Source organism: Brassica napus, chromosome A2 (assembly GCF_020379485.1).
Source record: "Brassica napus cultivar Da-Ae chromosome A2, Da-Ae, whole genome shotgun sequence".
Lineage (NCBI taxonomy): Eukaryota > Viridiplantae > Streptophyta > Magnoliopsida > Brassicales > Brassicaceae > Brassica > Brassica napus.
Genome location: NC_063435.1, coordinates 11065788 through 11137876, shown reverse-complemented (window position 1 = coordinate 11137876; position 72089 = coordinate 11065788). Strand labels below are relative to the sequence as shown.

The 72089-nt window shown below is 33.5% G+C and overlaps 6 protein-coding genes and 1 long non-coding RNA gene across 7 annotated transcripts; 3 read left to right on the top strand and 4 right to left on the bottom strand.

The window, feature by feature from the left end:
• Positions 1-27698: 27698 nt before the first annotated feature.
• Positions 27699-29965, bottom strand: LOC106395902 (histidinol-phosphate aminotransferase 1, chloroplastic). The gene is made up of 8 exons (XM_013836229.3): positions 29696-29965; positions 29430-29618; positions 29277-29360; positions 29052-29206; positions 28877-28974; positions 28686-28794; positions 28340-28497; positions 27699-28258 (listed from the first exon to the last, which is right to left on the bottom strand). Exons 2-8 carry the CDS (start codon positions 29601-29603, stop codon positions 27843-27845), a joined length of 1194 nt encoding a protein of 397 aa, XP_013691683.2. The 5' UTR covers positions 29604-29618; positions 29696-29965; the 3' UTR covers positions 27699-27842.
• Positions 29966-31538: 1573 nt separating this feature from the next.
• Positions 31539-32578, bottom strand: LOC106395925. The gene has a single exon (XM_013836242.3). The coding sequence runs from the start codon at positions 32384-32386 to the stop codon at positions 31892-31894; it is 495 nt and encodes a 164-aa protein (XP_013691696.1). The 5' UTR covers positions 32387-32578; the 3' UTR covers positions 31539-31891.
• A 528-nt stretch (positions 32579-33106) lies between these two features.
• On the bottom strand, positions 33107-35491 carry LOC106395914 (probable magnesium transporter NIPA4). Its single transcript, XM_013836234.3, has 9 exons — positions 35060-35491; positions 34919-34975; positions 34751-34841; positions 34500-34660; positions 34301-34428; positions 34079-34216; positions 33905-33997; positions 33707-33812; positions 33107-33529 (listed from the first exon to the last, which is right to left on the bottom strand). Exons 1-9 carry the CDS (start codon positions 35223-35225, stop codon positions 33423-33425), a joined length of 1047 nt encoding a protein of 348 aa, XP_013691688.1. The 5' UTR covers positions 35226-35491; the 3' UTR covers positions 33107-33422.
• A 7235-nt stretch (positions 35492-42726) lies between these two features.
• On the top strand, positions 42727-43777 carry LOC125587054. The gene is made up of 2 exons (XM_048757179.1): positions 42727-43330; positions 43412-43777. The coding sequence occupies exons 1-2, from the start codon at positions 43142-43144 to the stop codon at positions 43775-43777; spliced, it is 555 nt and encodes a 184-aa protein (XP_048613136.1). The 5' UTR covers positions 42727-43141.
• Positions 43778-43782: 5 nt separating this feature from the next.
• LOC106411245 (probable replication factor A 73 kDa subunit) lies at positions 43783-46044 on the top strand. The gene is made up of 7 exons (XM_048757175.1): positions 43783-43892; positions 44205-44329; positions 44687-44768; positions 44876-44987; positions 45060-45217; positions 45316-45436; positions 45508-46044. The coding sequence occupies exons 2-7, from the start codon at positions 44215-44217 to the stop codon at positions 45835-45837; spliced, it is 918 nt and encodes a 305-aa protein (XP_048613132.1). The 5' UTR covers positions 43783-43892; positions 44205-44214; the 3' UTR covers positions 45838-46044.
• A 4652-nt stretch (positions 46045-50696) lies between these two features.
• On the top strand, positions 50697-52945 carry LOC106421508. The gene is made up of 4 exons (XR_001284195.3): positions 50697-51001; positions 51506-51616; positions 51753-51823; positions 51909-52945. It is a non-coding gene; the product is annotated as an uncharacterized LOC106421508 (long non-coding RNA).
• On the bottom strand, positions 52758-54847 carry LOC111213508 (sucrose transport protein SUC1). Its single transcript, XM_022715273.2, has 3 exons — positions 53428-54847; positions 53272-53335; positions 52758-53177 (listed from the first exon to the last, which is right to left on the bottom strand). The coding sequence occupies exons 1-3, from the start codon at positions 54682-54684 to the stop codon at positions 52957-52959; spliced, it is 1542 nt and encodes a 513-aa protein (XP_022570994.1). The 5' UTR covers positions 54685-54847; the 3' UTR covers positions 52758-52956.
• Between the last annotated feature and the right edge of the window lie 17242 nt (positions 54848-72089).

Below are 72089 nucleotides of genomic sequence, written 5' to 3'. Positions count from 1 at the left end.
TCAAGATATGAATATTGAATATTCATACGGCCTACCCACATACAAAACGATCACATACTATATGTATGTAATATGTATATATGATGAAAATGCAAAACATAAACTTTTATGCATCATCATAGTTCATCATTTCATGCATGTATATATCATATATATACATATATTTTGGTAGTATATAATAAAAACCTTCAAGGGAATAATGGGATGAAACTTACCGGATAATTTAGATTGGACGAAGGGATTGTGAAGAATAATGTGTTTGTACGCGATTTCCAGAAGGACGATGATCTAAGCGGGTTAGCAAAAGGAAGAAGGAGACGAGAGTTTGAATCCTCTGTTGTGGATCGGGTGAGAGTGTTTATATAACAAACAAGAGTCAAGAGTTGGCTTTTGATTAATTAGATCACATGTAGATGAACCATTTAGAAATATTAGAGTTATATATATAGGTGTTTATGATGTGAATACAGGGCCGGCTTACAAGGGGGGACAAGCGGTGCGACCGCCCCGGGTCCGAGTCCGTGTCCCCCGTGTAATGATAAATAAGAGGCCCAATTTTTTATAAATCTATATTTTTATATATATAAAAAATTATAAATACAATAAATAAAATTGAAAAGGGCCCAAAATTATTTGATATGTATATAGTTTTATTTTCATTACAAAATATACAAAATATTATTGATTAAATTTTAAAAATATTTTAAACATTATCTCTATATAAATTTTAGAGAGTAAAAAAATTTTTTTTTGCCCTAGGGTCCCTAGCAGTGTTGAGCCGGCTATATGCTTATTTATATAAATGGATGTGTGTGTCATGTGGGTGCGAAATGATGATATAAGGAGAGGGAGAAGAAGAAGATGGAGATGCAACAAGGGTTTGATTGCGCGTGGGCCGGGTAGACATCTACGCCTTGTTTTTGGACGGCTCTCTCTCTCTATCTGTCTCTCTCTAACAGCAATTTTTTGTTTTAAAGTTTTACCAAGCTTCTCCACTTTACTGGCAGTTACTGCACAACTCAACTTCTTTTAATTGTATATATTGTTTACTAGTAGTTACGTGTATATTATATAATGATTCGAGTTTCTTATTGGGCATCAAATGCTCTAAAATAAAACCATAAATATCCGAAATTTTGATTGATCGAGTGGTTTGGGTTGTCTGCATACTGTATTGTTGACCCAAAAAAATATGTATAAAACCTCAAAAGAGAAATTCTGAATTTTAGATATATGTTTGCTTGATGCCTTCTGGTAACTGGAATGTGTCTTCTTTTTTTAATATGCCTCGTTAACCCATTGATAAGACACGTAAGGGAAAACATATGAGGATAAAGAAATTAACCATCTTAAGTATGCAATTCTCAACGTTTTAATAAGTTCCACGCATGTACATTTACGGATTACTACGTAAATCTCACTCAATATACCACCACATCAAAATTAATTAATGTAATAGTGAATACATAATTCATAATCCCAAGTTTTAGATCCACTGGAAACCACAATATTCTCAAATTTTATAGTAATATAATTTTAGATTTATAGTAAACCTAAAGGAACCAACGTTGGCCATAAAACAAGACAACCCGTGTATATTGGTTACATTATAAAGAGGAAGATGTCCTTAAGTCTTTCTCCAGCAATCCAGCTCCCATTGTCTGGTTGGTGGCGCCGTCCTTGACACATGTCGTCGATGACTTATAACACGTGGAAGAATACTTGTTTCTGTTACATAACTAATCGTTCGTCCCTCAGATATTCGCTTATGCCGGCCCCACTGAAGCCGTTTGCTGTCTTTTTTACTTTTTACCTCATCCTTTCGGCTTATGACGTCATCTCAATAACTCATTGACCCTAGTCCCTAGTCCTAAGAAATATCCAAAAAACTAAAGAATCATTTTTGAGTTAGTGTACTATGTAGCACAATGTATACAACCAAGGATTGGCACGGAAATCAACGGAAAATGGATATATACAAAAAGAAAAAGGTTTTTTATACAAAAAGAGTTAGAAACGGGTACTGAAATCTGAAATGGGAAAGATGTTTTTTTTAAAGAAAAATTTGACAGGAATTGAGCAAAAGTTGGATTGAGAAATTTTGAAAAGAAAATTTGTGGGAACCGAAATTCGCACTGTCGATTTCCGTTTAAATAAGGAAACTAGGAAAACCCTAATTTCCCAGAGGTTCCGGATCTCTGCGAGAGCCAACGACAAGTGATCGAATATATGCGGAAATCATGAAAAGATAACAAACGAGTTTAGAGAAAACAGTAGATCTTATTTCGAGTCCGCGTAAGAGCGTTGCGATCATTACAAGAGAATACAAAGGCTTTGGCCGCAGGGGCCGTCAGCGAGTTACCTAGTTCTAGCAACATAAAACCCTAATCCTAGTTGAGTCGCAGCTCGATAACAAAGGACGAAAAAGATATCTAAAAGGCTTAGATTGATTTCGGACTGAACCTTGTTAAAGGCTGCCTACGTACCCCTTTCGAGGATCAAGCCGAACGTAGTTCAATTGATAGAGCTGGACAAGAGATCGAACTGCCTGGGCGAGTTCGTCTAGTAATTGAGTGCCAGTCATAGAAACCGAACTTGTCGAGAATAAGCCTAAAGTTTCTAAGTGTAGAGAATTCCGAATCTAAAAAGTTCTCCTCTTGCTCCTCGCCTAGGACTCCTTATATACTAGCTCCAAGGTCGGTTTACGCTTTTACTATTCTGCCCTTAAGCCGTCATAGCATAAAAATGGAGATATTCCATTTTTCCCGATCTTCACAATTATCTTCAAAACTTCCGTATTTATCCGCGAAAACTTGACATTTATCCTTCCTTGTAGACCAAGCGTAAACCAGGCTGTGGTTTACGGGCTTTTGATTAGGAAAATCGTAGGATGGGCCTCGAGTCGTGTTTTAGGTCCCTTTGGGCCGTCTTCCGACTCGACACGTTTACTACGAGTTTTCCGCGGTTTCTAATCCGCGAAGTTTGATCGATGAATTAGAATGGCGGGAAACATGGACTGAGCTTGCTACGGTCTTCGGGAGATAGCATTCGAAGGTTTTGACGAGAATGCAAGAACTGGTGTCGTATTGACGTTCGGAAAGGTTCAATCGCTACACAGCGACCGAACTTTGGCTCGAGTCCGGTCGCTTCGTAGCGACCGAGCGGGACGAGCGCTCGGTCGCTACGTAGCGACCGAGCGGGACGATCGCTACGTAGCGACCGAGCGGGACGATCGCTCGGTCGCTACGTAGCGACCGAGCTTTGGCTCGAGCTCGGTCGCTACGTAGCGACCGAGCGGGACGATCGCTCGGTCGCTACGTAGCGACCGAGCTTTGGCTCGAGCTCGGTCGCTACGTAGCGACCGAGCGGGACGATCGCTCGGTCGCTACGTAGCGACCGAGCTTTGGCTCGAGCTCGGTCGCTACGTAGCGACCGAGCGGGATGATCGCTCGGTCGCTACGTAGCGACCGAGCTTGGCTGAGCTCGGTCGCTACGTAGCGACCGAGCGGGACGATCGCTCGGTCGCTACGTAGCGACCGAGCGGGACGGATGCTCGGTCGCTACGTAGCGACCGAGCTGTGTGCATGCTTGGTTGCCGCGTATCGATCGAGCTTGGCTTGTCCGCGGTCTGATTTCCATACTCGAGCTTGTCCGCGGCCGATTTGGATACGTGTCCGTTGCCTTCGGACAATCGGTATTTAGTGGTTCGATTGAGATTTGGACGATATTTTACTGCAAGGCTCTTCGTAAAGATTTCTTTACGAAGATTACTTTTCGTAAAAACGGTTATGCTGATTTTTACGGACTTTCAGACATTGATTCCGTCGTGACCGATTTTGACCCCAACAGTTAGCCCCCCAGCTCGTTAGAATCATGAGCTTCTAGCGTGAGGTTCTAGCGAGTGGCTTGGCAAGTTAGGCAAGTTAGGTGAGTTAGGCGGAATTAATGGTTGAAAAGGTCTGTGGTAAGTGATCTTCTCGCTCTCCTAAAAGTAGAAAACGCGATAAGATTGGGGCTGCGCCTTATGACGGCTGCCTACGTACCCTTGTTGAAGGGATCAAGCCTTTCGTAGTTCATCTTGGAGTTAAGGTTCTTATGACTAGTTTTCCAGTAGGACCTTTATGGTCTAGTTTTTATGTAGCGGTTATAAGGCGTGTTGCTGCCGATGGCATTTTGTATGGGTGTAGAGGGAAGACTACGAGTTGTCGTCTCGTAATCTAACTCTGTGTGAATTGCCATATCCATAATCTGTTTCGAGAGTTTTCCGCAGTGTGTAAACTTGCGGGATTTTCTGAAGACGTTCGAATATTGGCAAAGAGACAAATTTTGGGATCTCGTATCAGGGTGTTTGATACTATGCCTAGAGATGTTAGAGACCAGTGCGCTGGGTTTAGGGCAAGACCTAGGTTTACTCCTGGTTTTAGAGGGTGCGATGACTAATTCGACTTACGTATCCCGTTTCAGTTTCATCCTGATTCCATACCGATTTAAAGTCCGCGATAGGTTCTCGGCTTATACGACTTGTATGGTTGGAATCGAGCATCTCTCCGGAGACCGGAAGTGCTGGACCAAAATTTCGGATTTCTTTTATAGCGCTATTATCCTTGTGTCGGATGTAAGAGAGTCATCTTCTACGAGATGGCTAAGTCTGTTTAGGACGTTAAGAGTTTGTTGTGATCAGCAACAAACTTAATGGTAAAAATTACTATTTTGAGTCTTCGCGAAGAATATGTTTTGAGAAGATGTTAGTGCGTATGACTGTCTGGTCTTCCATGAAGGTGTTTTTATCGAGGAAGGAAATTTCGTCGAAGAACTAATCTTCAGGCGTCCGCGACGTCTCGCGATGCTGAAGATTTGTTATTCTTTCGTATGCCACGTTTCGTGCTTGAAATGTTCGCGGGCTTTGAAGATATTTCGCGATGTTGCGAGGGTTTAGTATTAGCCCTGTGTTTGAGAAACATTCTGGTTTGACTAAGAATGTTCGCAGCCAAAAATTGTTGTTCCTGTTCGGATGCTAATAGTTTTGTTTGCGATCGAGGAATTATGACTGAGGTGTCGTGTAAATTTGTCCATGGGAACAAGTGTTTTCCTTCATGGTGCTTTGTGAAGAGTTGGCCTTCCGAGATGTATTTCGTGCATTTTTTAGGATGTTTCGTATAGCTCTAGAAGCTTTGTTACGAATTTTTCCTTACATGCCGCGTATTGTGGTTAAAACGTTGCGGGCTTAAAGTGAATTGTGGAGCGTATTGAACTTGGTCAATTTTCGAAAAGTTTAGATTTTCCGTTAACCGTTTGGTTGTTAGGACTTAGTTTCGTTATGAAGAATTTATCATATGATTTCCGATTGTGGGCTATACGATAATTTATCATATCATATAACCGATTTTACGAAGGTCGTAAATCAGTGATATGTATACATATGTCAAAGTAGCATTGTTTCTGCGGGTTCTACGAGAAACGTTCCCGCTGTGATTTTGATCTTAGGTGAAGGTTGCTTGGCGTTACCCATGGAGTATTACCGAAGTTTATTTCAATACGATCTAGTCGCGGAACGTTTTTCATAGGTTTTTCGAGAGGATTCTCATGACACATTTGTTTCTTGAAAGAATTGGTCAACCAGAAGTGGATCTAGCTAACCATCGGGAGGAAAGTGCTTCTTTTAATGTGCACGATGCTACATATATTCTCGAGTTTTCTTCGTCGCAAATGTTTTCGATACTTTTCCGTGACTTACTTGGTACAACGGAAACTGAAAGAAATGCTTTGGTGATTGAAGATTTCTCGCCGCTAAGTTTAAAACGAAACTGGCTTTCTGAAGCCGGAAAAGGCTTCAATACTTTGGCTAATCGTCGAGTTTCAGTTTGATATTGGTACAAGTTTTCTGTACGCATGATTGCGACAAGAAATGATGTATAGTTTTTGAGATTATGTTCATGATCGTCTGGATATGTTGCTAGCGTTTAGACGAATATTAAGATTGTCGTTTGCCTATTCTTGACGATTTGCAGAAGTTTTTTGAAGTTTGGGAGTATACGAGTATAGTATACGTACCTACTCCCCCTTTTTTTTTTACGAAAGAAAAACGGTTGAACCGATACTTTGAAGGGTTGTGTACGTTTCCTCTCCTGATGTTTGGAATGATCGATAATTCGGGACGATTTATAGACGACGCTTGGACTGTGATTTGGTTGTTTCCACGTTGACGACTTGGGATATGTCGGTTCCGAGAAAATTGCCAGAAACGAATCGGTTTTAAGACGACGTTCATGTCTCTAACTTTTTCTCTCTTTAGGAAGCGAGCTTGATATGCGTGGCGATCATTTCTCGACTTTCGGAGAGTTTAGATCGGTTTGCAAGATTTGGATGAACAATTATGGGACAATATATCGAGACAGGAAAAATCGCTTAAAACTTAGTTCGCTAGACTATCCGCCTAGGTTTTACGTTCCCTAAAGTTCTATGGCAGCCTCAAAGTAATTTCCTACGAAAATTCCAAGTCTGATTTCAAAAATTTCAAGTCGGAAATACCTTAGTTCTCTCGAAGATGCAGTTTTGTCCCTTCTCAGTTTTGCGTGCTCATTTCCGTTTCCTATTCTCGTGTATGTTCGCCATTTCCGATATTGGTGTTTACCCTTTGAAACTTGACATTTATCTTCCGAACTTGACTGTTATCTTCTCCTTAGATAAGACGTCGATTTTTGTAAAAAGGTCCAACGTAATCGTATAGTTAAGGCGGCTAAGGTGTTAAGTTAACCATTGCCGTTTTATACGATTAATCTGAATCCATGCGAGAAAATAGGTCTTTGCGGTTTTTTTTTTTTATATCGTAAAGTCTCAATGGTAACTTCAATCGAGGCGAAACAAGAGACGTTTCGATCGAGATTCGAAAGTGAACGCAAAGATGGAGGTAGGGTGAGCAGAAACAAGCCAAGGAGTTTAGGATGAGGTTTACTTGTTTTTGTCGTAAAATCTCAACGGAAACTCCGATTGAGACGAAACCAAAAGCGTTTCGATGAGAATTCAAAGAAGAACGCAAAGGAGGACCCCTTTGAGGCCTGACAGGTTGCTATAGCGAGTGAGGATGTCATCTCGGTCGCTATAGCGAGTGGAAGGGAGCCGAGACGAGTCCCACTTGTTTTCGTCGTAAAATCTCAACGGAAACTCCGATTGAAACGAAACGAAAAGCATTTTGAAGAGGATTCAAAGGAGAACGCAAAGGAAGAACCCTTTGAGGACTTACAGGTCGCTACGTAGCGACTGACAGTCTGACAGGTCGCTACGTAGCGAATGGAAGCAAGCCAAGAAGCGTCCTACTTGTTTTCGTCGTAAAATCTCAACGGAAACTCCGATTGAGACGAAATAAAAAGCATTTCGAAGAGGATTCAAAGGAGAACGCAAAGGAAGAACCCTTTGAGGACTTACAGGTCGCTACGTAGCGACTGACAGTCTGACAGGTCGCTAAGTAGCGAATGGAAGCAAGCCAAGAAGCGTCCTACTTGTTTTCGTCGTAAAATCTCAACGGAAACTCCGATTGAGACGAAACGAAAAGCGTTTCGACGAGGATTCGAAAGACAACCCAAAGGAGGACCTTTCTGAGGCCTTACAGGTCGCTACGTAGCGACTGACAGTCTGATAGGTCGCTACGTAGCGAGTGGAAGCAAGCCGAGATGAGTCCCACTTGTTTTCGTCGTAAAATCTCAACGGAAACTCCGATTGAGACGAAACGAAAAGCGTTTCGACGAGGATTCAAAAGAGAACCCAAAGAAGGACCTTTCTGAGGCCTTACAGGTCGCTACGTAGCGACTGACAGTCTGACAGGTCGCTACGTAGCGAGTGGAAGCAAGCCGAGAAGAATCCCACTTGTGTTCGTCGTAAAATCTCAACGGAAACTCCGATTGAGACGAAACGAAAAGCGTTTCGACGAGGATTCAAAAGAGAACCCAAAGAAGGACCTTTCTGAGGCCTTACAGGTCGCTACGTAGCGACTGACAGTCTGACAGGTCGCTACGTAGCGAGTGGAAGCAAGCCGAGAAGATTCCCACTTGTGTTCGTCGTAAAATCTCAACGGAAACTCCGATTGAGACGAAACGAAAAGCGTTTCGACGAGGATTCAAAAGAGAACCCAAAGGAGGACCTTTCTGAGGCCTTACAGGTCGCTATGTAGCGAGTAGAGAGTTGGCTTGAGCTCGGTCACTACGTAGCGACCGAGCAGTGTGTGTGCTCGGTCGCTACGTAGCGACCGAGCAGCGTGTGCGTGCTCGGTCGCTACGTAGCGACCGAGCAGTGTGCGTGCTCGGTCGCTACGTAGCGACCGAGCAGTGTGCGTGCTCGGTCGCTACGTAGCGACCGAGAACGTGTTCGTGCTCGGTCGCTACGTAGCGACCGAGCAGCATGTGTGCTCGGTCGCTACGTAGCGACCGAGCAGCGTGCGTGCTCGGTCGCTACGTAGCGACCGAGCAGCGTGCGTGCTCGGTCGCTACGTAGCGACCGAGCCGTGTGAGTGCTCGGTCGCTACGTAGCGACCGAGCAGCGTGTGTGCTCGGTCGCTACGTAGCGACCGAGCAGCGTGCGTGCTCGGTCGCTACGTAGCGACCGAGCCATGTGCGTGCTCGGTCGCTACGTAGCGACCGAGCCATGTGCGTGCTCGGTCGCTACGTAGCGACCAAGCAGCGTGTGTGCTCGGTCGCTACGTAGCGACCGAGCAGTGTGCGTGCTCGGTCGCTACGTAGCGACCGAGCTGTGTAATCGTTTTGTTGTGTTTCCTTTTTCCGCGATTAACGTAGGGGTTTTTCAGCGGTTTTTTTGGGAGAACAAGTTTTATCCTTCCGAAATGTTTTCGGAAAACGTGTTTTGGTAAAACCCTTATGCATCGAGATTTGTTTACGGGGTTTTGATAAGATTTATCGTTTCCCTTCTTGTTTACAGGGAGGAATCGCGAGCTTGTTTTAGTGCTCTTCCTGTGGCGGAAGGTCGCGACTAAGTTTTCGATTTTGTTGAAAACTACGGCGTTTGCGTAAGCGTTGGCCATAGGAGCAGTCAGTGCTGCGAGTTTGTCTTTCATATATCCAAACATCGTTTCGATCAAGCGTTTTGTGGCCATGAGTAAGAGTAATCCGTAACCCCCCCTCCTTCTAGCGCCAAACTGTGGGAACCGAAATTCGCACTGTCGATTTCCGTTTAAATAAGGAAACTAGGAAAACCCTAATTTCCCAGAGGTCCCGGATCTCTGCGAGAGCCAACGACAAGTGATCGAATATATGCGGAAATCATGAAAAGATAACAAACGAGTTTAGAGAAAACAGTAGATCTTATTTCGAGTCCGCGTAAGAGCGTTGCGATCATTACAAGAGAATACAAAGGCTTTGGCCGCAGGGGCCGTCAGCGAGTTACCTAGTTCTAGCAACATAAAACCCTAATCCTAGTTGGGTCGCAGCTCGATAACAAAGGACGAAAAAGATATCTAAAAGGCTTAGATTGATTTCGGACTGAACCTTGTTAAAGGCTGCCTACGTACCCCTTTCGAGGATCAAGCCGAACGTAGTTCAATTGATAGAGCTGGACAAGAGATCGAACTGCCTGGGCGAGTTCGTCTAGTAATTGAGTGCCAGTCATAGAAACCGAACTTGTCGAGAATAAGCCTAAAGTTTCTAAGTGCAGAGAATTCCGAATCTAAAAAGTTCTCCTCTTGCTCCTCGCCTAGGACTCCTTATATACTAGCTCCAAGGTCGGTTTACGCTTTTACTATTTTGCCCTTAAGCCGTCATAGCATAAAAATGGAGATATTCCATTTTTCCCGATCTTCACAATTATCTTCAAAACTTCCGTATTTATCCGCGGAAACTTGACATTTATCCTTCCTTGTAGACCAAGCGTAAACCAGGCTGTGGTTTACGGGCTTTTGATTAGGAAAATCGTAAGATGGGCCTCGAGTCGTGTTTTAGGTCCCTTTGGGCCGTCTTCCGACTCGACACGTTTACTACGAGTTTTCCACGGTTTCTAATCCGCAAAGTTTGATCGATGAATTAGAATGGCGGGAAACATGGACTGAGCTTGCTACGGTCTTCGGGAGATAGCATTCGAAGGTTTTGACGAGAATGCAAGAACTGGTGTCGTATTGACGTTCGGAAAGGTTCAATCGCTACACAGCGACCGAACTTTGGCTCGAGTCCGGTCGCTTCGTAGCGACCGAGCGGGACGAGCGCTCGGTCGCTACGTAGCGACCGAGCTTGGCTGAGCTCGGTCGCTACGTAGCGACCGAGCGGGACGATCGCTACGTAGCGACCGAGCGGGACGATCGCTACGTAGCGACCGAGCGGGACGATCGCTCGGTCGCTACGTAGCGACCGAGCTTTGGCTCGAGCTCGGTCGCTACGTAGCGACCGAGCGGGATGATCGCTCGGTCGCTACGTAGCGACCGAGCGGGACGATCTCTCGGTCGCTACGTAGCGACCGAGCTTTGGCTCGAGCTCGGTCGCTACGTAGCGACCAAGCGGGACGATCGCTCGGTCGCTACGTAGCGACCAAGCTTTGGCTCGAGCTCGGTCGCTACGTAGCGACCGAGCTTGGCTCGAGCTCGGTCGCTACGTAGCGACCGAGCTGTGTGCATGCTTGGTTGCCGCGTATCGATCGAGCTTGGCTTGTCCGCGGTCTGATTTCCATACTCGAGCTTGTCCGCGGCCGATTTGGATACGTGTCCATTGCCTTCGGACAATCGGTATTTAGTGGTTCGATTGAGATTTGGACGATATTTTACTGCAAGGCTCTTCGTAAAGATTTCTTTACGAAGATTACTTTTCGTAAAAACGGTTATGCTGATTTTTACGGACTTTCAGACATTGATTCCGTCGTGACCGATTTTGACCCCAACAAAATTTGTGAACTATCAAACAAAGTTTCACATTGAAAGTTGATGGATCACAAAGACTTAAGACACAAGTTTACTGCAATTTTCTTTTCATATCCTTTACTCACAATACATCGATGTCTATAAATATAGAAGAAGACAAAGTAACTACCCATTATCACACGTCACTAGTGGAAAGACAATTCCATTAACTTAGGAACAATTATAATATCACCTCTTCTTACTCCAAACCATTGGTTTGCTTTGGTTAACCATTTGACTCTCATCAATACTCCACCCTCTAAAAGAACTTTATCCCCAAAGTTCATACCAATCTTAGAGAACAGCTTCTCCATGATCCTAACTTTTCCACGATCAAATGGCCGTTTTCTATTGATAACATCTTGGTATGCTAGAGACCAGACCACCTTCACACAACTACAAAGCATATGTGATGAAAGTCGTAACCTCCACTGTAAGAAACGAGATCGAGGTAGACGACCATGTTCTGGAGGTTTTGTAGACCTAACTTCAGTTTTTGGCTTAGACGATCGGCTATGCCTTCTTTGTTTTCTGGTCTGAGCAGAGAGATGTTGACGTCTAACCAGAACCGGTCGAGCTTGTTGATGTTTCCGTGATGACATTGCAGATCCTTTGAGTGGTGAAGTCGCATGTCGACTTGATTCCTCATGAACCTGCGTATCCGTTGCGACCTTCACAATATGTTTAGCCGGTTGGGATGATCTCTTCACCCTTCTCACCGTCTTTGCCGTCTCCATCTCCGTCTTCCACGTCCTCATCTCCGTCTTAGCCGGTTGAGATGCAGTATCACCATTGGCTCTTCCATCACGAGTGTTCATCTTTGTCTTCCACGTCTCCATCTTCTGACGCCAAGTTGATGCGTGATCCTTCCAGTATTGCGCCATCTTATTCAGCTCTTCACGTATCTCATCATGCATTTTGTTGAGGAGATTGATCTTGAATTCTTCAATGCCCTCTCGTGTGCTTCCCATTTCTTATATAACAAGACTTTTTTTTTCTGGATAAAGAAGTTTTGATACCACAAACTGTGGTCCAAATCAGAACAATGATAGGAGTTTCTGATACCACAAAGTGGTCCAGATCAAAAACGAAAACGTGCTTTGATGCCAATGAAGGCCCCTCTTCAAAGCTAAGAGAATTTGCTCTGATACCAAATGATGGATCACAAAGACTTAAGACACAAGTTTACTGCAATTTTCTTTTCATATCCTTTACTCACAATACATCGATGTCTATAAATACAGAAGAAGACAAAGTAACTACCCATTATTATCACACGTCACTAGTGGAAAGACAATTCCATTAACTTAGGAACAATTATAATATCACGTCTTCTTATTCCAAACCATTGGTTTACTTTGGTTAACCATTTGACTCTCATCAAAAGTTAGACGAAAAAATGTCTAATAGATAAAGAGATGTCTAATTCTAGTTAGTACGAAATTTTTTGGGAAGAAAACCAAAAGTAAAACTATACGGACTTGTCTAAGGTCCAAAGTGGACAATATCATACTAATCAAACTATATAGAGTTGAACATGAATTTAATAAGTCACAACATTAGTATCAGAGCACATGTTGACGAAGATCTGCAAGAAGACCTAAATACGGAAAAGGAGGTACGTGGGAGAAACAAGTCAAGATCATGGAACATGTAATGCATTCTCAAAGGATCAAGATGTTGTGGGAGGCGCATTCTCAAAAAAAAGAAACACACGAAATGAGTGTGGTCCGTAGTTTGAAAGAGAAAATGTGAGATATCAAACAAAGTCCCACATTGGAATTTAGACGAATCAAGATCTAATATATAAAGAAATGTCCACAACTCTAATTAGTACGAAATCTTTTGGGAAGAAAACTAAAAGTAAAACTATGCGAACTTGCCTAAAATACAAAATAGATAATATCGTACTAATCAAACAATATAGTGTTGAACATGGATTTAATAAATCCTAACAAAAACAATTGATTAAAAATTGTTATAAAAAAACGATTGATTAAAAGCTGGACTGAGAAATGAGGGGAAATAGCACTTGATTTTTTTGGTTCAGTTCCACATGGATGCCTACTTGTCGAGTGTCTACTGCTTATTTGACATAAAGGAGTCTTTCATTCAAATACCAAGGATATTTACCCACAACCCTTTCACACTATTCACTTCTTTTGTCAGCATATAAATTATATACATGTGCCTCTATCCCTAATTTTCCTTTCCCTAATCATAATGTCCCTGCTCTCGGAATATATAATAAGCCTGTCCTATGTGAAAATGATTCAGTATCTATTACGAGTTTATGATAAATTTAAGTGTGTATGTATTAAAACATAAGAATTATCTAAAATGTACTTCAAAAAATGATTCCGTATTTATTATGTATACATTCAGTTTATGATAAATTTAAGTGTGTATGTATTAAAACATATTTATTATCTGAAATGTACTTCATATAATTTACAAGATATGCTATCTTTTTGACAAATGGTCAGAACCACAGTGCGCCTAGTGTGTACTTGACAATCTAACACTAATCATGGTTAACGTAAACGGTAATTACTGGGGTTAATTGGCAAGTATCCTAGTTAATAAAATAATTAACGATGCATTACAATTTAGTTTTATATTTTTCACCCGGCAGAGATCAACGTGTTGTTGTTCTTAGACCATTTCTAATAGTTTACTCTATTTTTCATATAAAATAGTGTAATTCTATAATAGAATTGAATTATACTTTAATGATATTCTATTTCAGAAAAAAAATAAAGTTATAAACAAAAAATAAAAATAGAAATATTATATTCTTAGATTAAATTCGTTTTCATTTTATTATAGAGTGAAAAATAAAATACCATTAAAACATATTTATTCTAAACTCTATTTCAGAATGAAAAATGGAATATCATTAGAGATGTTCTTGGTTAATTTTTTTTGGAGCAAATTAGCTCAATATACTGAAAAATGTGTGATACCATAGAATAGAGGGAAAATGGTAATGATGGGGGAAACAAAATTAAAAAGAAATAGGGTATGAAATGCAAATAGGGAAGATTTGGTGTGTACGAATTACAAATTCTCTTTTTTTTTTATCTTAAGTATTTTTTTAATCCACCAAAAGTTAACTGTAGATGATAGTGACGCCATGTAAATTGGTCGATGATCACATTGTAACTATTGGCTGGCCGGTTTAATACCTCACGAAATTTATTAATTTACTATTAAGTAAAATGCTTAAAGCATGAGAACAAAAGTAATTGATACATTAGATTAGACGCAGAGTCTTTTGGAGGCTGCCACTTTACCGTCCACGACTTAAAAGGTTTGCAATATCACGCCAGTATTACACCCAAAAAAAAAAACAAATCACGCCAGTATCTTGAAAATTTTGATATATTGGTCCAAAGACTACAAGGTCGTTCTTTACAAAAAAAATCTGATATAGAATTTAAGGAAATCCTTGATCCTAAGAAAATTTTATCCCGTAGTCAGACAATAGCAGGAATGCCTCAGTTTTGGTCAAGTGATTTTATTTTAAGAATTGTCTTTTAAGAGAAACATCTTTGTGAACGGAGCTAGACAGACTAAATGGGTATGAATAAGTTGTTAGCACCTATCTAGTTGGTTAATTTTTTTTAATGTTATAAGGAGAAATGTTCGTCTAAATGGGTGCGTAACTTAATCAAAAATGTAAATCATGAACTTAATCTGATTAAATCATTACATTAATCTGATGTGATCTACTGACCATTCACTTTTTTTTTTCATTGTAGTGCATTTCTATTGGACTGCTCATCAAACTCCCAACATACAAATATACTGGCCTATAAAAGTATGGCCACATACAGCTTTTTTCCATTGGTCGGACTTTGCAGATTATAGTCACGTAATATTATAGTATTATATATGAGATTTGAGGGAATCAACAAGATATGATGGTAAATGCATCAAGTTCCCAACTCTTTTATTTGAACATCACTATTTAATTACTAATTTACTATGCAATTGTTTATTGCCAACTACCTGAATTCAACTATGGAGCGATGCCTAATATATCAACAAATATTCGATCGAGAATTTGTATCACGCCTGAATACAAGTATGGTTCAACGCCTTGAATATCGACAAATATCTATAGAACAATGCAGCAAATACAAGCTTTAAGAGAATGAGCAGCAGCGAACTGATGATTCCCGATTTCCAATGTTTTTTTTTATTATTTTAATTTTTTTTGTTTGATTTTAAAAAAAATAATTTTATATATATATATATATATATAAACGAACTTATCGCGGATCACTACGTGTCGTGGGGCCCGCGGAACAGTAACGAGACGGTATCACTCCGGCGAACCTGCACGAGCCAGATTCATTAAAATCCGATTATTTTAATATTTTTTCTTCTCGATAATCGTGTGAACTTTCCTATTGATACTTCGATGCGGATGGTCTAAGATGTTACAAAAAAAAAATATAAGCTTTAAGAGACTGTTTGAAAGGTTAAATATGACATTTTGTGATATCTATTATTTAAGATAAATAATAAAAAGAAAGTTTCCTGAAAAAGAAAGAAACTGATTTGCTTTGGCTGAAAGAATTAGCTTAGGATCTTGTCCTGGATTCGATCCTAACTGAACTTTGACAACGACCTCTATCTAGAAAGAGCCCTCTATACGTTTATTCAATTTACCTTTTTGTATTATAAAAGAAAAACATTACTTTACATGAAATGGCTAAAATTACATATGAGATTTTTTTTTGGTAGGAGAAAATATTACTCCCTCCATTTCATAAAGATCCACATTCTAGAAAAGAAATTGCTTCAAAAAGATACATTTTTTTTTTACTTTTTCAATATATTATTTAAAGAAAAATTATAAATTTCAAAAAAATTAATGATATTTATTAGATTTCTATTGACTAAAAATTATAGAAAATTGTTATTCACAAAAAGCAATGCAATTAAAATCAAGTTTTAATGTATTTTTTTAATATGTGTGAAAAATCTTAAATATATATCTTTTTGAAATGAATGGAGTATTACTTATAATTCAGTGTTTACACTACTTATTTAGGTATAAAATAATACATAGGCAAAAATTCAAACCTTTTCAAAACATGTCTTTAAAAATTAAATTATATAGAAAATTCACTTGAAATACGAATCCAAATGTTTTAAAATAACTTGAGTTAATTTGATTAAATATCTCTAGTTTAATGAAAAATGAATAAATAGTTAAATACGCCTGTTTATTTTTTCTTCCTTTTGTTTGTGTTCCCAGTTAAAAATCATTCTAGATCCGTCCTTGAAATTTCACCAAAATATAATATTATTGTCATGACATTTTTGACGTCAGGACACTTGGTATAGCGGTAGATCTTTATAGATTGTGTAAGCATATTTCTTGCTGGTCTGGTTCCGTTTCGTCGAAATTTTATAACAAAAATCATGTTTTGTATAATAATTTAGTGGTGTGAGTTTTTCTTTAACACTGGTAATTCAGTTGATCAAGCACACACAAATGTTTGGTGACACACGATATCTATCACAATCCACCAGTAGGTGGTATAAAGAGCTCACGAGAGCAACAAAAACACCAAAAAAGAGCAAGAATCGTCGAACCATAACATGATTCTTGGGTTAATTGTGACGAACTTTCAAGCCACCTAAACCGTAGTCCCAGCTTTTTATTCCAGTAGGAGTTGAAGCCATGAGGGACCCTTGGTGGCAATGTATGATTGATACCTTTGTTCTTGAATTACGCTAACTGCAATTTTAGTGGTGTGAGTTTTTTATACGGGTATTTTGCATGCAAGCCAAACTTAATAATTATTTTGTTTCTGTGATTTAATAACTTAGTAATTATTCACAGGTCTTAAAGATACCAAAAAGTTAATGATAGAGAATCCACCAATAAATCATTGTGTTTTATCTATATTTTCTTGCTAAGTTTTAATGATAACTTTAAGCATCGAATTATATATTTATATTTTACTGTAATCTGTACCTTAAAAAAATATTCTTTACTGTGACAATGGTTGTGATCAGGAGTGGTGTAAGTTCATGCGGGTAGTTTGCAAGCAAGTAAACTTCTTAACTATTCTGGTCTGTTATTTAACAACTTACCAATTATTCACAGGTCTTAAAAGATACGAAAAAGTTAATGATAGAGGATCCACCAATAAATCATTGTGTTTCTATCTGTACGCTAAGTTTTAACGGTATAACTTTCTTTTGGATGAACGTTAAATTTATTCAAAAACAAAAACCATTTTTTTTGAAAACCAGACTAGACATTGACTCGAAACTATAGTTAGATCAATGGTGGTTCAACCTATTCAGCCAGATTTTAGATTTTAATTTGATTTTAAATTAAGTAAATATATATATATATATATATATATGTATAACTATAAAATTATGTTTTATAAAATTTTACAACACTGTTAGAATCTAAAAATGATATGAAAATAAATGAAAACTTCAAATAATATAAAAGTATAGTGAAAACTAGTTTATTTAAATAAATATTAAAAACAAAAAGATTTTTAAAAATTTTAATTTTTTTTACTTGAATTTGAGAAAACCAGATTTTAATATCATGGTCACCGGTTTTAACGAGTTTATCTGGTTTTTGACCGGATTTGCCTGTTCAACTCAAATATGGTTTTTAATACAACCCTAAACCAGTTAGAAGAACGAGTCACGGTGACCGGCCAGTCCTTTTCAAAATACAGCAAAAGTCACTTGTATAATAAATGTGTCATTGTTTGAAGGAAGAATAATATATATATATATATATATATATGTGTGTGTGTGTATGTATGTTTGTATATATTCATTCTAGAAAGAATCCTTCGTCTAGTTGCAAACCAACCCCCTTCTACTTCTAGTGGCACATCCTCTCGGTTCCAGACCTGTTTGTCAATGTACTTGAAAAGGCGAGTTGGGTTTTGGGAACTTCAGTATGTCTCTTATTGTTCCTCTTTCCATAGCGAGTATAGTACAGCTTGGAAGGTTTACCGAATGAAAAATAAAGATGTTCTAACCTTTGTCGTAACTATCAATATAGATCAAGGAGCTCAGCCCAATTGTTCATGTAACCGTTAATGGTATAACTTTAAGCATCGAGTTACGTATATTTATGTTCTAGTACTATACCTTTTTAAAACTATTCTGAACTGTAATAATGGTTGTGATTATCAGTTATGAATGAGTGTTAATTAATAAATGTTACATCTGGATGTGTCTTAGATCTTAGTGCACCACATACAAACCTTGAACATAAATTTGTCTCAATCATTTTTGCTTTTTTTGATTCGCGTTTGTTCATAACAATAAATATAATTCGCACAAAACAATTTTACATGATTCTCTCCAATAGCCTCACAAACGTATATTTGCACCTTGAAAGATATCACTAGTTAAGAAAAAAGATAACATATCCATCAATATATTATTATTAGCTAATAGTGAAACAATAGTACTCCCTCCGCTTCGATTTAATTATCGTTGTAGAGAAAAATTATAGTTTCAAAATAAGTATCTTTTTAAAGTTTTAATGTAAAATTTATTAATAAGATTTTTCATTTTATTTTTTTTATTGGTTGAAATATGATTAGCTAGATATATATGTAATTTTGTTTTTATTTTGGGAATATACAAAATCATATGTTTTTTTTAATCTGTGTGCATAAAAACGACAATTAAAAGAAAATGAAGAGAGTAATTAAGAAATAGTGAGTGGTTATCTTATTGGTGATACTCATAAGTCATAGGGTATATAATCGTCGAATTTTTTAATTATCTCATAGGCATTGATTTCGAATTTGTCTTTACGTAACAAGGTGAAGATTCTCTCTCTCTGAAGTGACTTTACGTTATATATGTATATATGAATAATTTAAACACTATATCTATAAACTGCGCGCAAACCCTAATTTATAAATATTTCAAGCTAACATCTACTCATCATGATCATTTACATGTGACATGTTAATTTATCAGATTCCAATGGAAATGGATACAGTTTTACTGTGTAGAATAAGTTAGTTGACATTAAATCGAAACCAAAACAATGTGAGATTGATATTAAGATTGGGAAAATATTATGTTTATAAGATTGAGCGAGGATTTCAAAATGGCGTAAATAATGATCAACATGAATTATAATTAGCCGCAATTAATGATGAACGGACGGTGGATGAAGATCGACCACTAATTCTCCAAGTGAACCCTCCTCTACTTGTCTCCCTATTCCACAATCTATCTGATAACCATTAAGTCAAGACTTCTCATTAGTTAAGCTTTCATTTTTTTCAGGTTTAATAATCGTTAGTGTGGTATTGAGCATTTCAAACATGCACAAACAATTTTCACCTTTGGTGTCTAAAGAGATATCAGAAATGAAGAGAAAGCATCCGGGCATGTGTTATCTGTGAATCTTTTGTTTGAGGCGGTTTAGTGGGACTGCTCATATATCTTTAGATTTTTAAAATATTAGCGGCGATTGCGTCCCTATATATATTGTCACTAAGTATTAAATACTACTTTAATTATTTAAATCATTCTACCTCAAGAAATTTTAATTTTTTTTGTTGAAATTTTAAAACTTTTCTCATTATTATTCTATCATTTGTTTTTGTATCATGTTATCAGTGAAATCAACGACAACATAAAACCAAGACAGATCTTCCAAAACCAAATCTTCTTTTTCCATTTTCTTTATTCTTTTTTTATTTCTACTACCGTACGAGAGCCTTGGATTAATATATCCCTTACATATATGTATAGTGGAAAATGGCCACGCCATTTCTCATGTTTACCTTGACTACTTTTTTTCTCACTTATAAATAGAAAAAATATATTTATAATCCTAGAGTTAACTAATCTAGACTTACGATTTTGAGTTGAGGAGCGGGTAGGGTTTTAAGAGTATGGAATTTAAGATTCTAATAAATATATAAAAATTCACAAATATATATTTATTTATTTATATAATTTTAATGTATGAAGATGCACAAAATATTATAACGAAAATATAAGAATTTATATTTGTTTTGATATTCATATTTTTAGTATACTTGGTGGAAGAAATTAATATAATTATGTAGAAAATATTTAATAATTATATATAATTTTTTTTGTGAAATTTCCTTTTTAATGTAAACACATATATTTAAATATTTTTTTAAAGTTAGTAAATATTTCCTTTTTGTAATATATGTATTTTGTTAAAATATAAATAAAGGAATTTTAAATTATAAACTCAACTTAAATTTTAACAAAAGAAAAGGTAATCAGTTTTTAAATAATGACAATTACATATACCATTTTTATTTCTTTCAGGGTACCTCTGTAATTAACTGTCACAAGAATTAACGTGAGTGCGACACAAACGAAACTGGCTTATATTTGGTTGAAGAAATTAATATAATTATGTAGTGAATATTTAATAATTATATATAATTTTTTTGTGAAATTTCCTTTTTAATGTAAACACATTTATATTTAAATATATTTACGTTTTTAAAGTTAGTAAATATTTCCTTTTTGTCATATAAGTATTTTAAAATATTAATAAAAGGAAGTTTAAATTATAAACTTAAATTAATTTTAACAAAAGAAAAGAAAATCAGTTTTTTTAAAATAATGACAGTTACATAAAATATTTTTATTTCATTAAAGATATCTCTGTAATTAACCGTCATTGTGACACATAAGAAACTGACTTTTCGTAGGAACAGAGCGAGTAATATTGTAGAGATGAATTTTTAGGCATGTAACTATTAACAAAAAAAGGTTATACGACTATAAGCATCTTTATGTACATCAATCTAAAAACACTTACAGATTTCATTTGAGACACGATAAAAAAAATTTGGAAGGAGACTTTTTTTAACGTTCCTTTCATTTCTTGCCCCAAAGGAATACCATTACAAAGATGTTTTAAACAAATGAGTTCGAAGGTGATGACGAAAAACACATAATATTGCGATATCAACATTAAAGAAACTTGTGTGAAGCCGTAGAAGAGGCAGTAGAATTCCTAAGATATGAATGTGTTGAAACCAGTTGCTGATGTAAGATTGATTTGAATCAAAAGATATACTCCATCCGGTTTGCTTTATAGGCTGATTTAGCAATTTATATTTCATTATTTTATTTTATCGTAACATTTGTTCTTTAATTAGTATGGGTCAAAAAGGATATAAAATTTTAGGTTTTTTTTTCAAATATAACCTAAAATTTCAAGTTAAACACAAACTAACCTATGTTTTTTTTTGAAACTTTGACTTGCTTTATTTATCCTTGAAATTCGAATTATTCAAGAAAATGTCATTATTTTTTTTTTTTCAAAAATGAGTGTTTTACTCATTCATCCTCATTTATTTACAACATTGTCATTATCATTGTCGTCAAAACACCAACCACCATTAACAACCAATTTCAAGCTCTAAATACACCTAAAATCAACATATAGATCTTCATATCCACATTCTTTCACACATAAACCATTTCTCTTCCACTTTATCTCTTATTTCATCCGAAAATCCTAACTTTCATTAAGAAGTTATGTGTGCTTGTAAAAGCTATACATGAATTTCACTGGATCTAAAAATTGATATTTGAATTTTTTTTCAGATCTGTTTCGCGAAGAAGACTTCTAGAGAGGTCTTCTGGTCAATTCATATGTTAGTTTTGCAATTGACTTTTTGTATGTTTTATAAAGAAGACTTTTTTAGAAATTTTTTAATTTTTTCTTGTTAACAAAAAAAAAAGACTTCTCAAGAAGTCTTCTGGGATAAACAAGTTAGTTTTGTAATTAACCAAAGTTTGTCAGAAATTTATTTTTTTATAAAAAACTTCTCGAAAATTCTTCTTTACTGTTAGATGAAGTCAATCACTATCGCAAGAAGTCTATGTATGTTAGTTAAACTTTAATATTAATTAAAATACTTCTTAATAGGATTTAGACTTCTAAAGAAGTCTTCTTGAATTTTATTACCGGTTTTGGATCAAACATTTGGTTACAAGAGAAAACTTATAGAGAAGTCTTTTGACGGAAGACTTCTGTAGAAGTCTTTTGTGAAAAAGTCAAATAAAGTAAGCTATGCAGACTTCTTACGATAATGAGAAGACTTCATGTGAACGTTCTAAGAAAAAGTCAAATATCTGCAACACTATGATCAATTGCAAAACTAACATGTTTACTAGAGAAGACTTCTGGTATTTTCGAGGATTTTTTAAATTCAAAAGTAAGCAAAAATTTACAAAAGAAAACTTCTCAATATGTTTGCTGTAGAGTATACTTTTCTAGTAGTCTTCTTTTGTAAATTTGCAATTTCAAAAATGACATAAATGTAAGACTTCTCTAGAACCCTTCTCTACGTTAATGTTTAATAAACTTTCATTTTCTCTACAAATAAAAATGAATTTTAATATATTTTTTGTTAGTTCATGTATATTAATTAATATTGGGGATTCTGGATGAAATTCATAACTTATTTTGTTATAATTATGATATTTCAAATATTCATGTTTACTAATGTTTCTAGCTAATTTAAGAAAACTTATGTACGATAGATTTTCAAGATTGCTAAGTAACTTTTTTTTTTGTCAGCAGATTGCTAAGTAACTTAAAGATATGTTTTTAAACTTTCAAAAGTATTACGTAACTTTAAGAATATCAAGTCATGTGGTTAATGTGTCTTTTAGATCATAAAATGTAATTTTGAACCTCCATGAGATTCAAAATTTCAACTTTCACTTAAAATTCAATTTTGATATTTTTTGAATTTGACTACGTTTTTTTGAGAAATCTTCTCTCTTAGTTTTAATAAATTTGATTAAGTTTCTGTGTTCTTGTGTTTTTTTTATGAATGGGTAGAATGATTAAAAAAATTTCTTGGTATGTTGTATCAATAACTTCAATAATGTCAAGGAGTTTTGGCAAAATATAAATACATTTACCAAATTCTTTTGATTAACATTTCTTCAAATTTACAAAAGAATTCACAATTAAAATATTACACATACAAATCATAAACCAAACCATAAACAAAATTATTAAACATTGAGCTAGATATCATTTCTCAACATAGATAAGCTTGGACTCCACTTGACACCATCCCTTTGTACCACTTTGGGCAGAAGACTTCTAAAGACTTCGTGGAACTATTCTAGCATAAAATACATTAGAATACTTCCCAAAAAAATCCTCCAAGAGTCTTCTGAGAAGTCTGACTCAAATATGAAAAGTCTGCATATTCAAAATCATTCAAATGGCTTCAAAATAGAAAAAAACCTCTAAAAAAATTATTAGGCTTAAATAATAAATAAAACAGTCACATTAGGTTGAATCTGTAACTTTTTAAAATCTAATATATAAAACACACAAAATACATATCCAAAATTTGTACCACTTTGCACAAAGGACTTCTGAAGACTTCCCGAAGTCTTCTAGCATAAAACACATAAGAAGAGTTCCCAAGAAGTCTTCCGAGAAGTCTTCCGAGAGTATTCTGAGAGTCTTCTGTGAAGTCTTCCAAAATCTGACTCTGATCTGAAAAATCAGAAAGATAATGTATAAATTTTCTTTATATATGGAGACAAAAATTTCAATTAGGTTAAATATTTTCGATAAAGAAGACTTCGACCTTAAAATCAAATAACTAACCAAATAGCAAAAACACTTCATTAAACTTAAAATCAACTTTAAAGTGTTTAATATACACAAAACTAAACACATATATGTCAAATTTAATTGTAAAACTAAATTTTCATCATTTAAAAATATTTATTAATACATGATTTCAATTTTTATCATTTCAAAATATTTTTTATAAAATTTATTAATTACTTTTAAGATCTAATACATGATAAAACTTTCCATGGAAGACTTCTGGAAGACTTTTGGAAAGCTTTAATTTAGGCGAAAAACCTAATTTTTTTTAAAATTTAGACAGATACCCTAAATTCTACCAAAATATAGGCGGGATATGGCAGAAGACTTCTTCGGAAGTCTACTCTGAGTCTTCCATACCCTGTTATCAAATAACTAAGCAAAAAATACTTCCTTAATTTTAAAAGATACTTAGAAAGTATTTAAATCAAGTTATTAGATAGACACTAAAATGTATATGTAAAAAAAAAAAAGATTTCAAAATCTAACCCTAAAAATACCAACAATATTATAATATATGTTACCAAACCCTAAACCAAAGACTATCATGACTCAATATACATTCACTCATCTATGTTAAAAATAATTTAATTTTAGTAAATTAAATTTCTATCATTTATAAATGTTTACTAATACATGATTTCAATTTTTTCCCTTTGACATTTTTTTTATAAGTTTTTTAATTACTTTACGATCTAATACATGAGAAAACTTTTTTTGGAAGACTTTTGGAAGACTTTGATTTATTTGGAAAACCTAAATTTTTTCTAAAATTTAGGCTGGATATGTCAGAAAGTTTCTTGAGAAGTCTTATGTGAGTCTTTCAGACCTTATAATCAAATAATTATGCACGAAAATACTTCTTTAAATTAAAAGATACTAAGAAAGTGTTTAAATCAAGTTATTAGATAGTCACTAAACATATATAGTAAAATTAAAAAAAAAAAGATAAGATTTCAAAACCTAACCCTAAAAATACCAACAATACTATATCATATGTTATCAAACCCTAAATAAATGACTATCATGACTCAATCTATATTCATTCATCTATGTTGAAACTAATTCAATTTTAGTAAAACTAAATTTACATCATTTAGAAATGTTTATTATTACATGATTTCAATTTTTTTTCTATCAAAATATTTTTTATAAAAATTTTAAATTATTTTAAGTTTTCTCACGTGGAGGATTATAATGGTAAAACTTAATACTAGTTTTTTTGTTTGGTCATAATGAGATTGTCGTTATTTCACTTGTTTTTTTGGTTACTTTTACATTTGATTGAATTTGGGATACACTTTTTTATTCAAAATCATGTTATGAGTCATTTTTGGTAATTTTTTCTAAAATTTTAACATATTCATCAAAACATTCTATAAGGCAAACCGGAAGATGTATAAGGTCGACTGAAATAAATTAACCTCAAAATCATACTCCTCTTTATTGTTTTGAAAATAATATTTTGATTTTTTCTTATTAAAAAAATTGATTTAGGGGTTCGAATTCACTTTTACTAATTAATGTTAATAATCTGTGATTTAAAAAAAAATATTAATGAGGACATTTGAAGCCTTAAATTTGTATCGGTTTAATAGTTGTCGGGACATGTTTAATGTTAACAATTACCAATACTAAATTTTACATAAGCATTAACTTTGTGTGTGTGAAAAGTCTAGTGCATTCTTTTAAAGCAGAAGAAATACTCCCTCCATTTTTTAATATAAGTCATTTTAAAATTGTGCACATAGATTAAAAAAATTATTAATTTCTTACGTTTTCTAAACAAAAACATCATTAATTATTTACCTAACTACAAATCAACCAATAATAAAATAGTAGGTATATTATCATTTATCATATAACATTAACTGTTAATAAATTTTACATAGAAAACCGAAAATGTCATATAATTTGAAACATAAAAATTTCTCCAAAACAACTAATATTAAATGGGATTCAATTCTAAAAGCAACATAATCCATGAATGGATAGATGGAGTAGTATTCAATAAATGGATAAATGGGATTGAATTCTAAAAGCAACATTACCAATGAGAACTCCAAAGAGTGTCTTAACCAAAAGCTTCATATAACATTTTTAACGAGTTAAAATTAAATAATTAAAAGTTAATTATAAAATAAAAATTCAATCAGTTTATAGTTTTCAGGTGTTATATGAAGCTTTAGTGGGTTTCTAAAAAATCTAAATGAAAACTCTTCTTTATTCTCTGTCTTCTCTTTTAATTATTGTTTCTATTATTCTAAATGAAAACTCTTCTTTATTCTCTCTGACTTGCATGAAAACCCTTTGATAGACTTGATAAAGGTGCTTATATCCAACAATAATCCAAAAACTGGTTTTTCTTTAATGGATTAATAAGAGGAAACTAAAACTGTAATGATGAGAGAAGCAAAAGACTTCTAGAGGTAAGAATGGAGCAGAGAGGCTCTAATAATCCAAAAACTTGCCTTATTTCACTTGTTTTTTTGGTTACTTTTACATTTGATTGAATTTGGGATACACTTTTTTATTCAAAATCATGTTATGAGTCATTTTTGGTAATTTTTTCTAAAATTTTAACATATTCATCAAAACATTCTATAAGGCAAACCGGAAGATGTATAAGGTCGACTGAAATAAATTAACCTCAAAATCATACTCCTCTTTATTGTTTTGAAAATAATATTTTGATTTTTTCTTATTAAAAAAAATTGATTTAGGGGTTCGAATTCACTTTTACTAATTAATGTTAATAATCTGTGATTTAAAAAAAATATTAATGAGGACATTTGAAGCCTTAAACTGCTATCGGTTTAATAGTTGTCGGGACATGTTTAATGTTAACAATTACCAATACTAAATTTTACATAAGCATTAACTTTGTGTGTGTGAAAAGTCTAGTTCATTCTTTTAAAGCAGAAGAAATACTCCCTCCATTTTTTAATATAAGTCATTTTAAAATTGTGCACATAGATTAAAAAAATATTAATTTCTTACGTTTTCTAAACAAAAACATTATTAATTATTTACCTAACTACAAATCAACCAATAATAAAATAGTAGGTATATTATCATTTATCATATAACATTAACTGTTAATAAATTTTACATAGAAAACCGAAAATGTCATATAATTTGAAACATAAAAATTTCTCCAAAACAACTAATATTAAATGGGATTCAATTCTAAAAGCAACATAATCCATGAATGGATAGATGGAGTAGTATTCAATAAATGGATAAATGGGATTGAATTCTAAAAGCAACATTACCAATGAGAACTCCAAAGAGTGTCTTAACCAAAAGCTTCATATAACATTTTTAACGAGTTAAAATTAAATAATTAAAAGTTAATTATAAAATAAAAATTGAATCAGTTTATAGTTTTCAGGTGTTATATGAAGCTTTAGTGGGTTTCTAAAAAATCTAAATGAAAACTCTTCTTTATTCTCTGTCTTCTCTTTTAATTATTGTTTCTATTATTCTAAATGAAAACTCTTCTTTATTCTCTCTGACTTGCATGAAAACCCTTTGATAGACTTGATAAAGGTGCTTATATCCAACAATAATCCAAAAACTGGTTTTTCTTTAATGGATTAATAAGAGGAAACTAAAACTGTAATGATGAGAGAAGCAAAAGACTTCTAGAGGTAAGAACGGAGCAGAGAGGCTCTGATGATGGCATGTCGCCCCCCCCCCCCCCCCCCCCCCCCCAGCTTGTCTCTTTCATCCTATTGCTTCTGCCATACTTATTCTTCCATTTAAATTTTAGTTTTCTTTTTGATCAAAAAAAGAGTTGTTTTCTTTCTATCTCTCTTTTAGGCTCCTTTACAGCTTAGTTGTTTTAAATAACAAACTTAAAAAAAATAACTTTTCTTTATTAAAAAGAAATTGTTGGTGGCTTTTATCAAACCATGGACACAATACTTCATAACTATGTTTTGAGGCATCAGGTTTTAATAGACGTGGAACCTTCTTTTAATGGAGACTAGATTTTTTTGTTGTTGCTTAAGCTGCACTTTGAATTAGCCAACTCTAGATTACATATTATATGCATTTTTCAGTTTCAGTGGGCTCCATCAACTAGTTTTTCTGTAGGACCTAGCCCATTATCTAACCATAAAATTACATATGTACACAAGAAAGGCTTCTCTTATTGCAAATAGCTCATTAACCGAGGTCTGAAAGATTGAACCCAACAATGCGAAAACAAATAAAAACAGAGAAGTCAAAATAGTTTTTAGTTTTGTTTCAGTGAGTTCCAAACAAACGAGGAAGTCAATAAAACTGCTTAAGACAATCCATGAGAGCATCAGTATGTTCAGGCTTTCCAGCAGAAACTCGGACATAACCTTTAAGCTCTTGACTATTGTAATGACGCACCATCACACCCATTTTAGCCAAATCCTCTTTCAGCTTCTTTGCATCCATTCCAGAAGTAACCTCACAGAGAATGAAGTTCGAGTAGCTCGGGTAAGGATTCAAGAAAGGGACTTCCTTCAAAAGCCCAAAAAGCCTCTCTCTTTCGCGTACCAACGCGTCTCTCACATCTTCTAAGTACTTCCCATTTGAGAGTGCAGCTAATGCTGCTACTTCCCCTGCAACAGAGACGTTGTATGGTTGCTTAGCTCTCCACATGTACTCGATTATGCTCAGTGGAAACGCTCCATATCCAACTCGAAGCCCGGCCAAACCTTTAAAATGGTATGAGAAACTCTCAGATGAAGACTTTATAATAATATTACATGTTTTGTTTAGATTGTATAGAGTTTTACCAGCTCGTTTGCTAAATGTGCGGAGAACGATGAGGTTCTCATACTTCTTCACCCATTGCATCCTTGATTCAACTCCTGAGAACTCTATGTAAGCCTCATCTAGGACAACAAGTATTGGCATGTCTAGAATCTTCAACAGATCCTTTTCACTGATGATACTGTAACAAAAAAAATACCTCGAATCAATCAAGAAAACCTTTAAACTAACGAACTAATATGACTTCTTTAGTGTTTAGTAGTGTTCTAAAAATCGGTCTAGGCGCGTGCCTAGTTGATAATCCCCTATACCGGGTCTAGTTACCGCCTAGCGATTACTTGAACATTGGTGTGTAGAGTGGTGTTTTACCTTCCATCTGGATTGTTGGGAGAAGTTAGGAAGATGCATTTGGGTTTCTCTAGTTCAACAACTTGAGCAATGCGGTCTACGTTCAAGCTGAAATCAGGGTTCCTTGGAACTGTGGAAGCAAAAACAAAGAAGAGTAAGACCATATGCATCAAGAGACTGAGATGAAAAAGACTGAAGTATGAATCTTTCACCTTTAATGACACCTGCTCCGTTCACAGCAGCATCAAACACATACATTGAGAAAGTGGGAGGACAGTCTACAATCTTCTCCCCAGGATCCAACACACATCTGCAAACACCACACAGTTTAGTCAGGACAACAAAGTTTAGGTGAAGAAGAAGCTCAAATCCTTTTTAAGGCCAAACCTCATGATCAAATCGATTAGCTCATCAGCGCCACAACCAACAAGGATGTACTCAGGCTCAAGACCAGAGTCTTGAGCGAGTGCATCACGAAGTCTACGACTTTGAGGATCGGGATAGACGTAAGGGAACTTCATATTACCTAATGCTTCAAAAACCTAAAGAGAGCATCATGAAAAAACATTAAAGGATCATACTTTAGTATGTGAGGGATAAGATAGGACTTGCCTCAGGAGGAGGACCATAAGGGTTCTCGTTGGCATCTAGCTTGACAATATCCTCAGGCTTTCTTCCTAATTGAGCAGACAGGACCTAATTGCAAACACACATTGCATGAATCCTATCGAATCTAGTCATCTGAGAAGTTGCAAGTAGCATTACCTCAAAGGGTAAGATTGGTTGATAAGCAGCTAGTTGCCTCAAATGTGGACGGATGAAAGAGTCTCCCATGGTTGTTAAGTTCTTACAATGAACTCTAGTGATGTTTCTCCTCAAAGGTTGAGACTTTCGTAGAATGTAAGACGATGGAGGGCCCTGAACATCGAGCACACCCATCAGTTTTTGATTGTTCTGCGCAGGAGGAGAGTGAGATCAGTTTAATCTATCGATTTTCACAGGTCAAAGATGGAATCTTTTGGAGTACATACCTGAGAGTTGTCAGATAGGACTAGGAGGAGCAAAATGGAGTCAACGAGAGAAGAGGCGTCACGGAGAGACTGAAAGGAGACAAAAGCTTCAATTTTGTTTCAATGACCCGACCCACTTGTGATTTTTTAAGTTCTGATAGACTGAGAAATTCGGAACCGGTTTAGGGAAACCCGAAGCTGGATTTTGAAGATTCGCGTCGTTTGGCGATTGGGACTTGGGAATGGTCAGTCACTAGAGAGAGTCGGAGAGTAGGTGATGGAATCGGGCCCGTCGATTTCTTAAGTGGTGACGAACATAACGAGACGAATAAGTTTTTTTTTTTTTTTCAAAAGTTATTTCTACATAAATATTTTATTACTATTTTATAAAAATATTTGTATTTCATGTTTTCTTTACATTTTGTTCCTCTTCATTCTTTTTGTTTTTATTTCTACTGGTCTTTCAATAATCAAACTTTATATTATAATTATAAAATATGTAATTTAAATTTATATTAGAAAACGCCAGTAATTATAAAAATATAATTTATTATATAACTGAGAAAAAAATTGAGATATTCTTTATATTAATTAATATAATTTTACCTTAAAACTATATGATAAAGTTGCACACTTTTTTTTTGTTGAAATGTTAAATTTATTTATCAGAAAAAGAAAAATGTTTATAATACAGAAAGATTTGAAATGTTGCAAAAAATCTAATGGCATACACTTAGGCACAAAGGATATTGCAATTAAGTTGTTCTTATCATCATGGTGTTGTAAAGGGCCATGTTGTTGGAGCGAAAGAGGAGAGTCTATTCATGATCATCTTATCGATCATGCGAGTGAGCTCTTGGATACTGCAATGGATGTTATATTTCCGACTGTTTCATTCATGCCTAATACTGTGAATTACAGCATGGATGGAATAGAAAAAGGAAGTATGTAATAGTAGCTAATCGACGACGAGAGATAGGAGCATTGTGTTGGTGATGCTCCAGTCAGGGTTTGTTCTTGGTAGAAATGAATCTGTTGTCTTTGTTCAAACCGTATAGGTGTCTGGACAGAGAAAGAATAAGTGATTCTTCGTTTCCTGCAGCTTACCACAGAAGCGGCAAAGTTGATGCTCACCCCAAGTTTGTGTGTGATCACTTGTAGAAATGAGGTATGTCTTGCGGAAACAAAATCAACTCATTCCATGTAACAAGAGGTTTCTCACTCGCACTTGATCCCATGTGATAGAAGAAGCAAACCAATACAAGTCTTGTTCCCCATGCAATCGATGATAAGAAAAAAAAGTACATGAGATGACGAGGCTATATTCTTCTGAGCCTCATATCAGTTTTATAAATTAATATAGTTATCATGCAAATTAACATATTAATAACAGAGTAGTTTTTGGTTCTCTTCCCATCTCGCATCAATTCCGGAAAAATCTCAATTATAGTTTTTGATTCTTGAATATGATTCATAAATCATGGCCATGGCCATCGCGAAAGAATAAAAGACATATTGTCATATCTTTACTATATGTACTTCAATTTAATTTGCATATACTAAGGAAGTGATATACTTCAACTTGGTGATGCAGAGATGTATCACTCTTGTTTTGTTATATATACTGCTATTGTGTCATTGTGTGTATCTTATATCATCAAAATCTGTATCAAATGATCGTATATTTGTATCCCACAGATTATAGAAATTACTTGAAACGGTATGCAATCTTTCGGAATACACATTTATTAGTGATACAAAATATCGCATAGAAAAGGCAAAGTATGGCATAGAATGCTTCACTTTAATGTATTCTGGCGGTAAAATCAAAAATAACCAAACTTTTTTTTTTTAACTGGCTTTCATATTAAAAATTAAAAGGAAGAGAGTTTACAGAGAAGACAACATAACAGAGACAGCAATCTAAAAAAAATACAAGGGAAATTAAAAGAGAATAAAGGGAGATGGTCGCATGGTGTAAGAGACCATGGAAGTGACAAAATAACCAAACTTAATGCAAACTTTATAAATTTACCTTTATGTGAAACAAAAAAAAAAAACTATTAGCTCTATTCTCACCCTCTCATTCTAACCCTCTTCTATTTTTTACCTTATAAATTAATTTGTTTTGCTTTTTTTTAGACAATTAAAGTTTCAATCTCCACAAAAGACACGTAGCTTTTAAATTCTACAGAAGAATTATCACGGTGAGAGCATTCACCGTGGATGAGTTTTCGCCGGCGATCTCTGAGACGAACTTCGTAAAACAAGAAGCTTCTTCAAAACCCTCATCAACACCAACACGTTCGGACCTTTCTTCTTCTTCGGCTGCGTCTTCTTCGTTAACTTCATCCCGCATCCCACGGCCACGGCGGAGCTCTCGTCGATTAACAAAGACGCTTTCTTCTTTTCTCCACCATCTCCGCTGAGCTCGTTCCTAAGACTCTGGCTTCTCCTCGGGGGCAGTTCTTCGTTAAGATCTTCCCACAACATATCCATTTTCTCCTCTGCTTTATCAGTCCAAAGACTTCTCCTTCTTTCCACATAAGAGAAGCTCTTCGACAGATCGTTATCACCGTCCTTTCCGATGACTGGTCTCGCCAAACCTCTCTCCGGCGAGGGTTTCCACAGTGGAGGTGAACCGATGCGGGGAACTCGGGAAGTGAGCAATGGAAAGCTAAAATCTTCGGAACACACTCTGTTCAGAGCCATATTTTCTAGGATCAAGAAACAAGAAAGTAGAAAGAAGAGGACCAATGAGATAGATATAAGGCACAGTTCGTGTTTTGTTGGACTCGTTGCTCTGTTTTTTTTTTTTTCTCTGTTAGTTTTATAGTTCAACTGCTACAATAAGTTTCTCTTCTCTTTTCTTCTTGTTGATAATAATATTGGTGTAGCTGAGGAAGATCTTTTCATATGGGTTGAGCATATTTATTTACTATTTTTAGACAATTAATTTCTCAATTAGTCGACTCTAATTTTCCGTTTTAGGTAGTTTACACTTTTGTAGCTTTATATGTTCAAACATTCTTCCATTTGTAATTGTAAACCGGATTTCATTTACAGAAAATGTGAAAGTTGAAAGTTTTTTTTAAGTTGAGAGATTGAATTCTGCTATACAGTTTAAGACAAATTATTTTGGTGATTAACTCTCTATAAGTTATGAGAGGGACATAATGCAGTTTTAGTTTGACATCTCATCTACCAGGAGTGATTGAGGAAAAGATGAACATAAAAAGTAGTCTCTATCTATACTCATCCATCAATGCTATAACTCCACCTCATAAAAAGTCTCTATCTATACTCATCCATCAATGCTATAACTCCACCTCATAACCATTGACTAACCATGTGATTTATAATTGTCAAAGTCTCTGTTTTCATTTTGTCAAATGGTCTAAACCAACCAACTGAGAAAAAAAGATGCAAATCTTGAATTGAAAACTTTAAGTTATACTATTTGCTTGTAAAACACAAATTTAAGCACAACCCATCTCTGTTTTATAAAAAAAAATCTTGAAGGTCACAAAAGGGTTTATGCGTGGGTGTGTGCTAATACCGTATGTTTGATCAAGTAACAGCCTATTTACCAAGAATAAGAAAGATATGATGTGAGATCTCGTCCTCTTTTGCTTCTTTTTTTACTTTCCTCCATCTCCTTGAACCATCTGTATTCGTTAGGACCATGTTCATAGTAGATTGAGATAATAAAAAAGGTTGAGCCTCTCTGGCTTTAGCAATAAAGCTTTTAAGGTAACCGGAGAGATTCTTGGCGTCTAAGTGGAATGCCTTCTGATTCAAACCCATCTTCATCAGCATGCTTGCTTATACGCACTGGTAGTATTACCGGTGAACCTGCAATAATAATCAGTTGCAAACTCTCAGAAACTCCAGAATGATACCAAAGATTTAAGATTTATATGTATAAACCGGATGGCAATCTTTTTGTCAATCATGAATGAACTCTAGCTAGGATTATGCATATTAGTCTTCCTCATAGTCATAGCAGCTAGAGAGTATAGATTTTGTTACCCTCGACCATGTCCTTGGTTCTATGGAGAAGAAAAGTGCCTGAAAGTATTGTAACAAATCCACACATCTCTGTGACAATTTGAGTGCCATTTTGCCGATCCCAGTCCTGTTTAAAAAAAAAAAGCATTGACTTGATTCATGTACCAAAGCAACAATCCACATACAACGGTCCATATACATTTTGTGGCGAGAGATTACCTTAAACATGATAACACTGGCCAATATAGTTAGTGATGTGAACATTACGTAGTATATAGGAGATACTATAGCTGTATTGAATGTGTCAAGTGCCTGCAAGTGAAATGCAATTAGTTTAGTAACCAAGTAAGACATCTTAATCTACACAAGGAATAACACTTGACTAATAGTTACCTTGTTTAAGTAGTTCAATTGGGTTACAACACAGGTAAGTACAACCAAGGTAAATACCCAAGTTTGAGGATAAAATAATTGATTTGTTCCAGAAAATGTCAGCTTCAGTGCTATTCCAAGTGCTTTAACGCTCATCACCTGTTCACATGTTTGTTGTAAACATCATTTTTTTTTCAAACCAAAATAGGATTTAGAAACTGGAAATAAACAGAAACAACATACCGATAATGATCCCACAAGCGAACAAATACCGATATAGACCATAACATTTGTCTGCCCATATTGAGGCACATAACGGACGATGAGAAACACAGCTGCCCCAATGATCAGGCTTGCATAGAACATGAATGCTGCAACAAAGCTAGACTAATGTTAGAAAATTGAATGCCATGGAGCATGACAGTCCCATCAAACAACGCACCTGGCTCTGTTGCAAGATTCCAAACCTCAAGCACGGAACCAATCTCTTGCTCTTGAGGGGCATGTAGGACGATTGTGGTGGAACCCACAACACATAAGGCGCAGCCAAGAACTCCAAAGATGTGCAGCTTCTCGAGTAATATGATATGAGCTAAGACAGCACTAAGATTCAAAGAAAAAAAAAGTGTAAATGAAAAGGCAAAACATTATACAAGAGTGAGACATGAGTAGTAGTAAGTAATATTCTCTTGCCTGATAATGATACTGAGAGCGCCTAGAGGAGTAACAAGTATAGCCGGTGCAAATGCATAAGCAGCAAAATTGGCAATCTCACCAAGTAACACTGTAAGCAGCAAAAAATAAAAATAGTATCAGTAAGAAGAAGAACAAAGACAGCAAAGGACAAGGAACAAGACTCACTTGTTGTGACGCCGATCCACCAAAGAGGCTCGTAAAGATAAGAGTACCCACCAACACCTACGAGGACCCAGATTAAGTTAAACTACCAAAAATAACAACAATGTGGTGAAGTTCAACAGAGGGAAAGATACAAAGATGTACCAGCCCTAGTGCCAGTGGCTCCTGCTTTCTTGAGACCTTTCTTCTTAACGATGAAGCTAGCTCCGATGAATAAGCTAGAGGAAATGGCCAGCACCAAGCCCTTGATGTTATCAGAGGACATCCCTTTATACGAATCTCTCCACCCTCCTCCTCCTGATTCCGCCATTCTTCTCACCCCACTCCCCAAAATCGAATCTTTTTATCTGTTTCGTCAAACCCAGATCGGACTTAGAGAGATCGAAGCAGGAATTGACTTCGCCGCTACTAATATCCGCTTTCTCCGGCGAGATTTGTAGATCGGAGAGTGAGATCTGGAGAGGATTGAGTGGAAACGGCTTTAGAGAGAAACTTAAATGACTGATCAAGACTCTCCTACCCGTCACTCTCCTGCGCCACCATTCCTTTTTCCCTTTTCCTTTTTTTACTTAACCAATTTTATTTTTTATTTTTTTTGTTTACTGTATTCCATAAGATATATATTTGTTGATTATTATTTTCTTTGCGAATAAGACTTTGATAATTCACTCGTTTTATTTTATTGTCTTTACCATATAACGCATGTATTTATTTCTGTGAAAAAAAGTATTTTTGTAATCATTTTACAATTTCTGAATAATAATAACAAACTTAATATGGAAAAGAAAACTAAATACTTTGGTTTTTATTTTACAGCATCTAACAATACTAAAAGCAAGATATCAAGTCCTCTAAGCGCGTCTACGTCGGATTGGAAATTCATACCAATCAAACACAAGTTTTATGACATGTCATTAGATCAACACATTAACATACTGAACTTCAATTTTATTCGACAAAATTGATTCATTTTTCTTTCTTCTCAGTTTCTCTGCAAAACGTACGTATTATGAACTTTTGATTTCCTATCCAAAAGTCCGCTCATTGATTCCTCTTCCTTTCTTCTCTCCTTCTCTACAAAACCTTTACCATACCCAAGAGTCACTTTTTTTTTTAAACTTCAGGCTTGTGAACTCTTATCCTCGAAGTCGACTTTTGTGTGGTTTTCCTAGAAATCATATTTCTGGATTTATGATTCTGGGAATTGGAATTTTTTTCCCGTAGTTGTAAGATGGGGAACAGATGAGAAAGCGGTTATAGGCGTTTCAGACAAAAAAAAGAAACAAGAGAAGGAAAATTGATGTGCTCTCCTCTGAACTCTGATGGTATCATGGTAAAAATATTTGATTCAAAAGCACTAAAATTATAGCTTGGAGAGATTTAGTTTTTTTTACCTCATGTAATTTTAAGTTAATCCTCTCATTGTTGTATCTTTTCGCATGAACATTGTAATTGAGTTGTTTGTGTGTATGTCTTTTTATAGATTGTGGATCACTGGATCAACATGGGTTTGCAAGGGACAAAATCTGGGTAATCGATGACAATCTATCTCCTATTTACTGAAAAGAGTTCGTAAAAAAACATTAGTTGATCCTCAAACCATCAGAAGAGGACTTAAAGCAATGGCCTGACAGGTAAAATTAAAACCATCATCATGCCTTTTATGATCTATCTTTATAGATTCTGAATTCTGTGTGTGTTTCCTTTTTGAGTTTCAGGTTCACTTGCTATAGATGACGACTCAACATTGATTTCTTTAGAAACATCAATGGCAAGCCCTTCAGATTCTTATTTGCATATCATACTTACCTCGCTGTCTCAGATATAAGGTAATTGTACTCTTTAAAAAATATATCATCAGCAAAACATTCTGTGTTTGATGAATCATTCAACTATTGAAGGGTCAGAAACATTTGACTACTTGGAGAACCTCAGCAAAAAGGAGCTTTTGACTCTATTAGAGTAGAAACATACTTCCCTGAGAACAAGTATCGTTCGTTAACTGCCCAAAGTGGTATCTCTCAGACACCATAAGCAAAATAAATGCTAAATAAATGTGTTTTTCAAAGTGCAAAAATCTGAATCACATTGCTTTATATTTCTAATCCTCTTTGTTGGCAGGAACTTTGAAAATACATTAAGTGAAAAGAACGTGTGATGATGAACTCAATATTCAGAACGTCTTTGTTGAACATGATATCGTTTGTGTAAGTCGTAAAATATAATAATTGTTCCATATTTACATATATTTCGTCTTGGAACACAAATCTAGACTGACTACAGAGTTCTTTATTTGATTCGAGTTATTATGCCAGAGGATGCAACATTCAGCAAGGTGGTAGCTTCCAGTTACACTAAATAGTCAAAAGTTTGGATTTGATCTGGTCACGTGCTCAAAGTCATACCTTTTTATTAATCTTATGATGGTGACTTCTTTCTGTTGTTGAAAGTGCTTTTCTTTCTTTTATATAGAGTGGAGGTGGTGACAAAGCAGTTAATCAGCTAGACAAATCTGTTAATCAACAATAGCCGTCAACGTGTCTATTGAGAACAAGGAAACTGCTGAGAAGATACATCGCGGGAACTATACAAGTTTTCTTGATCTATGTGTTAGTTTTATCGCCTCCAACGTCCAGGATTGTGATCTCCAGTCTCTGCTTTATACTATAGTTCAGGTTATAAATAGAGTTGCTACACTGTTTAGTGGATCACAGTACCTGCTCCTAAGGGTTTAATGTATTCGATGGCTCAATCTCTTTCGTGCAAGTGGTATATTCATTCCGATAGCTTCACTGGTATTAGATATACTGGAATATAAATCCATAAATGACAGTTAAAAGCAAGGAAAGTAGCTTGAAGCTGTTACAACCGTAAAGATGCCTAAGAATTGGTTGAAGTCCCTGAATTTCCAAGAACAATGTATCTTTTCTGTGATTGAGCTCCTTGCTGTCCACTTTGCTACACGGAGCTTCAACATATCTTTTCTGGAGCTTGCTATTATTCCCTTATGAGGCTGAACAAATTTAACGAGAGAAGCACTCTGGAAGGGTTAAAGATGGACATGGTGGTCAAACGCTTCATTAAGCAGGTGGAGTTGAATATTGAGTTTCTACACAATACTATCAAAGCATCATAGACAAAGGTCTTGGAACAAAAAAGAAGAAGTGAGACAAGTGTGAGAAAATAATGCAATTCATGGGTTTGCAACTCAGATTGTAGGGCATAATCTAACCGTAGCAGCTAGAATTCTCAAAATCTTAAACCGTTTTTGTTTCATAATTTTTTTTCAGAAATACACAAAACGTCTATGCAATCTGATTAATAAAAATGGTGTAACAAAAATAAATCAGATTCATTCGAAAAAATTTGTTTAATCAGTAATCTAATTTCAGACCTATGACAGTAATGTTTTAAAAATGTTTTAAAAACAATAGCCAAACAAAAGTAGAAATCTAATTTCAGACCTATGAAGTAATGATTTTCTTATATATCGACAATTTATAACTTTGAGAGAGCTTTTAAGCTGGGTATGAGGTCCTCACTCTTACCTGTTTTCGAGAGGTCATGCAAGACAACGTTTGAGCAAGTTGACTCGGCCTTGCAAGAAAAGAATGACCGAGCACACAAAACTACCCAACAAACAAACAAAAAGTCTGAACATGAAAAAAAATAGTATTAATATTTACAATGATTTCCAAAGTAACATCTAATTAATTAAATTATTAAAATAAGTACTATAAAATTAATATGACATCAACTGTAAGAAAGTAAACCTTAAATAACTTTACAACTAAAAATATTTCAAATCATGAAGCAAAATTTCTTTCCATCACAAAAAAAAAATAGCAAACAATAAATGATAAATTAAAATTTTGGTTAAAGGTAAATGGAAGACAACAAACTCGATTGGTACTTTCTCTTAAATTCAAGTACAAAAATGAAAATTTAATAATTGTAAAACCAAACAAAATTTATACAGTATTAGTTATAAGTTTTACAAATGTTTTACAAAAAAATAGTAACCAAGAAAAAGAATATATATAGATCTTAAAAATAATTTAGTTAACTTTTTATTAATCTTTACTGATATGATTCTAATATACTATTTAAAATTCCAATAAAACACACACAAAAATTCTAATAGTTTCAAATATGAATATATTTTTATAATTTTTCTATAACCAGTTCCAGTATATATTATATTTGTTCATTTTTAAAATAAAAATACACAAATTCAATTAATATTATAGGAAAAGATCCGGACGTAGCCCGGAAAACCCTCTAGTGTAATTAGGTTTTAAAATTTATAGCACCATTTTGACTGGTAAATAGACGGGCTCCCAATGAAAATCAAATATATATATATATATATATATAGAGAGAGAGAGAGAGATCAAATTTACACCATATCTATGAACTTCTAATCAATAGATCACCACCACTCAGTTCTTTTTTTTTCTCTCCGGTGAAAATAGAGAAATTAGCTTCGGTTAAGTGACGGTTCTTATCTTTTCTTAAATTTTAACTAAGAAAAGTTAATAACAGTCTCTTAAATAAGAGATATAAGAGCATGATTATTGGGGGGGGGGGGGGGGGGGTTCTTAAAAAAACTAAGAACCGGCCCTTAAATATCTTATTTAAAGTGTAAGCTAGATGAGTATTCTTTCATACTGTTTCATCAATATGTTTTATTTTTAAATATTTTCTTAAAAACTGATATTTTTGGAAAAATTTCATTTTTAGAGTAATATTGTAGATTTGAGTTTTGTGATTGAGAAATTAGGATAACAAGAACATTTGTGGATAGATTAGTATTCTTTGAGAATTGTTCATCTATATGTTGTATTTTTAATTATTTTTCTTAAAAATTGCTATTTTAGTAAAGTTTTCATTTTATAGAGAAATTTTGTATATTTGAGTTTTTGATTTAGAAATTATGATAACATAAATATTTATGGATTGATGGGTATTCTTTCAGAATATTTCATCAATATGTTGTATTTTAAAATAATTTGCTTAAAAACTGCTATTTTTGAAAAAATTTCATTTAGTACAGAAATATTGTAGATTAGGGTTTTTGATTTAAAAATTAGGATAAAAAAAAATATTTTTGGATAGAAGAGAATTCTTTCAGTTTTTTTCATCAATATGTTGTATTGTGAAATATTTTTCTTAAAACTGCAATTTTTGGAAAGTTTTCGTTTTTACAGAAATATTGTAATTTTGGGTATGTGATTTAAAAATTAGGATAAAATAAGTTTTGTAGATAGATGAGTATTCTTTCCGAAATTTTCATCAATATGTTGTATTTTTAATTATTTTCCTTAAAGCATACTATTTTTGGAAAGTTTTCCTTTTTTCGAGAAATATTGTAAATTTGGGTTTGTGATTTAGGAATTAGGATAACAAGTATTTTTGTGGATAGATAGATGGGTATTCTTTCGCAATTTTTCATCAATATATTGTATTTTAAAATATTTGTTCTTTAAAAAATGCTATTTTGGAATGTTTTCATTTTTTAGAAAAATATTGTAGATTTAGGTTTATGATTTTGAAATTAAGATAACAAGAATATTTGTGGATGGATGAGTATTTTTTCAGAAACTTTCACCAAAGTGATGTATTTTAAAATAATTTTCTTAAAAACTGATATTTTTGGAAAAATTTCATATTTTAGAGAAATATTGTAGATTTGGATTTGTGATTTTAAAACGAAAGTTTTGGATGGATGAATATTCTTTCAGAAAATATTTGTCAAAATGTTGTATTTTTAATTAATTTTCTTAGAAACTGCTATTTTTGGAAAGTTTTCATTTTTTTGAGAAATATTGTAAATTTGGGTTTGTCATTTAGAAATTAGAATAACACGAATATTTGTGGATAAATGAGTATTTTTTCAGAACTTTTCCATCAATATGTTGTATTTTGAAAAACTTTTCTTAAAACTGCTATTTTTGGAAAGTTTTTGTTTTTATACAAATATTGTAGATTTGGATATATGATTTAGAAATTATGATAAAAAGAATTTTTGTAGATAGATGAGTATTCTTTCATAATGTTTCATCAATATGTTGTACTTTTAATTAATTTTCATAAGCATACTATTTTTGGAAAGTTTTCCTTTTTTAGTGAGATATTAAAGAATTGAGTTTGTGATTTAGATATTAGGATAACAAGTATTTTTGTGGATAGATAGGTGACTATTCTTTTGCAGTTTTTCATCAATATATTGTATTTTTAAATAGTTTTCTTAAAAATTGCTAATTTTGGAAATTTTTTTATTTTTTTAGAGAAATATTCTAGATTTAGGTTTGTGATTTAGAAATTAAGATAAAAAGAATATTTGTGGATATTCTTTGAGAAAATTTTCATCAAAATGTTTTATTTTTAAATAATTTTCGTAAAAACAATTATTTTTGGAAAGTTTTCATTTTTTAAAGAAATATTGTAGATTTGAGTTTTAGATTTTTGAAATTAGTAGATACATGGAATACCCCCATGAACACCATCTCTGATATCATCGTATATATAAAAGTCTGTTGAGTGTCCTGGAGGCCATGGGAAATGACAATATAATACTGTTGTCCCCCAAATATTTAGTCTAAACGTAAATGACCAAGACTTATTCCGAGCTAGAATTTTGAGACCAAGATTGTCGTCTAGGGACTTACAGTGGAGGTTTAATATCGAACCATCACCAAGGCGATTTGTTATCCTCACTATTGATTTGAGAGTAGAGATATTTGGATGAACATATGAAGCAATGGTTTCAGCTTGTAAGAGAGCTATTTGGATGAGTAGAGATATTATCATTACCACAAGAACTTGTATTCTTTGGATATTTGCCATTTTTTAAGAACTGAATGTTGTGAATGATGTTTGTTTCTTTTGCATTGATATATATATAACAAGCGTTCGATGAGATGTTCATGAGGACATTGATTTTGTTCCAAATCATAATGGGTTGTATACATTGTACTGTGTTACAAAAAAGAAGAAGAAAATAATATATAATTGTGTCACAAAAAAAAAGAATATATAACATTGTATTGAAACAATGGAATATTCACAACTTACTAGATTTTAATCCAGGTTTTCAAAGTGAAAAATATTTTTTATCAACCGAAATTTGATTAAATTATTTCTAAATTTTGTACATAATTTTGTAATTTAAATTTGTATACATAATTAATTTTATGTAGGTTAAATGTTAGAGTTTTGAGAAGAATTATGATGTGTGTTATATATATTTGTGTGTTTTAAACATTTATTGAAACATAGGAATGTTGATGTATGTTAACTGTTAGTTTTGAGAAGAATTATGATGTGCGTTAATAATCGTTATACATATTTGTGAATTTTGAATACATGTATTGAAACAAAGTAATATTATGGTTTCTTGTTGAAAAATGAAATAAATATTTACCATTGTTTATTCAAAGTTGGATTAGTCTTATATTATTAGGTTTGCAATATGGATTTTAATCTAATTTTGGTTCGATGTGTTCTGATTTATTTCTAAAAATTATGTTTATGAATAAATACTATACAATGTAAAATCTGAATATGGTTAATTTTGTATGATCTCGGTTTAGAGTTTAATCAAATCTATCATTATTTTCAAATAAGTTCAAGTTGTAGAATTTTAAGTAAAATAATGAAAAAAGTATACATATGCAAATTACTTGCTCCAATTCTAACATAGGTCAAATACATTTTGTCTTTTGGTTAAATCTGCACGGCCTATTCCGGCCTATATTCCACGTACAATCGACGCATGGGTTACTCTTATGAACACCATCTCTCTAATCAAACAATAATAAAAGGGACTGAGGGAGAGTTTTTAGAGTGTCCACGTTGGACAGAAAAATTAGCCAATCAGAAACTCTTTTTTGACACGTCATTATGTCTTCTTTTGTATGGGCTCTATTGTTTCGTATGGGCTTTATTATTCAGATTATCTTGCGGCCCATCTTATCATACACACAAATATGATATCTCTTCCACCGTAGAAAATCTTTCCTCCGACTCTTCCACCTCTGACTTTTCCACTTCATCTTCTCCAACGCCTGCCTTTTTTCCCACAACGTTCTCAATCAATTACACCGTTAAATATGGTCTTCAATGTTGTGATCCATCTCCCCTTTACTTCTCTTATATATGGCTCTATCCCTAAACCTAATTCTACCCTAAATAAAAAAACCTACTCTGCAAAAAAAAAAACCTATGGCAATGAAATCCGCCGTAAAGTCTCAGCTTACCACCAGAAAAGCTCCCCTCGCCATGTATTTCAATGACATCTCTCCAGGACTATCAGAGTCACAGCTCCGATTTCGAGTAATCCACTTTTGGGAGGCAAAAAATATAGCTAATAGGACCCTCATTGGGATAGAGCTCCTACTCATCGACGAACAGGTATAGGTTCTAATCTTCAACTTTCATTCCATTGTATTATAAACCACCATCCTTAACTTGAATTATTTTCAACTCATGCAGGGGACTGTGATGCAAGGATTCATTTCCTCTTCTCGTGCTCCAACATACCTGCCTCATCTGAAAGCAGGAGCAACTTACACCCTTCAGAATTTTTTGGCTGCCACAAGCAAGGAGATTTACCGCGTCGCTGATCAGAATTTAACAATTTCATTCTCGAACGGCTCTATTCTTGCTCCTCTCGACGACATCCCCGTCTCCGTCTCTTTTCCAACCGACAGGTTCAGGTTCCACACACATGAGGATTTCCAAGCTCACCGTGGTCTCAGGGGCGATCTATACGGTAAAACCTGCTCTCATTTAGTTTTCAAACTGCGTATTGATTCTTATTGGGGCTTCTCTACTAATTTTCATATAAAAATGTTTTAGATGTCGTTGGCCACTTGAGGCTGGTGAATGGTCAGTCTCTCATTGACCGCCCTGTCCTTGACGAAGCCGAAGTAATCAGCACGCGTCGTATTTTGGTTCATTTGCAATCAAAAGAGTATGTGTTTCATTCGTTATAATTTTGGCTCGCTGTCATCTCCAAAAAATTTAGCTCGCTGTGATCTCCAAATACATGTTTAGTATTGTTTCATGTTTTATTTTATATGAGATTAGTAATATGATCGCTTTTTGTTATTGATTTCAATATATCTGATAAATCATACGTTGTGTTTTACAAAATAAATCAGCTAAGTTGTGTTAGTTTGGTGATAAAATAAAGGTTATATATTGGGCTGACGCTCTAATGCACTGCAAAACTTACTCCGTATGACAGCTTATTAAATCTTTCTCTGTTTTATACATTTTACAGTGAACCTGTTATGAAGCTCTACCTTTGGGACCAGGCTGCAAAGGACTTTTACAAGAAATTCACATCCAGTGAGGACACTCCCACCGTTCTTTTGGTCACGACCGTTAACCCAAAAGTTATAGCAGGTAATCAGTTACTCCCTTTTCATCACCAAACAAAACAAACAATTAATCCCTATCATCACCGAACCACTGATAATACAAACGTTAATGTTTTGCCATGCTGTTTGTCTTCTGTCTCTACTGTTTACTTATCAAGTTATCAAACACGTTTGTGATCCAATATAATTAAAATAACCTGGGTCAATTTTCTCAGGTTTATGATCCATCCTTTATCAATTACAATTTCATTACAATGTGAAGGCTTGATTGTTACAGAAAGCATTAGGTTGCGTTTGTTTGCTGCTGTGTTACTTTCCGAACTTTCAGACATTCATGATAGTGTCACTAACGTGTGTTTTAATGTGTTAACCACAAGAACAGGTAATTTAGCTCTCAGTTCGATGGCCTCCTCCCGTGTCTTTATAGACAAAGATATTCAGCCCACGATTGATTACTTCAGCTGGTTAGTCACTGTAGAGACAACAGTATTGTGTTTGTCAATTCCAATTAGTGTTCTGTTCAGACTCAATTGAGTGAGCCTTCAATCTTATGTTTTGTAAATTGTCTCAGGTTGGGTTCTAACCCAGAGATTGCAAAGCGGGTAAATGCAGATGAGGTTACTAGGTCTGAGACAATGACAATTGGGCAGATATATGCTTACATCAAGCAGGAAAATGCCAAGGTAAAATACAAGCTCAAGATAACTCTGTGAAAAAAATATTCATGTGATTCACTTGCCTTTAACCTATTGCAGGAAGCTTCTTTCGACTGCATAGCCACAATTGATGATGTTAAGCGTGACAGTGCATGGTACTATATTGGCTGCAGCGGTTGTCAAACAAAGGCCACCAGAGGTCCTTCTTCGTTAATGTGCGCCAAGTGCGGCAAAACTAATGTGTCTGGTGTAGCGAAGTGTGCATTCTAACCTCCCAACTTCATGTTTCATCTTTCCTTTTTTCACGATCATGTTTCATTTTCTACAATTTGATTTCTATTTCCTTTTATTTCAGGTATCTCGCAAAGATCTCTGTCTATGACAAAAATGACCAGGCTGTTTTTGTCCTACTTGGTGATGCAGGAAGTGAGTTGACAGGAAAGAATGCGGCAGAATTGGTTAACAACTACTTTGAGGTACCTAGCCATCAACTCAAACCTCTCCCAGTTCATCTAAAATTAACTTTATTCTTCCTCGAATGTTTTAGGCTAATCAAGACCTTGGTGCTGGCCATCAGATGCCTGTCCCCCAAGCATTAATCGACACCATTGGCCAAACACATAAGTTCAGGGTCAAGGTGTCTAAGCTCAACTTGACAGGCAAGATTCAGGCCATAACCGTTACGAAGATTGTCTCATCAGAGGTTCTGCCACCTGTGCCAACTCCAACTGAAATCCCACATGATGTGGAAGATGAAGTTGCCTTGCCTTCTGCAATTGTCATTGATGGCTCTGGATTCAAAGCTGATGATGCGGACGGAAGTACCAGCAGCATGGATGAATCACGCAAGGCTAAGCGTCCCAAACATGGCAAATAGAATTTATGCCACTCATTTTATACATGCTAAGTGGTCGCCTTTTTTATTTCAGTTTGAGCTAAGACTATGCTTTTTTGGTTATTTTAGACTTTGTGTCTACAGAACAACTTCGTTTTTTTTTTGGTAATGCCTACTGTCCTTCAGATGAGTCTATACAATTGAGGCAACACTCCTTCTCTGATAAATTAGATACATAACACGGACATATATTCCCTTACTAATGTCAACACTAACGCAATCAAAGTTTTAAAATACAATTCAAGTTTGAATAAACTAAGCGATATAACATTAAAGCAATGTTAAAAATATATCACCGACCAAAAAACATTAAAGCAATGTTACAAATATAAATCGCCTACCAAAAAACAATTTACGCTCACCTCCAAATAAAAAAATAGAAACATAATATTTTACAAATCATAATGTACCATAAATATTCCACCATTAGACGAACGTGATTGACAGCATAAATTTTGCACCCAAACATTAAGTCAAACCCAATTGTTTTGATAAAATCTTCTTCCGAAAAAACATAAGAAATTAATTATACTATGTGTTTTGCCCATACTAGCGGGCTTAGTAATTTTACAAAAACTTATAAATAGATTGTATATTATCAATTCAAAAGCCATTAGAATAAATTATTTTATTTTTATATACGATTAAAAAAGCTATTTTAATAAAATATCTTTTATTATGTAAAATAAACTTGAAAAATTTTATATACACATAAAAAGTATATAGGATTTGTATGGATTTTTAGAATATTGTTATGTGAAATATTTTGGGATGGCATAATCTATAATCTTTTTAGATAATGATAGTTATCAAATTAATGAAAATCGTTTTTATTTATAGGTAATTATTTATTAACAAATATAATCTAATTATTTATTAAGAGATAATTACTTTAAACGTTCTAATTTTTAACGTGAGTGCGAAAAAATCATTTCCAAAATAATAGTATAAATATTTTAGAATTATTCGCCATTTTATTTTCAAAAATTATCACAATAAATAATTTTGATAGTCCTAAGATATTTATCATAACTGATTGATGATTTAATATATGTATATATATATATATTAAAATAGAACCAGTTTAATATTACTAAACCAAATATAATATAAATATATATAATATATATAATATTTATATTACTAATTTAAATATAATATAAATTCAAATATCATATTATTGTTAATTATTTTAAATTATTCTAAACAAAAATACTATCTCAAAATAAAAATACGCAAGTTTAATTCAATTTAATAATATTATAGGAAAAATCCGGGCGTAGCCCGGAAAACCCTCTAGTCGTTATAAATATCAAACGAATGTGCTTCTGGAGCCCCCATTAAACGACAATAAAAGAGGGTTGTTCCAAAAATATTTGGTCTAAAATCAAATGACCAAGAACTATCCGGTGCGAGAGTTCTGACACGGAAATCATTATTCTTAGACTTACAATAGAGGATTAGTGTTAAGCCACCACCTAGACGATTGCTAATATAATTTGTTCTTTTATAAAAATATACAATTGGTTCACTACATTGTGTTGAAACAAAAGTATATTAATGCTTTATGGTTGAATATCAATATTTACGCATTGTTTATTTAAAGTTGGATTAGTCTTATATAAGGTTTGCAATATGGATTTCAGTCTTATTTTGGTTTACTTACTATTTGTTCATCCAAAGTAAATTATCACCAAATATGGATAATTCTGTTCTGTATATCATCAATTTTCAAATAAATTCAGGTTTCGGAAATGTAATAAAAAAATATAGATATATATATATATGTAAATTACTTATTCCAATCATAACATTGGTCAAATCTATTGGTATTCTCGTCCAATCTGCATGGAAAGCTACGGTTTATATTCCACCAACATAAGTAGCATGGATTATCAGTCACACGATCTCTGTCATCAATATAGATATCAAACCAATGGGATTCTCCACTCCAATTAAAATTACAAAAAAAGAGTGTTCCGCCGAAAAAAGCTGGTTTGAACTTGAATGACCAACTATTATTCGGTGCGAGAGTTTGGACACCGAGATCGTCATCCTTAGACTTACAATGGAGTGTTAGTTTTAAGCCGCCATCAAGCTTATTGGTAATCTTCACCGTTCTCTCCTCACCAAACATACTTTCCACCCGTGACGCCGCCGAATGGACGAATAGGAGTATGACCACCACGTAAACTTCCCATTTTTTCATTTTTGCTATACTTTTTTAAGTTCAAAGTGTATTATACGAATATTATTTATAGTGGTATTCAAAAGAAACCTTTGATGACCACATCTCGTTGTTGATTCTGTTTGGATTTTTTAGGGTCAATAGTACAATTTATATTTAAACAAAAGTTAAAGCTAATATCTAATCAAAACGTTACATATCACGTTACAAATTTTACATTAACATATATAAAGATATTTTTCCATAATTATGTAATTCATGTCTAGTAAATGTGCATTGCCAAATATCTTATCATAAAAGAAAAATCATTGATACCATATTGTAAAATTTGCAAGATATTTGTTTATCTTACAAAATATTGCATTTTAGTAATGATAACATGCAACAAATATTGTGATTGTGATTTTCCAATAAATGTGTAACAAAACTGTAACGAATATTTATTACTGCAAAAATGTTGCAATAATCATAGCAAATTATTGACATAAATAGAAGTTGCAATCTTTCTGTTGCAATATGACAAAACTATTAACATTCGTTAGTCACTTAGTCGTCATCTTTTTGTATATATCTTATATTCTTTTAATCCTAGTTAGGCCCGTTTCAGTCTTATGATGGACGTTGTGCAGCTTAAAAAAATATACATGTGGTCTAAAAAAATAGGCTCTAATATTTTAGAAAAGGACCCTAAACTCTAATTAAAATTTGCAAAAAAAATGTATGGACCCTGTGCAAATGTGCTTTGGGCACATGCCCAGAGACGGGCCTGATCCTAGTGTAATATAATAATATATTTGATGTATGTTAACTGTTACTTTTGAGAAGAATTATGATGTGCATTAATAATCAGTATACCTATTTGTGAGTTTTGAATAAATTTATTGTAACAAAGTAATATTAATGGTTTTTGAAAAATGAAAATCAATATTTACGTGTCCATTCAAAGTTGGATTAGTCTTATATTATAAGGTTTGCAATATGGATTCCAATCTAATTTTGGTTCAATTGTTCGATTTATTTCTAAAAATTATGTTTATGATTAATTAGTATACAATGTAAAATATGAATATGGTTAATTTTGTATGATCTCAGTTTACAGATTTTATATTACTGTCGTTTATAAATATACATATATTTTCCTATAAATATGTAATCCCTCACCATTTTGGGCTGCATCCTTTAAATCGCCAGCTAGTCTCTGGCATCGTATATGACAGCCATCTCAGAGATATCTTGTATATCATTCTGACGTTTAGTATAAAATATTTTCTGATTTGTTTTTTAATCCATCACCAATAAATGATATGGTCGCGTAGTGAATGCATTGCTAAAAAAGTTTAGAATATGTGTTGGATTAATTTCAGACGTCAAAACTATTGGTTAAAAATCTGTATAATATGTGTTGTATAGTTATATCTAGTATGATTTATTAACATTAGTCATTAGTTAATCTTATATTCTTTAATCCTAGTGTAATCTAATCATAGTTTTTCTGTCCTTGGATAACAAATTATTGATAAACCACGTTAACTTTTTTTGTTTTGTAATTCTTTTGTTTTGGTATTAATGTATCCACTATAATAATGTCTTCTTGAGAACTTTCTTCCATGTTTCTCCACGGACTGCTTCCAGAAGAAAGAAAACCGTCCATTGTCCTTGCGTCCAATCTACTCCTGTAGGAGAGATAATCTCATCCTTTAAGAGCCGTCTTTTAATCAAAAAGTGTAAAAAAAAAAACAAAAAAACAAAAAAAAGTATCAAATCATGAGTTAAGAACTATTGCTAAGAGACTGGAGGTAATGATGCCCTAAGATTGACTATAATATTGGGCTAGAATAATACTCTCCTCAATGATTACATATTTACATGCATACTTTTTTTGTGGACATGTATGACCATGTATGTAAATAGTAAGACGCATGCATAATCCATACGTGTTATATACGGCAAATTATTTACTCCCTCTGTTTCAAAATACTTGAAGTTTTAGTTTGGGACACAACTATTAAGAAACTTGTTTTTTATCCAAAAAATATCATTAAAGTATAAATTAAAAATTATTTAACCATTCACAAAACATACCATAAAATATGATTGGTTACACAGTTTTTGATAAAATTAAAAGCTACATTGAAATATGAAAACATCATCTATTTTGAAACATCAAAAACTCTCTAAAACATCATCTATTTTGAAACGGAGGGAGTATAAGTTTTTGGTCTCGTGAAAGACGAATTTAGTAAGTGAGTCAAGCTAACTATTCAGTCAACCAGTCTCGAGTAAACGAGACAAGTTTAAAATTTTTTATCTACAGTAAATAACTTATACTTTCCGCTTTAAGTTGGATTATTGCCTCTTCCAAGGTGATGCACTGACTGATGCTAGAGGACTCCATCCAAAAGAAGAGTTATAATGGCTCAGATTACAGCTTATATATCCAATTCAATTAATTTGGATGTGTTCGGAAGTGTTTACTTCATTGATTAGCAAACAAGTAAAATATTTGGTATTAACTTCATTGATTAGCAAATATTTGGTATTAACTTCGTTTGTTTTGTTTTGGTGTAATCTATGCCTTAAGAGTAAAATAAGATTTATACATATTGAGCAAGGCCTTAGAGCAGCATTAACGGGAGGTTTTAAGTGGGGTGCTTAGGTTTTTTTGTAATTAAAAAAAAAGAAAAATCACAATTACCTTAAGCAGCGGAGCTTAATTAAGAGGAAGAAGCACCGGCTCTTGATATACGTGCCGTCTTCCATCCTCTCCCGTTCTCTGCTTCTCACCGCCGTCAACGCTTCGTAACGATGGCCACAATCTTCTTCTCTTCCTCTCCACTTGCTTGAAACGGACAAAAATGGCCACCATAAACCCTATTTTATCTTCGTGCCTGCTCACTCTCTTCAAGCTGGGTCGATTAACTTCTCTTATGGCCATGGGGGGTTCCTTCACCTCCCACAGTAACCCTCTCTATGGTCTTTCTATTTTATTTGTTCTAGTGGTGTTTGACTTTCAAGCTCGCTTATGGGTTTCATGAAATACAGTAGCTTTGTTCATATCTTCTGTAAAGTTTTAATCTTTCTTGGTGTCTTTATTGATGGTTTAGTTTGCTGAGACTTTACTTGATTGTGGATTAATCTGTTCTGTTTCGTAGCATTTAGGCTCATTTCTCTATTGTGGTTTTGGTTTTCAAGCTCGCTAATGGGTTTCAGGAAAGACAGTAACTTAGTTATGTCTTCATTGATGTTTTAATATGCTCTGTCTCGTCATTTATATGGGTTCTAGCCTCAGTTTGTTAAGACTTCACTTGATTGTGTACTATTCTGCTCTGTTTTATAGTTCTTAGGTTCAATTTTCAGGAGAATGCAATAACTTTGTGGTGTCTCCAGCCCATTGAAGTTTTAATTTGTTATGTCATGTAACTTTTCCGGGTTTTAAGTTGAATTTGTTCTTGTAAATTTCAGGAGATTAGCTTCGACAGAAGGTTATTCCACCTCCACAGTTTGTCATCCAGAACCAGTATGAGTTCTTCGTCCAGCGTATGGGAGGCCCTCCTCTGTATTCTCAAAGGAAAGGTTAAGTCTTTTTTACATTTTGGATTCTTCTTCCTTTACTATAATCTGGTGAATGCCTTCAAATGTTTGTTTGGTTCTAGCTGTTCTTTTAATGTTCATGGCACTTTAATCAGTTCTGCATTAACATAATTTTCAGGCTGCGATTGAACTATGGCTAGCCGCAATGATCCCTTACAGATTGCAACTTCCTAACTGTTTTGTATATTGGTGAGTGAGATTCTTTAGAAAGATTGAGAATTTGAGTTTATAAGATTTTTTTTCCTAAGGGGTGATGCATTTTGTATGTGTGAAGGGTTTGTGGGAGCTCAAACAATGCCGGTTCTGTATGAGAAATATGAAGACGAAGTTGGTGGTTTTGTTGATTCTCTGCTCATGAAGTTTCACAGTCACTATAAGAAGATGGATACTGGCTTTCTCAGTCGAATTCCAAGTGGAAGGTTTGGGTTCAAGAAGCATGATTAAATCAACTTGTTTATCTGTGGATGAAAGGTATGTGTAGCTTGGTTTACTCTTGAACGTCTTCTTCTTGGTTTACTCTTATAGGATGTTTCAAACAATGTTGGCTTACTTTCTGATGATGGCAATAGATTTTACAAACCAAAGTGTTTCTTAATTTTTTTTTGATCTTTTAATATGTTTTATATAATAAATAAATTTTATCTTAAATAAAACAATGTTTAATTTTTTTTTAAGAACTCCTAAATAAGATACTTGCATTGGAGGACAAAATTTAGAGGTTGCTTAAAAAAAGTGTTTATCACCCATTTATTATTAAAAAAGTGATTAAGCACCCCATTAGGGGTGCTAGGGTTAATGGTGCTCTTAAAGACCCAGTTCCAGTGTTGGACATTCTAGGCCTAAAGGCTCCAGCTCATGCTATTCAATACGAGTCCATAAACTTGGCTGGGTCCAGAAAACAGCGTGATTCATATAATCAAACAGAAAAGTTGTCTTAGACTGGCCAGGTTTGATTCTATTTGGGGCAAAACAGAAATTCATGACTCTTGTAAATTAATTATATTCTTGATAGTCAAAACTTTCAAATTATTTTTCATGTTCAGAGAACTGTAATACAGTATATTATTATCAGGTCTTATTTTTTGTATATTGGGGGTTTTTTTACCAAAATCAAACACAACAATTATAAAGAACCAAAATCTATTTCATTTTGATATCGGTACCAAAAACAAGAAACTAAACGAAGGGTGGAATACAGACAACCCAAGCTTATTAGATTTGATCATCTTCTGTTCTTTTTTGTGGTTTTGGGTCTTGCAGTTTTGCACAATAGTACTGTATTTGATCATGAGTTTCATAAAGAAAATAAAACATAATTTAAACTAATGGAATCCCATGGCTCCTGTCTTCAAGGCAGGTGCGTCCGGTGGTGGTGAAGGTAAAACGGTTATAGCTAATACTCCACTGATCGCCGCTGCGATTGCTCCGACTATAAACGCCGGTAAGTTTCCACCGCCAAAAAGGGCGTCGAAAGGTCCTCCTCCTAGTGATACTATCATTTGTGGTATCACAATTGCCAAATTTAAAACTCCTAACGACAGTCCTGCAAAATAATAAAAAAAAATTTAGTTATTTATTTAAAAATGAAACTGTGATTTGTTTTAACGAGACCATGGATAATTAAAAACAAAATTTACCTTGGCCGGCGCCGGAGCTGCTTGAAAATATGGAGGCTAGTGCAAACGGAATACTGAAAGTAATCTGTAAAAAAATATGAAATTTTTAATATTATATTTAGCCAAAATATTTAAAAGTAATAAAACAGACAAAAAGACAAAAGCTGTAATACTTACAGCTAATGGAATACCAAGAACAGCAAAGAGACTCAACGCTCCAGCTCTAATACCAGGCGACGGTCCGGCATATGGACCGGCGACTTTCCGGTAATCCGCCGCCAATTTCGTGACAAGAACCGTCATGGCCAAACCAATGGCAAGAATGAAATTAACAATTCCCCAAAGCCGTTTAGCTCCTCCCACTTTCTTACCAATCCACTCAACACCAAGTGACATGAAACCAAGAACGATAGAGTTAAACATCAGCCCCAATGCACCAGACTGTACTCCCTTGTTGTATATTTGCTTCAACCTCGCGTCTCCTTCTGAGTCACCACCGTACACTTCACGACCCATCCAGTCAGTATCAAACAAAAGAAACGGGAACCATGCGATCCAGTTTAGTGCGGTGACGATAAGAAGCATCCACATGGGACGTTCCATGACTTTAAAAGCTCCAAAGATTTCTCCAAAGAAAGGAACACTCTTCTTCTCCTCGTCGGCGGCTACCGGCGGCGGAGACCATTGTTTATCTTTGACGTACCAAAGAGACGTGACGGTGACGAGGAGGAGGAGTGTGATGGACAAGAAGAAGCAACTCTTGAGATTAGCGCAATAAAGATCGCATGCATTGGTCATTGCGAACGGGAACATTTTATGTAGGTTGGTGAAAGAACCAGCCGCGTATCCCAAAACGTTTCCAACCGCCATAAAGAATGAGAAAAACGCGTTTGCGACTCGCGTTCTTTTAGCGTCTCCAGCGGCTAGGTCGGCCAAGAAAGCACGGCAAGGTCCTTGGAGAGTGTTGTTGGCCACGTCGAGGATCCAGAACCCGAGAGCGAAGATCCCGATGGCTCGAACCCTCGGCGTTTCCTCGAGTTTGTCGCCCATTTTATAGCCGATATCCGCCGCGTATCCGATCAAGAACACGGCGACGGCAACCATGGCGGCTCCGGCGGCGATGAAGGGACGGCGACGACCGAATCTTGACGTGCATCTGTCGCTGTGGAAACCGACGATAGGTTGGACAATCATGCCAGAGACGGGACCACAGAGCCAGATGAGAGAGGACCATTTGTGAGGGATACCAAGAAGCTGGACGTAAGGTGTGAGGAGAGAGAGCTGTAGGGCCCACCCGAACTGTACACCGGCGGCGATGGAAGAGACGGAGATTATTTTACGGAGAGGAGACGGCTGGTTGAACTCTTCCAGTGAAGACTGTGTCTCAAGAGCCGCCGCATCTTTAGCGGTTTTTTCTGTTTCAAAAGCTCCCATTGAGAAAAAAAAAACACGATAGACAAAAGTCACAAAACGTAAACTTTAGAGGAAAAAAAAAGAAAAGAAAATTTGTTTATTTTTTCTTTGTCTTTTTTTTTTGTTTTTCTGTCTTTCTCTCTGTTTTTTTTTGTGTTTTTTGGTAATGAAGAGTGTTTATTGTGATGTAGAAGATGAGAGAATGGTGTTGTATTTATAGTGAAATGATAAAGGAGTGATTTATTATTTATTATTATTATATTTATTTTTAACTTGGAGAGGATTATTTTTCGGATAAGAGACTGAGTAAGAAAATTAATTAGGGTGAGTGTGTATGGTAAAGTTGGGACACGTGTCACTTTAAGACATCAACTTCAGTATTTATCTTTTATTGTTTCTTGTTTTTGCGGCTTTTAATTGGTTTCGCTTTCTTCTTGCATCAAGGACTTGGACATGATTCAAACTCTCTGACAGTTTTAGATTTTTGTTTTTCTTTAGTTTGAGAAAAAAGTTCCGACTTTTAATAATATCAATACGTTTTATCTGACTAGAAAAATGATTTTATAAATATTCCAATTGGGTGATATAGTATTCAATAATGTAAAATTAAACGATGTGGTTAAGTTGGACCGTAAAGATTGAATTAGAGGATACTTTTGGGTTTAAAGCGGCAGTTAATTAGTTAGTTTTGAATTACAAACCACTTAACTACTTAAAAATGATATAAAATAAGAAAGTATTTGTACTTCTTTTAGAAATATAATCATATATAAATATTAACCAAAAAGGTAAAAAAATCAAATTATATTTTGTTTGGGAAACAAATAAATGATTGGGAATCGCCCTAGAGTTATTGACATTTGATATGGTTCACATTTCACAAACATCTTGACTTATACAGTTATACACACAGTACTGCACTAACGAAAATACGAGTATATGCCAAATATATTTTAACGAGTTCATATATGCCAATTTCGACGTGAAAATAATGACTTTAAGGCACATAATGCTACATATGGTTAAAAGCAAAATTCACTACTTGGCTTTATTGGATGGTCAATACAGTCGTATATTCAAACCTGGCTCCAATGACAGTCATAAATCAAGAAGCATTGCCGATTATATCTCAGACCACACACCTTGGATCACTCCACTATGATTCAGACATGTCCATGCTTGAGATTATCTCACTAAGATTCAACCTGCCAAACACTTTCCAGAACTAAAAATACTCCATAATTCATCTGAATAGTCCCAAATATTGAATATTCTCCTACCAAAACACTCCATAAATTCACTAGACCAATTAATTTCATTTTGGAAACATCAAATAATCTTAATATCTTATCAATGCTTCAACATGTGTGTAATCCCGATTTTCAAAATTCGATCCAGTGCTTGGCATTATTAACTTGTAGAATTTTATCATACTGTATAAAATATTTCACATCAGAAATATGAGAAAATGTTATTTTCAACCGGACACGCGCTTGAAGCAAGGAAAATAGTATTTTCAAAATACTCAAAATAATTTATTTGTTGAGCTCCAGGATTCTCGTTGTCTGCCAACTAGCCGCTAATAGAATCTATTGGCACTTATGTTTGTAGACTTACATCACATGTTTGTCAAACTCCTTACGCTGTCTTTTCTACCCCTCCAGACTCAAATCTTTACTACTAGGACTTTCATTAGATTTGTTGTTAATCTTAACAATTTCTCCAACCACCTAGTTTAACCATATGTATCGATCTTACTCGTTAACAACTTGGTTTACCCCTTTATCTGATTACGAATATCCATAACATTAATATTTGTGAACCGAAAACTAAAAATGATTAATCTGGTAGAAAGTGTTATAAATTATTCATGACTCAGTAACAAAAATTACATCCACTATTACTAAGTGAAACAAACAATTGTAAATGTCTCCCACAAAACAAAAGTGGACATTAGATCAACGGCAACGCAATTCATTTGAGTTTCACAGACATGGTAATAATACAAGTAACATGAAATGTTAATTACCACTTCTAAATTCAAAATAATTTGTTTCCCTCGTAAATAATAAGGTCGGGGATCGGGACCCCAAAGAAGCTTAGAGTTTGTTAGCATAAGAAAAGATTGTGGTTTGCCCCATCATTATGCACTCGTAGTTGAATATGACTAGGCAATGAGTGTTTTTGCTTAACTTTCTCTAAACTCAACTGTTTGTTTACTACATTGTTCTATGAAAGTAGTCAACATATTAAACCACGGGGATATCCAGTATCAATAATTTTAATTTTTTTTAAATAATGTAAAAGAGGATCATAAAATATTTGAAAGAAATGCTGCCTGACGAAAATATTATTAGAAAGTGAAACAATGGTAAGCAAAATTATTGATCTGATTGTTTTTTTACGTAAGCAGAATTGAAGTTTAGAAACGCTGGAGTAATATGATATACATAAGTTTTTAGTTGTTCCTTCTCAACACTAAGGTTACATCTAAATTCAACCACTACACAGTTTCTACAGTAATTAAATGATAAAGTTATGAAAAAATCTCACTCTTTCTCTCTGAAAAAGTATTGTAAAAAAAATAAAAATCTATAAACACACAAAAAACAATTATAGCGACTTAATTTTAGTGAAAAAAAAATTATAGCGAAAACTTTAAACTACACAATTTCAGAAATATATCATAATAGTTCAAAACTATCATTGTCCACGAAACTATTGAATGCGTCACTCTGCAGTCTGCACTAACGTAAGATATTCTTCAATAAGTAATCAACATCTATGTTTTGCATAGCTAACATGAAATGTGTAGGCTATGAATGATATTAAGGTTTCGAATGTTACGAACCGTCCCGCCCCGCACCGCAGTTAACAGTAACAAAAATCTTTACATATATCATATATCTATACGTTTTTATAACTGTTAAAACCGCACCACAGTTAAACTGCTTGTTCTGTACCGCTCAAACCGCAGTTACCATTCGGAGCTTAAATAGAGGTAAAAGGTGAAAATCAAAAAATAAAATACGGAGGAAAAAGAAAAGCTAAATTTTTTTGTGTGATTGGTAACCAAATAAGAGTAAAACGGTGAAAAAAGTTTTACTGTGTACCTACTACATCTGGAGTAAATATATTTTTGTTAACACATGTTTCTTTTTTCCAGTGTTAATGTTTACGCTACAATATACTAGCTGGAAAGTTTATTCTATGATTGTGGACCTATGTAACTTTTACTCTCGCTTTTGTTCCGCTCAATTACTTACCAATCACATGATTAGAATACAAAATTTCTTCTGTTTTATGTAGAGTATGATTGGTTGATTTATAACAAATGAGAAGAAAATAAATAGGTGAAAATGAGAGAAAATAAAAATGGTAAAAAAAAAAAGTGGAGTAAATATGTTCTCTCATATAGTGGAGCTTAAATTTATATGTATATTTTTCTTTAAATAGTAAATAGAGAAAAAAACATAAATAAATAAATGTTTTTACTTGATTGGTAAATTTATAGAGTAATTAGGAGTAAACAATTTCACTTAATTTTTTACTTAAAAGTGCTATACAGTTATACCCATAGAATAATATATTTATATGTTTTTCTTCTTTTTCGAATAAATGAGTTGAAAACATATTTTATTTGATTGGTAAAAGTAGAGTAGTTTAGCAGAATTAATCTGAGAGTCCTCTGTCTTTTTTCTCTCAAAAGTTACAGTAGGTGTTCTTTGTGTGTTTGCTCTGGCGTTGGTCTCTCCGACGTCGGAAGCTACCTTCTCTTCCCGATCTTGTTTTCTCTTTGCTTCCTGATTCGAACGAGATCCATCTTCGATATGTTCTAGGACTCTGGATTTTCATCGTTGGTGAGTGTCTAGTTCTATCCCGGGTAGGGCTAGCTTCGCCGGTTGGTTGAGCGTTTAGTGTTTCGACGAGTTGGTGTGAGCTTGGTAGGGTAAGGGAGTCGGCTTTTTGGGTGGTTTCACCGATATATCTGGTTTTCTTCTTCAGATTCTTGTGGTGTTCTCCATGGTTCGGCGGTGCATGAGGTCCATAATAGTCTCCTCCAACGCTCTTGTCATTTTTTTAATTCAAAGGTAGTTCTTTGTTGTGGAGTCGAGCTGAATCTTTCTCGTTTCACTCCGGCTTGGTATATTGTTGTAGTGGCCGTTGTATCAAGCCCATTTTTTGCATCTCTGGTTATGGCATTTTGCGTTATGTTAGGCCCCTTGTATCTTTGGATTTGAGACTTGATTGATGTGGGGGCAAGGGAGTAAGCGTTTTCATGGTTGTGACTTAGCAGTCTTTCTTGTAAGGGTAATATGTTCAGTGGTTGCTTGCCGTTTGTGATTTCTCACGTGAGTGTTTACGGAGAGGTTTAGTAGGCAAGGCTTCATTTTTGTAGTGTTCTGGTGAGCTTCTTTCTTAGGATGTTTGGTATCCAAGGTGTGTGGAACGAGCAGCGGTTCCCCTTGTCGAGTTATGAAGTCTCCGGGTTTTGGTCTTATCGTTTGGCGGGCGAGGCAGCAGCGATAAGTGTGTTTGGGTGCGAAGTGGAGATTACTGGGTGGCGGGCTAGAGACAGCAGCGGTAACTCCCTATCATTGGTGTTTACTCTTTTCTAAAGATTGCTAGGTATTTTGATGTGTCTCTTGCGATGTTATCCATTTATGGTGTTAGTGTCGGTTTAGTTCTTATATTTTATGTTTTTTAAAGTCATTCTGGTGTGGGTTTAAGTCGTTCCAGTATGGGTTTAAATCGTTCCTTCTTATGGGTTTTTGGTGTTGGGGTTGTTTCGTTTTACCGTTAGCTTTTGTATGAATATTGGTTTTTGGCATATGAATGAATATCAATTTTGGGAAGAAAAAAAAGTAGTTGAGCAGAATTTTTTTTTACTTTACTATATTAACGCTAGCATACCATTCAGTCACACTCTTGAGTGTCAAATGTTTTAAGTACATTAAAAGTAAAAATCTTTCATTTGAGTCCACTTAACGGGAATCGATGAAACTAATCATATAAAAATGGCAGCAATGAAACTGTGGTAAGTAGGCCTAGTAATAAGAATATCTGTCTACTAGAAAAGTGCAATTTACCAAAACCGTACACAAAGAGTTATTTTGTAAAGTTTCTTATTTTCAATTGACACTACAAAAAGCCAAACAAAAATAGTCATGAAATAATAATTAAAAGTGGAATATGGCGTGGCTTAATCAGAATCTCGGGATTGGACATCATCATTGTTAATCTAGAGAGGGAGAGAAAGCCAATCGCCAAAAGGGAGACGAAGGATGTTGCTGGCCCGTTGACCTTAATTACAATAATACACTCCAACTACAATGTTCAACTATTATACTTTCCATTTCAAAAAAAAATCTATATTTTAAAATAATTTATTTAAAATGTTCAATGTATTATTTAAGCGAAATTTGGACTCATGTACATAGCACATAAAAAATTAAGTCAGTAACCATAACAATCCGATGGGTATAATATGGTATATAATGTGTTTTGAAGTTCCAAAACTACCCTTCTCTTGCGCGTGGAAAGACAAACCGGCTTCACTTTATTTAAGAAACTATAACTCCAAAGAAACCTTTTGCGGCTTGCTATCTCTTACCAAAAACGATTGCGAAAGTGAGATATTGCAGATGCGATTTAGAGTATCAGTTGCGAAACGGAAGGAGAGACGCCAACAATCGGAAAGCCCCAAAAGGAAGTTGATAACCTGTTGAAGTGAGAGACATGCGGTGTTAGGGTACCGGCGCCGTAACCCTTTGCGGCAAACTGTTAAACATGAACCTAAACTATTTACACCGACGAAAACAAGGTTCCAAGTTTTGTTTTTTTTTAAGCGTTATCGTTCCCATAAGATTCAACTGTATGTATTCTTGAGTAGGAAATAACTGACATTGCCACCACCTTGTAACTTTGGCAGAGGGAGTTGGACAGGGTAATGACGGCCAGGAAAAGTTTGGTAGAAGAAGAAGACATGGTACCCGTTCAGCATGTACTATACTATAGCTGTAATGTAAGTAGTATAATGTATGTGTTTAAAAGCACTGCTGTGAGGTTTATAGATATATAGAATAGTTATGTCCTAACCATACTATTAGGTTTATATCTATAAAACAATTATATCCTGCAGTACCAATGATTTAACTGTAACACTTTCATTGTTTACACGCCGCATGATTATAGTGTGTTGCAATGCATGTTCTTATGGAACTTAATGAGACAGGGAGCCTGAACAATGCAACCAAAGTAACAGAAGATGAACTTGGAATTGCAGCACATACAGACTCAGAAGAAATTTTCCATGCTTCAACTCCGACCACCTCCAGCAATTTTCTATGGAGTGATATCTATTTGTTTTACATACCAACTCTCTTTCAACGTTTAATGTTATCGTATTTGTATAACGTGTATGTTGTTCTACACATTACTACTTTTGTGATCCCGTTAAACCTTTCGTTTTGTCCAGTTGTAATCTGTAAAATCCGTGATGTTACAAATTAGATATATAACTCTACAGTTGTGGATGAATGTTAAATACCAATGCCAACAATGTAGGCCGCCATGAGTAGGTAAGCGTAGTACTTAAGTGTAATATAGTACAAGTTGTTGTATATGTTTAGACCTAGTCATTTGCACTAACCCCAACGGACTATAACATTTTACTAATTGTTGATGTGCTCATATTCTTCCCTAACTTAGCAGGTTCATTATACGTTTAGTCAATGATAATTGCAGAAAACTAAAATACTATACTTTTGTAAATATAGTATAGTATGTTAATAAAAATTGACAAACTTAGTAGATGTATCACACCGTTGAATTCTATTATTGTCATTCCTTGGTTGTTCTAGCATGACGGATCCACTACATACTAAGCCGCACATCCAGTTTATGATCTTAGACCATTAATCTTTGATTGTAATCGGTACATTGTTATGCATCTATCAAGGGACTAGTGCATCTAGGTAATATCCAATATCGTTTTCCATATAGTCAAATTTTTTACTTGCCATCTATAAAAGGGAAAAAAATCAGTGAAATGATAACACAAAATAAATAAATTAACCTAATACATCCAATTCAGTTTAAATATAAAATTTCGTTATAATTTCCAAAACTGTAACAGAACTCATTAGAAATATGGGACGTGAGCATTATTTGTATGATCTATATATTTACAAAAGTGTAAACCAAAGCTGCCTAAATTTGTTTTTACAAGATTGTTTTTGATTCATCTAACCATCACAAAACCAAGTTGAGTCTATCAAAAATTTGTTTTATTAGTGCAAGTCTCTTCCAAAACCTTCACGGGTTTCATATGGATTTAATTCTCGTTTTAGTATAAAATTTAATCCTCCTAAAATAATTAGATTTTGCATTAAGGGCATGACTGGTTTTCCCGCTACAGTCACTCAAACTGCTCTAAACCGCTCTAAACCGTATCAAACCATTCTAAACCTTTTAAATTCAAAAGATGGTTACAGCTAGCGTTTGCGTTTGCGGCTGCGGAGAGTTGCGGAAAGGTAAATTTTTTTTTTCGTTTTTAAAAAACAATGTAAATACAAAAATAAAAATTTAAATTGAAATAATAGGAATACTAAAATATATCTATTATATTTTAGTTTATATTATAAATTTTAAATTAGAAATATTTTTATAATTTTTTTTAAAATTTAAAAATATAATTTTATAAAAATAATTTTATATTATTATAATATTATGTTTTTTAACATTTTTATAATTATATAAAATAAAAATATTGTTTATTATTATTTAACTGTTGTTGTATAGTCATAAGTATCCCGCAAATGTATCAATTTCTAACCACAGTACCAATCGTATAAATCTCTTAAAACCGATTAAAACTGTAACTATCCGCATCCGCAAACTTTCGTAACCGCAACCGCAACATTTGCGGTTACACCAGTCAGGTCCTAAGATAGATCGATTCAAAAATAAGCACTGATTTAAATCCAATTATTGTACTTGTAACTCATTTCGTCTGTCCTATTTTGACTAATTGCCAACCAAATCTAAATACTTATTTTTAACAAAATATCAAATGTTTTTGTCGTTTGTTTTTACCATATATATAATAATTTTAGAATTTTAAAAGCATGCTAATGGACGAGAATAGAAAACTTACATTATCGTCGCTGTGTGTTTTCGATTTAGATGAATCTCTTACAAATACTTTGCAGGATAATTTAAATGAATATATCTAGGGTTTCGAAATATGACGTAACAAATTGACTGATCGAATCGAGAATACGACCGTACGATAATTAGAAAGACGAAATTAATAAATTCACAATAGAGACAGCACATTGTATTTAATTCCATCAATAACAACAAAACAAAGAGTATTAAGGAAGGTTTCCAAAAGAATCTTTTAAGGACCATGTTGAGTAATTTGGTCTTCCAGAAGATGGAATTCGCGGCTCATTAAATTGTTTGTTTTGATAAAAATCACATTGTATTTTTTTTTCATGAAAATCAGAATTTTTATTTGGACTTTTATCAATAAATTTAAGAATTTTGAACTTTTAAAATCTGTGTCCCTTAGAACATGTCTATTGCATGTTTCTTAGATTAGAGTTTTTAGCGTAATATAAAATACGGTCTCTTAGCTTTTATTTAAGAAAACTAAGAGACGTCTCTTAAATAAGAGTTAAGAGACGTCTCTTAACTTTTTTTAGTTAAAAGCTGAGAGACCGTATATTATATTACGTTAAAAACTCTAATTTAAAATATCTGGAATAAACATGTTTTTAGATACACCTATACGTCGTACAATAAAATATCGTACAATAAATAGAATGCATGGATCCTGGATATAACCACGTTTTAAAAATTCAAACTTTCATCTATATACAAACAAGTCGGTCAATTCGTAAACATTTGTTCCAACTAAGGATCAGTACGACGTTCTAATAGTAACACAAACAAATCAAAAGTACAAATGGGTTCCACCACCGTAACTTTGCAAAACCACACTCGATGACTTGACTAAATAAAATTGCATATGTTCTGTATATATTTCCGTACTAAAACTACAAAAGTAAATATACTAGGGATTTACGATTTATAGAGTCAAATCTAATATAAAATACATTTACTTTGTCGTAATATAACAATTACCATAAGTTTTCGTTTATCACATTTTCTCTCTATTTTATCTATATTTCTAAGTTTTCTTTATTCAACGTCTCTAATTCATTTTTCATTAAATTGTTTTAAATTATGTTCTCTAGTCGTCGAATTTAAAGAAGATATCTGGTAAAATACAGTGGAATGATAGAGGAGTTAATATTAGTCGTCATAGCCATATTAGTATAAGACGCGCGACAGAACCCTTAACTCCCTGAGACTATTTAACTCTTTGCGTCTTCGCAAGTAGATAATATATTGCTACATTCCAGCCATATTTGCTTAACGATCGTAGATTTAATATCGTTTAGTTGTTTAAAGGCCAAAAGTAGTTTGAGTTATCACCATGTGCTAATCATTCGTATACCTATATGTAAGTGAGGTTTCACATGAAGAAAAAACATAGTAGCGTCATGGGGTCGTTCGTCAGTTCTATATTTGGTTCCAAAACTCTACAAGATAATAAATTTGGCACGCAATAACCAAAATCGCAAATCAAACCCAACTGGTCAGTTTTATGATTGGAAGGTTTTATTTGTATGACGTTGACGCATACGGCATACCTTTTGGTAGCGTCATCATCAGCTAGGGCTTAGTGGTATCATTTTTGTCAAAATCAAAACTATTTTATTCCTCAATAGTTTATTGTGCCTTTACCTCAAAAAGTAAAATTTCAGATTTGAGGATGATGATGCAAATCAACTACCCCCATTTTTTTTCCGAAAAGAAACCCACTCACTTATTAATTATTTGAATGACTCACTTACACGTCAGAAACTTGTAGACACGGTTTCATTGTGGTCGTAAATATTACTATTGAATACAATAGTAAAAAGTATTACAGGCAAGATTTAATACTTTCCATTAGAAAAGCTGAGCAGAGCCAATATCATTATTACCAAAAAAAATTTAAAACGTTGAAATGTAGTGCTTTCTGGCTTTTTTTTTTTTTATTTGATAGCTTTCTTGCTCAAACAGAATCATGAATCCTTTGTCTACCCAAAAAGAAAAGAAAACATTAGATATGATACATTATTATAAAAGGAGTTCTCAGAGAAACGTGTTTAAAAGACTTTACAAATGCACGGTACAATGTATACTTCTGGAGAATATATATGCCTCTCAAATTTTAAGATTATTTTTTCATGTAATATACAATTTCCGTATATAAACAAACTAATACTTCTTTCGTTTCAGTTTAGTTATAGTTATAGAGTAAAATTTTTGTTTCAAAATAAATATCGTTTTAGAATTTCAATGTAAAATTTATTAACAATATTCTTCAGATTGTTTTTTTATTGGTTAAAATATATGGTTAGATGTATATGTAATGATGTTTTCATTTTAGAAATATATAAAATTAGATATTTTCGTAATCTGTGTTCATAAACTTAAAACGACAATTAAAATAAAATGAAGGAATATCAATTACTAGTTCTCCTTGTTGAATTAATAATTTTTAAGTCAAACAAAACAAAAACCAGCAATAAACTACATACACAAATCTAATCGCATAAATACAAGTAAAACTATGGAATATTTTTTGAACAAAAACATTTTTTCTTGGGTAATTCTCTCAAATAACCATCTTTAAGCTTTTGTCACAAAAATAACTTTGAGAAATTGTTCTCCCTACACACCACTTTTCCCCTATTTACACTCTATACCCTATATCCCTCCATTTTTTTTCCCCCAACATGACCATTTCCCCCCCATTCAATGATTATATTTAGCTAATTTACTCAATAACTTTGAAAGAAGAAAATGATTAAAATATTTTTTTTTTGAAATTTTTAATATTTATTTTTTAAAATTTGAAACTTTATCCTCAAAACTCCACATCTTAACTCTAAATTAAAATATAGATTAGTTAACTCTAGGGTATAAATGTATTTTTATCTTTTAATAAAACTTCTTTTGGTCATTTTCTTCGTTAAATGTTATATTTGTGAAAATAAACTAAAAATGGTTATTCTAGGGAATTTTTCAATTTTTTTTTGGACAAAAAAAATCCTTAACTATTACATAAACACTCAATAGCATTACATAGTAGATATCATCAACATCAGCTTCAAACTCATGTGTCGTCTGAGGTTTTGTCTCTTTCAATATGCTATAATCAATTGTCGTGCTGTTTAGAAATATCACAAGAATGATGTCCAAACATTCCAAACTTTTTTGGTACATGCCAATTATTCATAAACATAGAAAATAAACCCGAAATTAAATTTTAATTTAACTCTGAAAAAACAAAGTGAATATTTAGAAATAGAATTAACCCATGCTAACTGGTGTACATTCCGATTACTTTTCCTAAAAAGAAAATGTATATTGGATTAAGCTAATGGGACTGTGAATCTGTGATATTTGTTAATATATATCATACGGTCAACGTTAGCACCGCCCGTGTCGTTTATTTTATTCAAGCTTCCAAGCCACAATTGTTTCGAATTTTGATTATGCGTGAAACCTTTAACAATAAATATGCCCGGGACGAAATTAAACTAAAGATAATTAATTACACGATGAAACCATACTTACTGTATAAGGTTCTATATAACTACAACCTTTTCCTGGTATATTTGCAGAAAAGTTATAGTTAACGACTTAACGTTATCCATTACAAAAAGTTCACTTACTTTTCCACTTATAGGATTTAGTCGAATCAGGTGTTAAGGATCTGGATTAATATAACTATTATGACATTTAAAGGCCTTTTACAAAAAAATAAAATAACTATTATAACATTTATTAGAGTGACTTGTTTTTATGGAAATTTCCATAAAAATATCCCAACTAAATTTCATTAAAATTTTTAATACCCAAATAATTTTTATTATCCAATTTTATATTTAATTGATTAATTAATTATTTTAATCATTTTAATATATTAACTTTAAAACAATGCTCATTTTAATACCCAAATTATTTTTTTTAAATCATAATTATTAATAAATTTCAAACAGAAGTTAAAAGTCTTCTAAATTCAAATAAAAATCTTAAATTTTTTGAATTTAATTATAATGTTCAGGAATAAAAGCAACTAAATTTGGGATAAAATTAAAATTTAGAAACCTTAACTTTGAATGTTATTTTTAAGTTTCAGAAACAAGTTAAATTTGATATAAACCTTAACTCTTGTGGTCGATGGAAGTTAAATATGTGGTCGATGGAAGTTAAATATGTATATATATGGTCAATGTAAATTGTAAATATGTAAACCAAATCTGTTTTGTCTCTGTATAGACAATGTAAACAAGTAGACATGACCCCCAGCAAAATATAATATAGTAGCCCTGTTCGTTAGTTAAACGCTGCGATTGAGATGAGCGTCACAAAATTTAACGGAAGTTAGGGAAGAATCGACGCAGTATCCGCTGCTTTTAACCGTTTTTCAGCCGCAGAGGAGAGAGAATAGAGACAAAATGAAACGCTGTTATTTTTTGCGTCACCAGCGTCACCGGAACTCTTTGAATATTTGATCGCTGCGTTTTCTATTTTATCACCGCCGAAACCAATAAAGCAGAAAACTGTGAAAAAATGCAGTCGCAGGTCTTGATCGCAGCTTTACCCAAACGAACATGGATGGCTAGTATATGGATCGAAATATGCGGTCAACGTAAGTTAAATATGTGCAAATTTTCAATGTAAATTGTCAATGTAAATTGTAAATATATGTAAACCAACTCTGCTTTGATAAATGGACTAATTACCATATTATTTTTTGCCCACCCAACATGATTTAGTTTGATACATGTATTGCATTTGCATGGTTTATATATATATATCGTTAAATAGCATTTCTTGACGTTTTTAACAGACCAATAATTACACAAATTTTAAAATATTTGGGTTTAAAAGTTTGCATGATGCTAAACCCAAATATTTGAATGGTCTATGATACTTTAAAATTGAGTTTTATCTACTGTAAGCTAACAATTGCTATTGTAGTACTTTAAATTTAATTTCGGAAAACCGTTTCTACGAAATCAATATCTGTTAAGACAACCGTGTGGTTTAAAATAAAAATCGAAATAAGCAAGTAAATATTGGTGGTTTGGTTTCAGATTATAAAGAAGCTAGGCCTAGAACGATAAATTTGATATTAAACGAATTCAAGAATAAATCCAAACAAGTCTATAACTCGAACAACATAACAATATCGATCCACCTTTGTGGCATCTCTCTCCTTTTATCAGAAAATCTTAATATATATACTTTCATTTGAACCATATACTGATGATAAATATTAATGAGCGGATTCAGTTAGTTCAGAACACTACCTAACATCTATTTTTGCTGGTTAAGGACATAGGTCGATGTGCATATGCATGACTAACATAGTAGATTAGGTGGTGAAAATAGGATATGGTCAGTGGCATGATCAAAGAGCATGGAAACATCAAACATATATATATATCTACAGGGTTGATTTAGAGTTGGGCCATTTGGCCATGTGAAGATCCTAGAGGATACCATGTTTTGATTCGAATCCACCACCCTCACAAGCTCATTTTTTTCTAAAAAAATGAAAGTTTGTAGTAATACTCTTTTTAGAACTCTAGTTCCAATTTTGTTCTCAATTATTGGCCTCTCATAAAAAAGAATGAAGAAGAAAGTTAAATACCATAGCCATATTGTGTTGCTTCCTCTTTTGTTCTTTCTCTATTTTTGTACACAAATCAGGAAACTCCTCACAACTATATTTTTCAGCCGCTGATATTTTGTGAATTTAGCCAATTGGTGGGAAAAGATTGTGGATTTCATTGGCATTTTTTGCCAGTACGTACGCCCACACCATCAGGCTCATTATTGATGTATTTGAATTAAAAAAAAAAAACATGTGAGTGAGAGATACAACGCCAGAATGTAATTATGCTCAATTTGAGATTCTTCTGTTCATGATACATATCTTGATATATATGTGGCCTACTTGTCAATTGTTCTCTTCAATAATTACATTAAATATACCAATAAATATTCTTTTCATATTAATACAGATATATTTTATGATTTTATTAGTTTGCCAAAAATATAGGTTTACAGTATATTTGATGCACGCTCTAAACTTATATTACTGTTTATTTATTAAGAAATTTTTTTATCATGGAGAAGAAAAAAAGAAAATTTTTATCAGCCAAATTGAAGAAAAAAAGAAATTATCATAGAGAAAACTTACAAAGCCTTACTTGATAATCTAATAAAATAAGACAAATCGGATAGAAGCACTTAAAAGTTAAAACAATGATTAAACAGTGTTGAAAAACATTGAATTATGTGGTTAATATATATGGGTATGCAAATAGTTGAGAAACTTATCCAAAACTTTATCAACATGAAGAAAAGTTACTGATCTACTTAATGTGCAAAAGTCGTCGACCATTCTACGGAGAATCCCAAAATGATACTCCAAAAACGAGGAGAAATCAATGTAGGAAAGGCACTCATTTCAATTGGTATTAAAGTTTTTCTGGTCAAAACCAAAAAAATAAAATGTTGTGAGTGGTGTTGACGTTGCAGATTATAAGAACGAATAGTATTTGTGAGTTATGAGTCACGACCAGCAAATGAATACGTTGCAATTATGACACTGAATTTTACATATCTATACTATGAAAAGTGAAAACTAAAACTAGGAAATAATGGAAAAGAATATTTCAATTTATGACGTGAAAACCAAAAAAAAAATTACTACGAAACAATGAACTGAAATGTACAGTTTACGAAGCGAAGATCATTTGCGGACAAGTTTCCCTCGTTTGTCTCGGACGTGGAGTAGTTCGTCGCTTGTACGATAAATGTTAATACGGAATAAACAGACTGCACGAGTGACACATAACGATTTGAAGTACCAAACGGAACAAAAACATAACGATAAATGTTAATACTCCGATGTCTGATCCGTCATTTTCAACATTCATATTTTAACCAAAGTACAAAACATATTAAAAACAAGTTGGCTCTATTGTGTTCTCTTCAATGTTTTTCACCAACTTTAAGTTGAGATTTAAATTATGTACTGTTTTTTTTTTCATATCAATATTTTTGACTTGAGACTAAAAACAAACTTATATTAGAGCAGTAAAACAATTGTAAAATGACATATATTGGAAAAACAGTGCTTAACTATAAATGAATGGTTTAACTTTTAGAAGAGATAAAGGAAAACAAATACCCATAATTACTGGGGGCACTTTTTCTATGGCTATATGAAACCATAAAAACATTATCTCTATCAAATAGAAAATCTGAACAAACAAAATTAAAAATGTCTTATTCCTTCCGTTTCTAAAAGATCTATATTTTAGAATTTTCACATTTTTTTTAATAAAACATATTAAAATTTAGCTATAAATGCATAGTTTAGTAATTTTATATTTTCTAAGATTTTAAGAAATGCAATTAATATTTTTGAACTTCACAATTTCTCATTATTAATTGACAAAAATTATATTAAAAATATAAAATATGTATTTTTTTGAAACAAAAATTTTCTTCAGAATATAATATTTTTAGGAACGAATGGAGTATTATTTTACATACGAAGAAAATGTGTTCAAGGAATCCAAGTTTCTTGTGACTTGAGACTATTTTTAGCAGCCGCATGCGTGAACAAGACACCACTAAACTGAAGTGGTATTATGGACTCATATAAAACCCATTTAAATACGAAATAAAATAAATGCATGATAATAAAAGTCTCCGCCAATTTTGAAGAACCATAATTATGAAATATGTTGTCACTACCCAAAGCCCTAGTTGACAACTTATTCCTGCGTTCTTCTCTTCTTTTTCCTCTATGGTCTCTGTCCATCGATCTTGAGTTTTTATACGAATAGCACGCTTTATAATACAAAATATTATGATATATATGTAGTATATATATGCTTTTCACAACCTAAAACCTTATTTGATAACTTTAATATGTGTGTTATTCTCTTTTTTTTTTAACTGGTTTTATTATCTTCTTTTTTTTCTCTATGGCTTCCTTCCTTAGTTGTTGAGCTTTAATAGAATTGCATGTCGATAATGTAATATGCAGCTGTCGAAGTCTGCATTTTTGTATGAGTTTAGTCAAATGTAAGATGTTTTAATGCAGAACTAGATTTTGATCCGCGCTTTGAAAGCGCGGGTTATTTTAGATGATACACAAATTTTGATATGAAATAGTATTTAGTGATGTTGTACATTATTATGTTAGAAAGTCGTATTATATCGAAGAAATTTTTTAAAATTAGTATAATTTTATGAATTAGTTTACAGATTTGATTTTTGTATGGATCCATGACAAAGTACCTATTGGGTAGTTTTTGGACCGCAAGTTTTTATCGAGTCCAGGTCTTATTCGAGATCCAATCGAGTATCCAAAGTATCCAAAATATTTTTTATTTATTAGATATTTTAATATTCTGAATATGTTTTTGAAATTACGGATAATTTTAAATTTTTATGTTTAAATTTTTGTTATAGTTTCTGGTTTTAGGTAAATTTTTATTTAAAAAAAATCGCATTTTGATATAAATTTACGTATTTGTTTTTGGTTTTCGGATCAGATTTTGAGGTAAAATTTTAGGTTTTTTTAGATATTTTAATATTTTGGATATTCGTTTGAGTTTTCAGGTATGTTTTGTATTAAATATCTTTTGGGTTTTCGTGTACTTTTTATATTTTTTTGGATATTTCAAATCTTTTCGGGTTAAAATATTATAACCGATCAGACCCGTTACGTATCCAAAAGTTAGAGTTATTTACATGTATTTGAATTATGGATTCGGACCTGAAAGAAACTAACCTAAACCCCAAACCAAATATTTTCAAATACCTAATTGGGTCTAAATGTCTAGGACTTTAAGTATATATACCAAAAATGACCCGATCTGTTCAAATCCGAATATTCGATGCCTATATTTCTTATATTTTATGTGCATTTTATAATAGTTACATTTGTTAAGTTTATGAGAACCAAGATTAATTAGCAGATTTTTGGCTAATTTAAAAATATAGATTTATAGAATTTTAAATAGTTTCTAAGCTTATATTAAATAACAAAATTTTATTATAAATATTTTTAGTTTTAGTTAATTTCCGTACCTATTCCCCAAAATTGTTAGATTAATGATTTTACTATTATGATTTTGTTTTCATATCATACTATGTGCTTTGTTATTGTGCTTCTTTATTTAAACTCTAAGAAATAATGTAATATCATAAGTACATATGTTATAACAGAAATCAATTAGTTTCGTGAGCTGCTAGTGTAGAGA

Excerpts from the sequence above, each read along its gene's own strand:
- LOC106395902 (XM_013836229.3), bottom strand. The coding sequence starts at position 29,603 with ATGGGTGTGCTCGATGTTCAGGGCCCTCCATCGTCTTACATTCTACGA. Across the intron at positions 29,207-29,276 it reads CTTATGGTCCTCCTCCTGAG|GTTTTTGAAGCATTAGGTAA; the intron begins GCAAGTCCTATC and ends TGCTCTCTTTAG. Across the intron at positions 28,259-28,339 it reads CACATTTAGCAAACGAGCTG|GTTTGGCCGGGCTTCGAGTT; the intron begins GTAAAACTCTAT and ends ACCATTTTAAAG.
- LOC106395925 (XM_013836242.3), bottom strand. The coding sequence starts at position 32,386 with ATGGCTCTGAACAGAGTGTGTTCCGAAGATTTTAGCTTTCCATTGCTC.
- LOC106395914 (XM_013836234.3), bottom strand. The coding sequence starts at position 35,225 with ATGGCGGAATCAGGAGGAGGAGGGTGGAGAGATTCGTATAAAGGGATG. Across the intron at positions 34,429-34,499 it reads GAATCTTGCAACAGAGCCAG|CATTCATGTTCTATGCAAGC; the intron begins GTGCGTTGTTTG and ends GCTTTGTTGCAG. Across the intron at positions 33,813-33,904 it reads CCAGTGTTATCATGTTTAAG|GACTGGGATCGGCAAAATGG; the intron begins GTAATCTCTCGC and ends TTTTTTAAACAG.
- LOC125587054 (XM_048757179.1), top strand. The coding sequence starts at position 43,142 with ATGGCAATGAAATCCGCCGTAAAGTCTCAGCTTACCACCAGAAAAGCT. Across the intron at positions 43,331-43,411 it reads TCCTACTCATCGACGAACAG|GGGACTGTGATGCAAGGATT; the intron begins GTATAGGTTCTA and ends CAACTCATGCAG.
- LOC106411245 (XM_048757175.1), top strand. The coding sequence starts at position 44,215 with ATGAAGCTCTACCTTTGGGACCAGGCTGCAAAGGACTTTTACAAGAAA. Across the intron at positions 44,330-44,686 it reads TAACCCAAAAGTTATAGCAG|GTAATTTAGCTCTCAGTTCG; the intron begins GTAATCAGTTAC and ends CCACAAGAACAG. Across the intron at positions 44,988-45,059 it reads TCAAGCAGGAAAATGCCAAG|GAAGCTTCTTTCGACTGCAT; the intron begins GTAAAATACAAG and ends AACCTATTGCAG.
- LOC111213508 (XM_022715273.2), bottom strand. The coding sequence starts at position 54,684 with ATGGGAGCTTTTGAAACAGAAAAAACCGCTAAAGATGCGGCGGCTCTT. Across the intron at positions 53,336-53,427 it reads TTCTTGGTATTCCATTAGCT|ATTACTTTCAGTATTCCGTT; the intron begins GTAAGTATTACA and ends ATTTTTTTACAG. Across the intron at positions 53,178-53,271 it reads CAGCTCCGGCGCCGGCCAAG|GACTGTCGTTAGGAGTTTTA; the intron begins GTAAATTTTGTT and ends ATTATTTTGCAG.